We start from the raw sequence: 71604 nt of genomic DNA, 5'->3' as shown, positions 1-71604 counted from the left end.
ACTTGTGTCAGTGTTTTATGAGGTGAATAATCTTTATTTTCCTGATCATACTGGTTTGAACTTGGGTTTCCTGCTCGCTAGGCAGCCACTCTACTGCTGAGCAACATTTTTCTACCATTTTGCATTGGTTATTTTTGAGATGGTGTCACTTCCTGCCTGCACCTGTGACACCATTTTTCCCTCCCACGGTAGCCAGGATAATAGGTGGGCACCACCATGTCTAGCTTCTTCCACTGAGATGGAATCGATTTCTTTTGTACACAGGCAGTCTGGAGTCATGATCCTTCCCAAATCAGCTTTCCATGTAGGTAGGGTAACTGCTGCATAGCACACTTAGAAAGAGATCACATGTGTACACTGGGCTAGTCTTCACTCATAATATTGCAAGGGAAGGCTGTACCACTGAGCTACATTCTTATCATTTCACTATAAATGATGATTTTGACTATTTGCTTAGGACACACAAGTTCATAGTTTCCCACTCCATTTATTTAATTTTTTTAAATTTTTTGGTCAGTCATGAGATCTGAACTCAGGGCCTGGGTGTTGTCCCTTGTTTCTTTCATTCAAGGCTAGTGCTCTACCACTTTAACCACAGGTCTACTTTTAGTATTCTGGTGGTTAGTTTGAGATGAGTCTTACGAACTATCCTGCCAGGCTGGCTTTGAACATGGATCCTCAGATCTCAGCCTCCTGAGTAGCTAGGATTATAGGTGTGAGCTACAGGAACTCTTATTCCTCTTGGAGTGCTGGAATTACAACCTTGTGCCACTATACTCAAATGTATGTATGTATGTATGTATGTATGTATGTATGTATGTATGTATGTATGTATGCATGCATGCACGTACGTATATACACATATATATGTGTATACACACACACACACACACACACACACACACACACACATATTGCCAGTCCTGGGCTTGGGCTCAGGACCTGGGCACTTTCAAGGACTTTCTCAAGGCTAGAGCTCTACCATTTGAGCCTCAGCACCACTTCCTGCTTTTTTCTATGTATGTGGTACCAAGGAATTGAATCTGGGTCTTCGTGCATGCTAGGCTAGGCAAGCACTCTACCACCAGACCAAAATCCCAGTCCTCAACTTTGAATATTTTAAGAATATCTGCCTTGTTTTTAGTCTTTTGCTGGCAATCACTGCACTGACTTCAAATTCAAGAGGTTTGATGGAAAAAGCTGAGGAACAATGTTAAGACTTATGTTCAAGTTTCACGTGTCAGAAAACAAAACCAAAAGACAGTATGGTCCAATATTTTTTTGCCAGTCCTAGGGCTTAAACTCAAGGCACTCACAGCCTCAGCATTGTCCTTGGGCTTTCCTCAAGGCTAATGCTCTACCACTTGAGCCACACAGCACCATTTCTAGCTGTTTCTGTGTATGGGGTATGGAAGAATGGAACCCAGATCTTCGTGCATGCTAGGCAAGCACCCTACCACTCGGCCAAACTCCCAGCCCCTGCTCCAATGTTTTTGTATCTGTATCTACTCATTTCACTAACCAGAGTACTTTGCAAAGTACTTGAAATTCATGCGGCTATACAGCATTAATTATAAGATAGTTTGGATTTTGTTTGACACAAAGTTAATTGTAATAAGGAAAGTCACTATTTTGAGTCTTATCTCAGAATTTGGCTGGAGAGTATTTATAAACACAAGGGGACATTGTGGATATGCTACACTTGATCTTAGCTAAAAGGCTGAGAAGTAATGACAATTCAAATATAATATTGATTTAGAACTTTGTTTATTTAAATGTGTTCTTCATGCTACAATGCAACCCATTAAAATCAATCGAATACATAACATTAAAAGGCTTTCTCGAAAGGTATCAATTTAAATGACCCACAACCACAGCTTCTAAATTTCTACAAGGCAGCTTCAATATCCAAAAGAACACGTTATTGTGACTGGAATGAAATCCCATTTCAATGTAAATTTAAGAAAGGAAAATTGAATATTATCAGAATACCAAAATTTATTAAGGTACTATTATTTAATATGCCTACTTCTTAACTCTCTAAACTTGTTCCCCAACACTGGGAAGTTTTGTTTTTCTGATACCTGGGTTTAAACTCAGGGCCACCTGATTACTTGGCTGGTGCTCTACCAGTTGAGCTATGCCTCCAACTTGGCTTTTTGCTGTTTATTTTGGAGTTGAGTCTCAAAAACTTCCCTGCCTAGGCTGGCTTTGAACCACGACCCTCAGATCTCAGACTCCTGAGTAGCTAGGATTATATGTGTGAGCCACCTGTGTACAGACAAGAGAAGTTTAAAAACAAAAAAATAGAATCTAGGCTCTGCTCCAAGTGAATTAGAACAGAATTTCTGGAGAATCTTGTAAAAAACCTTCCTCAGCAATTCTGTCAACTAAAGTTAGGAATCAGAGCTCCCACAAGATCTTTTACTCTATTTTACTTATTTATTTTTTTGGTGCTGGTACTAGGGCTTGAACTCTGGGCCTGGGTGCTGTCCTTGAGCTTTAAACATGAAATCTTTTATAAAGCAAAGACATAAATAAAAATATAAAAAAGCACAGCCCAGGAAGTCAAAGGACACAGATAATAGGTTAAAAAGATTCACACTCATTACTTGTTTTCAAATAATTTTTACCTCTTGCTAGGCCCAAAGAATACTAACATTAGAAGCTATGTCTTAACATGATCAACAGAACAGCTAAGAAAAACAGGCCAAGGGGTAGATCAGTGATAGCATATGTGCATAGCACAGTGGGGCCCTGAGCTCAATTCCCAGCTCCCCCAAACAAAATAGAAAATATAACCTGGAAGGATCTTGACTAGTTATCTAGTATCTTTTAATACAGAGGCAGGGAAAATTTTATGCCAAGGGCAATGTAGGTATTTATGACATAATTAAGGGCCATACAAAATTATCAGGTGCAAGGCCTCAGGCATCAAGCATACAAAATGCTTATGTATCTGTGCTATCCCCCACTGAATGTATTCATGATTTCAAGGGCTTTGTATGGCCTACTGTTTCTCACCTCTGCATATACTATTTGCCAATAGAGGAAGACTGTCAGATTTCAGGTAACCAAGGAAGTAACAACCTGGCAATGGAAGAAGTTGTTGAGAACTTCTGGCTCTGATTTCCTATGCTCCATTCTAGGAAATGAGTTAAGGGAAAAGGTTTGTCTATGGGGTCAGGTACTCATATTCTAATGGTCAATTTCAATTGACCCTACTTATTTTCTTTTCACTTAAAATCTCAAAAATAAAGCAATATAAAACAATGGGCTAAAGGGAAGCTGGTCTTTGAGAATTATCTTCCAGCTTTTACTGGTACAACAGTCCTTCAGCCTGGACCTACTCAAAGATGAAGCATGAAAAAGAAAAACTATTGCAGACAAATTCCTTGGTATATATGAGCTACAATGAAGGCTGGTAGCAGTTTCATTTTAAACCTGCAATGATCTAGATAATTGGGAATGTTCTGCTAAAATGTAGTTTCAATCCAGCAATAGGGATTTTTTTCTTTTTGACATTTGTTGTATATCCCATATTGTTAGTACTAGAGATTAAATTTTTGATGCCAAAAAATGAGAAAAACCTTAATTATCTATAAAGGTAATGGGCTGTGAAATTAATTCCCTAGTATTGCTTTGAAAATATACCCTACATCGTTAAGACAAATTTTAACTCCATCCAAATGACTTAGCTGGGATTCTTCAGTCATCATCCACAGTTGGCTTGATTGTCACCCCTCTTCTTATCTGACCCCAACCAATTAAACTGCAGAATGAAAATAAGAGAGATTATGAGTTTTCATGTCCATTCCATCAACACATATTCACATGACACAAATGGTTTTACCTGCCCATATTTCTCATCCCCCCAAGTCCTGGGGCTTGGGTTTTCTCAAGGCTCCATAGAGCTCTACCACTTGGGCCACACAGCACCCAGCTTTTCCTATGTATGTGGTAACCAAGGAATTGAACCTGGGTTTTTGGGCATGCTAGACAAGTACTCTATCACCAGGTCCAACTCCTGACCTTGCCCATGTTTTTGTGCTTTCCAGTGCTGGTCTTGGGGCTTAAACTCAGGGTTTAGAAACTATCTCTGAGCTTTTCTGTGGCTTAAGGATAGTACTCTACTACTTGAGCCACAGTTCCACTTCTGGCTTTTTGGTGGTTAATCAGATAAGAGTTTCACAGACATTTCTTCTAAGACAGGCTTCAAATTGCGATCCTAGGATCTCTGTCTCCTAAGTAGCTAGCATGAGCCACTGACTGCTGGCCTTGCCCATCTTTTAAGTTCAAATGTTCCAAAGTCTGCTCCTCCATAGAGAAAGTTCACAGTAACTGTTTCCATGAACATACTTGCCTTCATGCCATCAAATATACCTACCCCTCAGATCCACGCAAGGTCCTGCTATTCTACCTAAGAACGATGCCCAAAACACAAACCACTATCAACTGCATTTTCTTTAAACCCCATTCTCTATCATCTTCTCTTTGAGAAATGCATTCCTCTTACAGCACCTCAACAGACTGCAATGCCATTAGCATGACCTCAGCTGATACAGGAAAAAGAACTAGAGGAACAGTCACCATCAGCTGAGCTCTTGCTCAGTCAAAACATTCCTAAAACACTTTCATAGTGACTAAGCTCTTCTGTCATAAAGGATGAAGCAAATAAGAAGTCTTTGGCACCGTATTTTAAGTATGAAATGATAAAGGTATAGATATGTCGTTACAAGGAATGGATCGAAATATATGTATTTCTTAGTTTTAGCCAGTTATAGGGAACTGGAAGCAGTATCACCCTGCAGCAATGAGCATGAATGCCGATCTTGGTTTGAACTCAGGGCCTTTTACTGGTTTGGCTGACATGCTCACAGACAGCTCTACCATTTAAGCCACACCTGGCTACTAATTTTGACAGAATCTCACCAATTTTTCTGTCTGGACTGGCTTTGAACCACAATCCTCTAGATCTTAGCCTCTTGTATATCTAGGATTACAGGTCTAAGCCACTAATACTCAGCTAATTAGTCTTTTCATAGACTGTGTCAAATAGAAAAGGGAAGCCAAAGGCAGTACTTGGGACTACAAATCAAGTCTACTGAAAGGAAGTTTTCAAAAAGACCCAGACAGTCAATACTATACAAACTCTCAGGGGAAGGGAAAGTGGGAGAAAAGAATGGGAAGGGATTAACAACGTTCAAGAAGTATCGTACTTAATATCTCACCAATATAAATTTAACCCCTCTACACATCACCCTGACAATAAAATACAATAAAAAACTATACACAAAGAACTTAAAGAAACTGACTCTTTACTAAACAGTGGCAAAGGCCAATCAACTTACCGCCAGTGTTTCTCAACTCTTCGACTAAGGGCAATTTTCTCTCCTACTTCTGTACACACAGGATTAGTCAAGACAATTTTACCCAAATCAGCCTTGACAGCACTAACTCTCCCTCCTGTCGATAGGGATCCTATGTTGACCATAAGCACTTCATTCTTCGATAGCTTTTGTACCTAGGGAAAGAAATTGGATGAAAAACACTCTAAAGTCAAGATAACTTACAGTTTAAAGGTAGCAAACAGAATGCTGATTTGGTACCCATTGATTTCATACAAAATCTGCCTTAAAGTACACTAGTCTTGAGCAAAGTGTTCAAGGTCAGTGCCCAGGACCTGAGTTCAAGCCCCAGGACTGGCAAAAAAAATGTTTCAAGTTAGGCCAGGCATCAGTGGCTCATGCCTGTAATTCAAGCTACTCAGGAGGCTGAGATCAGAGGTTTGCAGTTCAAAGCCAGCTGAGGCACTAAAGTGAGACTCTTATCTCCAATTAACCACCAGAAAACCAGAAGTAGCACTGTGGCTCAAGTGGTAGAGTACTACTAGCCTTGAGCTGAAGAGCTCAGGGACAGTGCCCAAGCCCAGAGTTCAAGCCCCACAACCGACCAAAAAGAAAAAGGTTTCAAGTTAGGGCTGGGAATGTGGCATAGTGGTAGAGTGCTTGCCTAGCATGCATGAAACCTTCGGTTCGATTCCTCAGTAGCACATAAACAGAAAAAACTGGAAATGATGCTGTGGCTCAAGTGGTAGAGTGCTAGCCTTGAGCAAAAGAAGCTCAGGGACAGTGCCCAGGCAGGTCCTAAGTTTGAGCACCAGGGCTGGCAAAAAGGAAAAAAAATAAAAAAGAAAGAAAAAGAAAGGTTTCAACTTATGCACAAGTTGAGTAATCTTTATTGAGAATGCTCAGAAATGAAAGCATTCTGAGCCAGGAGTTTGGCCTGGTGGTTGAGTGCTCGCCTAGCATGGAATAAGCCCTGGGGTTGATTCTTAGGTACCACATACACGGAAAAAGCTGAAAGTGGTGCTATGGCTCAAGTAGTAGAGCACTAGTCTTGAGACACCTGAGACTTGTTGACTTATGTTTTATGTACACCTTATACCTACAACCTGAGGCAATTTTACAATTTTCCACAGTATTCAGTGCAGCTGCATTTGACTATGACTCATCATGAAGTCAAGTATGGAATTTTTCAGTGGTAACAACATATCAGTGCTAAAAAAAAAAAACCTGAGAATTTTGGAGCATTTAAGACTTTAGCTTTTTAAACTATAGACCTTCCGCCTACAGTAGAAATGAGGTATAAAATTTCGTGTGTGTGTGTGTGTGTGAGAGAGAGAGAGAGAGAGAGAAAAATAGGGAAATGGCTTTATGGGAGCTGTTAGTAAGGTGATTTTGGAGATCCAATTCTATTTTTGTATCTAAACTGATTTCTGGAACTCTATGAGCCTCTATTCAATTGGCTAGTACCAACTGCACAAGGAACACTAAGTTTTATTAGCCTAAAGCCCCAAATCAGACCATAGTTTTAATAAATTCATGTTTCGGTACATCAGATGAGACAAAAATAGTCAAGTTTGTACTAAAGGAATTCTAAAACACATGACAAGCTAGTTGCCAGCAGCTCATGCCTATAATCGTAGCTACGAGGGAGACTAAGATCTGAATATTAGAGTTCAGAGATATGTTGACAGGAAAGTACATTACAGTTTCATTTCCAATTAGCCACTAGAAAGCCACAAGGAAAGCTGTGGCTCAAGCTCAAAGTGGTAGAACACTAGATTTGAGCAAGAGCTCAGGGACAGTGACCAGGCCATGAGTTCCAGCCCCATGACCCACAAAAGAAAACAGGAAGAAATAGCATGTGTGTAGAATATTGTAAAGATTTTATATAGAGTATGTGTTCAGGTGAGCATGTACATGTCCTGGGCCTTGAAATCAGGACCTGAGCACTGTCCTTGGACTTTCTCAAGGCTAGAGCTCTACCACTTGAGCCATAGCACCACTTCTAGCTCTTTTTCTATGTATGCAGTACCGAAGAATCGAACCTAGGTCTTTGTGCATGCTGGACATTCTACCACTAGGCCAAACTCCTCCCCCACCCAAGTGTTTTTACTCAAGGGTGCTACCATTTGAGCCATAGCTTCACTTCTGGCTTTTTGGTGTTTTGGAGGTATCTCATGGATTTGCTTCAAATTGGGATCCTCAGATTTCAGCCTCTTGAGTAGCTAGTCTTACACATGAAACTTCATACCTGGCTATCTAAAAGTATACACTTTTTTTTTGCCAGTCCTGGGCTTGAGCTCAGGGCCTGAGTACCGTCCTTGGGCTTTCCTCAAGGCTAGTGTTCTACCCTGAAGCCACTGCACCATTTCTGGCTTTTTCTATGTATGTGGTACTGAGGAATTGAACCCGGGTCTTCGTGCATGCTAGGCAGGCACTCTACCACTAGGCCAAACTCCCAGCCCCAAAGTATACATTTTTAAAAGAAATACATTGCCTTTTGAATTGAGCCTAATACTAAATATTACACACTTTTTAAAAAGTAAACTAGAGAAAATTATCAGGGCAAGGTTTTGGCACACCCAATTTTTTTAAGTATCAACATTAAGTGTCAATTTTCCCATCTCTGCCAACATAGTATAAGATTAATTTTTAAAAAGGGCTAGAAGGAAATAGAAACAAAACTATATAATGTATGATTGTTGTCCTTAATGTACTGTGTTCTCTCTCATCTCTTTTGCTGTCCCTTGGTTATCTCACATTGTTACAGTATTTTACCTTATTATCTGATATATTGTACATATGTTTATTTGGCTATTTGAAATAGGATAGGGAAGGGGGGAAAACAAGATGAGGGGTGGGAGTGAGGGGAGGGAAATGGGGACCAAAACATGAGAAACGGTATCAATGTTTGTGAAGTAATGCACCTTCTGTCTGGTGAATATAATGTAATCCTGCTATTAATTACAATAAAAACATATGGAAAATAAAGGGCTAGGATGCTGGGAGTTGGGCCTAGTGCTTGCCTAGCATGTACAAAGGCTGGGTTCAATTCCTCAGTACCACATACATAGAAATAAAGCCAAAAGTGGTGCTAAGGCTCAAGTGGTAGAGCTCTAGCCTTGACAAAATCCAAAGACAGTGCTCAGGCCCTGAGCTCAAGCCCAGGACTGGCAAAAAAAGGGGGAAGGCTAGGAATGTGGTTTCATGGTAGGCTAGTAGTTCAAGTCCTAGGACTGTTGATAAACAAACAAACCGATTCATCTTAATTTATCTTAATACCTTGTTGGGCACAGAAGAAAGAATACAATTCAAAACTGGCTTTCACACAACTGTCTATCACTTCTTCTGAGACAGAATTATAAAAAGCACTTACTTTTGCTGCTTTCTTATCTCCTTCAGTACGGACACCTAGGAGCCTTCTAAGAAGGAAATAGGATATTTCCAATTCTGTGAATATCTCAGGTAAAGCCCCAACTGCACCAAGAACCTGTCCCACCATTCTGTCAGCTCGGCACAGAGTGGGATCGATTTTTGTTCCAACTCCTAATGGAAAAGAACATGCACACAACCCAACTTTTATTTTCTAAAATATCTACCAAGAGAATTATTTCTTTAAAAGCCTAGTCAAATAAGCACACTACATACCTACCTATACATTTTAATACCTACTTCTGTAGCTATAGAGACATAACTTGTTTGATCTGGAGAAACAGATTTGTAAATTCATAGATTCATTGGACAACTGAGAATATAAAGATTCTCTTGATTTATAGTCTAAGCAATAGCAAGGATCAATAGTAACTCAAAATGAGTCTTTTCACTGAAGGGCAAAAAGATACAAAATTCACTACAGGTAGCATGTACAATATTAGCCTCCTGTTAATTCTCTCTAGAATAGAAGCTCAGCATGGATGTGCCTATCTATATAATCCTAAAACTCTGCAGGGAAGGATATAGTACTTAAAGCCATACTGTGGTACACAGCAAGGGCCTCTTCTCAAGAAACACAAGGGAGGGGAAGGATAGAGGGAGGATAGGCAAGCAAGCAGGCAAGCTTAAAGACAGGATCTACTTTGAAATATATTAGTTGTGCCTTGAGTGGTCGAGAAAAAAGATCAATTGCTGAAGCTCAGGAAAGACACCAAGGAGGTTATCACCACAAAAAGAATGGCTGATATTAAATCTAAAGAGTTCTCAAAGTTAAAAAGCTACTCTTCTCTACTATACATGAAGACCAGGGTTTGATTCCTCAGTACCATATACATAGAAAAAGACATGGTGCTGTGGCTCAAGTTGGTAGAGCCTTGAGAAAACCCAAGGACAGTGCTCAGGCCCTGAGTTCAAGCCCCAGAACTGGCCAAAAAAAAGAAGGGAGGGGAGGTAAGAAGGGAAAAAAAGAGGAAAAATTTTTCTATTAGGTATTTTATGTGCATTATTTCATCTATTTTTTTTTAAAAAATGCATAGGTTGTATTTGGGCACTAGTGACTGGCACCCACAAGCCTAGCTACTCAGGAGCTGACATCTGAAGATTATGGTTCAAAGTCAACCATAGCAAAAAAATCTGTGAAATTACTTCTAATTAAACATCAAATAAATAAATAAATAGAAGTAGCTCTGGCTCAAGTGGTAGACTGATAGCCTTGAGTAAAATTGTTTAGGGACAGCACACGCAAAAAAAGGAAAATTAAAAATAAGGAGCTAGGCACTGGTGGCTCATGCCTATAACCTTAGCTACTCAGAAGCCTGAGATCTGAGAATCATGGTTCAAAGCAAGCCCAGGCAGGAAAAATCCATGAGACTCTTATTTCTAATTAACCATATGAAAACCAGAAGTGGAGCTGTGGTGCAAATGGTAGAGCATTACCCTGGAGAACAAAAGCTCAGGGACAATGCCCAGGACCTGAGTCCAAGCCCCATGGTCCCTCCCTAAAAAGAAAGAAAGAAAGAAAGAAAGAAAGAAAGAAAGAAAGAAAGAAAGAAAGAAAGAAAGAAAGAAAGAAAGAAGGAGGGAGGAATGAATCCTGGGATAGCTCAGTGGCAGAGATTTGCTATATGTTATTATGGATGCTGAAGCCCTGAGTTTAATCACTAGCATGTGTGTACACATGTATACACATGTATGTACACACACACACACACACACACACACACACACACACTCTAAATCTAGGTGCTCCTGTCTCTGAATTCTTCAGCTCAAAGCTACCACCGCAAGCCTTGAGCCATAGCCCTGCTTCCCTTTTTCTAGTGATTAATAGGAGATAAATTCTCTTGGTCTTTAGTTCCCCATCTGGCTTTGAACTGTGATCCTCAGAAGCCAGGATTCCAGGGGTGAGCCACTGTGCCTGGCAACATCTCTTTTTTGAATAACTTATTTCCCATGAAAAGTAATACAAATACTTTTAAGAAGGAAATTCTTACCTATAAGACCCCCTGGAGCAGCATACTGAAGATCATTATGTTCTGCAAAAAGTGATACAATTTTGGAAAAGATTGGTTTACACATGAGTTTGCCTTCACTATCTTTGGAAACAATACCAGGTCTCACTTCTATCTCCTGGCCCACCTGTAAAAAAAATTGGTAATGAGAATTACTACAGAACAACATGATTGTCATTTACCTATAAGAATTTCATCAGGGCTGGGTGCTAGTGGCTCTTTTTTTTTTTTGGTCGGTTGTGGAAGACTACAAAACTGAATAGTACTTTCTTCTACTTAAAAAAAGGCTGGGAATATAGCTTACTGCTTGAGTTCTTGCCTAGCATGCATGAAGCCCTGGGTTCAATTCCTCAGTAGTACATAACCAAAAAAGCAAAAATAGTGCTGTGGCTCAAGTGGTAGAGCACTTGCCTTGAGCAAAAGCTCAGGGACAGTGCCCAGGCCCTTAGTTCAAGCCCAGGACTGGCCAAAACAAAAACAAAGTTCTCTATTTTAAGTGATAACCAGATGTTTAAGAAACTCTTGAGGCGCTGGGAGCCCGGCCTAGTGGCAAGAGTGTCTGCCTAGCATGCATGAAGCTATGAGTAAAGTTGTAGAACACTGCCTTAAGAAAGCCCAAGGACAGTGCCCAGGCCCTGAGTTCAAGCCACAGCACTGGCAAAATAAATAAACAAAACTCTTGAAATCAGACCCATCCAATATTTGCTAACTACCTTACCAGACATGCTCTATGAGATTTAAAGGACAGGCACATTCTAAAGGCATAAAAGCAAACAAATCTATGTTGAATACTCCATGAGAAAAAATTCTCTATCCATCTTGCCCCAACCTGACTTCTGATTAAGACGACAAAACAAAAATCAAAATCATAACAGAGAAACTCAATTTACCTTTAATACACCTTTCAGAATACTACCGCCAGCTACACCTCCCTTAAGATCATCAACTTCACAGCCAGGTTTGTTGACATCAAATGATCTAATAACTGAAAGAAAACAAAGACACTTCTGTTAATTTTAACGTTAGAAGAAATAGTCTTTTCTGAATTGACTTTTAAAAATAATCCAGAACTGGCCTGGAGTTTAGCCTAGTGGTAGAGTGCTTGCCTAGCATGCAGGAAGCCCTGGGTTCGATTCCTCGGTACTATATACATAGAAAAAGCCAGAAGTGGTGTTGAGGCTCAAGTGGTAGAACTCTAGCCTTGAGAAAGTCCAAGCTCAGACTGAGCTCAAGCCCAAGATTGGCAAAGAAAAAAATCCAGTGCTACTCTAATGTTCATTATAGTCTTATAGGTCTTATAAGTCTTATAGTCTTAGAAGTTCATCAACAAGTGGCATATTATGGCATAATTATACTGTCGATTATCTGTTCTGTCCTGTAAGTATAAAAAATAGAATAATCTGAAAGAATGACCATAATACATTGTTAAACTAAAAAAAAATGCAACCATAAAAATAATTTACAGCCAGGTGTGGTGGCTAACCCCTGCAATCCTAGCTACTCAGGAAGCTGAGATCCGAGGATCACAGTTTAAAACCAGCCCAGGCACTAAAGTCCATGAGACTCTGATCACCAATTAACCACTATAAAACCAGAAGTGGCGCTGTGGCTCAAGGAGTAGGGCGGTAGCCTTGAGCTGAAGAGCCCAGGAACAGTGCCCAGGCTGAGTTCAAAAAAAATGTAAGAGGGTGGGTGGGCACCAGTGGCTTACTGGCCAAGGTACTATCCCCCAACAAAACACAAACAGAAGGACCGTATGGCTCAAGTGATAGAGTGCAGGGCCCTGGGTTCAAACTCCTGTATCCAAAAGAAAAACAAAAATGCAGTCTTAGGCCTTCCTTGATTGTACAGTCACAATCATTTACATAGAAATTTTAACATCCTAAAATGTTAGAATTCTATAGAGAATACTATTACTACAGTGTAAAGTAACTGAGCACTGCAACAGTTGTTTCCACTGCAGTCAAGACTTGTCATTTAGCAATACAATCTCAGAGTGAAGCATGTTTGAAAAACTTATCCCTTTGTTATCACTATAGAAAAAGAAGATATTAATCAATACCCTTAAAGGAGAATCACCAATGTAGAAAAGAGTAGCTAAAAGATGCCTTCAATCACTTACCAATAAGTCGGGGTTCTGAAGTAAAGTCTCTTGGGGGTACTGGTATTTTCTTTACTATGTACTCACAGACAACTTCAATATTGTATTTCAGCTGAGCAGAAATTGGAATAATGGGAGCGCCTTCAGCTACGGTGCCTACAGGACAAAAATTCAGAAACATCAAAATTCCAATTTGTACAACTTGTTCTGTATTACATAAAATTAAAATTATTAAAACAGCGGAGGTCTAACATCTCACACAAATGCCAACAAAAAGTACAAAGTGACTTTTCTATTTAGAAGGGGGACAACTCTTCACCCCTGTTTTAACTCCAGAAAATGACTTGTATTCCTTTTAAGGGGAAAAAAATGTTCAAATTATATTGACATACTTAATGTAGCAAAAACAACAAACCCGATTAAAGGAATAAAACAACATTCTTGGGAACAAGTGCTTTACTAGTTAAAAAGATTTCTAACATGCAATTAACCTCCCAATAAATGTCCAAGATAAAATTATAGACTCTTTGCTCATCAAAGACTGCTAGCACACATAATATTTGCTCTTTATGTCAAACAGGCTGGTCAAAGAAACAGACCAAACATAATTAGATTTTAATCAAAATGACTTATTCTTTACCACATGACAGAACTGGGTTCAGAGGAAGTTAACCTTTCTAAGAAGCAAAGAAAGAAAGAAGAAAACAAAGCTAAGAGAATCCAATGAAAACAATAAGACCTTGTCTAAAATGAAAAATAATAGAGGTGACGTTATCAAGATTACATTTTTTTCCAGTTCATTTTACTAGAACTGAGGGTCTTTTCTTTTCCAAGGTAAGTGGGTTATACTGGGGATTGAACTCAGGATTCCACACATGCTAGGCAAGCACTGTACCACTGAGCTGTGCTCAGCCTTGAGGATTTTTATTTAATATTATTGCTAAGTTTTCAGAATGGAAATAAATAAAACTGAACTGCTTGCCTGACAAGTGCAAAGTCAAGTTCAATCCCTAGTACTTCAAGAGGAGGAAACTGTTTCAGCATGTAAGATTCAGAAACATTTCACTAGTTATAGCATGTTACTAACAAGTAGTTGATAGAGAAATAAGACCAGATATTAGTGACTGCCTATTAAGGCATTTTACCTTGTACAAATGCAAGAATCTGTTCATATTGTTCTTTAGCCTGGCTTTCTTTCACCAAATCAATTTTATTCTGTAAGATCAAAATATGCTTCAGCTTCATGATTTCTATGGCTGCCAGATGTTCAGAAGTCTGTGGCTGAGGGCAAGATTCATTACCAGCTAGTTGACAAAAAATATAGAGATCCGTAAGAACAGATAGAAATATCTAGACCATGCAAATTCACAAAGCCAAAACGATTATTGATTGCTAGGAAGTAGGCAGTGAAGGCTTAATGAGCTTGGGCTTTCCTTTTGTAGTAAGGAAACAGAAACTAGAACCAGTTAGTGATGATGCTACATTGTACAAAACTACAAACACACTTAATGCCACCGAATTGTAGATTGTAAATAGCTTAAATCGTACAGTTTACAGTATTGTATGCATCATAACTATCACCATAACAAAAAAAGCACTGGCATCTACTAAAGGAAACTTCAGTAGCCCTACTAAGGCTAAAGTCCTGCATATTACTGCCAAACTTCTATCTTCTAGCTCGGTTTCATTATGTACCTCCAACCACTACTACCTCACATTTCTCCTCCTAAGCAAGAAACTTGCAAACAAGGAGCCTTGACTTCTCATTGCCAGCTTTCAGCTTTCATTCAGGTATAAAGGATAGCCCCTGGCTGTATCTAATCTTAGCACCGGATGGGCAGAGGATGTCCCTTTAAAATAGATGAGCCAAAACTAGGAAGATAACCAATAGGGTGTAACAAAGAAACAAATAGCAGCACTGTAACAATCATCCTTCTCAAGGCGTGATGTTCAGATATCCTACCACTTGCAATCTTGTGGGTTGGTATCCTGTTTTGACCTCAGGGCCTCTAGCTGGCATAGCTGGTGCTCTACCACTTAAGTCATGCTTCCACCCTGGCCTTTTGTTTTTGCCAGTCCTGGGGCTTAAACTCGTGTCCTTAGGCTTTCTCAAGGATAGAACTCCTTCATTTGAGCCACTGCACCACTTCTGGTTTTCTATATACGTGGTACAGAGGAATATAACCCAGGTCTTCTTGCATGCTAGGCAAGCACTGTACCACTAGGCCAAACTCCTGGCCACCCTGGCCTTTCTCTTTTGCCAGTTCTGGAGCTTGAACTGTGGGCCTGGGCGCTGTTCATAAGCTACTTTTGCTCAAGGTGAGTTCTCTACAACTTGAATCACAGCACCACCTCCAGCTTTTTTAGTAGTTTATTGGAGATAAGACTTTCATGGAGTTTCCTGCCTGGGCTTGGTTCAACCCACAACCTTCAGATTTCAGCCTCCTTGTAGCTAAGATTACAGGTCTGAGGCACCAGTGTTCAGGTTTCTTGCAAGCTCTAAAGAATTATACCTTTAGCCACTACTAAGAATAAGATTTGCAGCCAGGCACTAGGTAGCTCATGCCTGTAATCCTAGCTACTCAGGAAGCTGAAATCTGAGGATCTGGGTTCAAAGCCAGCCCAGGCACAACCGGAAGTAGCGCCGTGTGGTTCAAGGGGTAGGGCTGCAGCCATGAGCTGAAGAGCTCAGGGACAATACCCAGGCCCAGAGTTCAAAAGAATGAGATTTGCATCTAAATCAAACAAATATAACTAAGAGCAAACAGCAGATGGAAAAAAACTGATTACATGTACATATGAATTTTCACACAAAAAAGTAAATACATAATGTGCCTTAGATGAGGAGATTTTTTTCAACTACTTAGTATTTTGTTTTTGTTTTTTTTGTTGGTCGTGGGACCTGAACTCTGGGGCTGGGTGCTGTCCCTGAGCTCTTCAGCTCAAGGTTAGCGCTTTATTCCCTGAGCCACAGGGCCACTTCCCAGATGAGAAAATTTTGATACTAATGCTTTTTCTTTTCTTGCCAGTCCTGGGGCTTGAACTCAGAGCCTGTGGGCTTTCCCAAGGCTGCTAGCACTCTACCACTTGAGCCACAGCATCACTTCTGACCTTTTCTGTATATATGGTAGCAAGGAATTGAACCCAGGGCCATGCCAAGCCAGCACTCTACCACTAGGTCACACTCCCGAACCTATTAACAGTTTTTCTCTGGAAACTATGCTAAGAATTCTCCTAAGCTATCAACTTCAATGTTTTGTGTATGGAGGTTGGTGAGAACAACTGTAATCCCGAATGGCAATTTAGTTACTATTCCTGTACCCCAAGGTAACAGTTACAACCTCAAAAGGCTTCATAGGCCCCCCTTCCCCCCCTTTTTTGCTAGTTGTGTGGCTTGAGCTCAGGGCCTGGGTAATGTCCTTGGGCTTTTCTCAAGGCTAGCAATCTGCCACTTGAGCCACAGCACCACTTCCAGGTTTTCTATGTATGTGGTACCGAGGAATCAAACCCGGGTCTTTGTGCATTCTAGGCAAGCACTCTTACCACTAGGCCAAACTCCTAGCCCCTTCAGTTCCCTTTTATAAACTCCACTTGGACTTGTTCCACACTCATTTTCCAAACCAATTCTGATGCTTTTACCTATCAACAGAAGAGCGGCATCCATCACTGCTGCACCATTCAGCATAGTAGCCATCAAAATATCATGGCCAGGACAGTCAACAAAGGAGACATGTCTAACAATGAAGAAATAATAATAAACTTTAAGATCAATCACTACTTACACATACAACTTACAGATTACTTAAATCACATAGGAAATAATTACTTCTGAAAATGGTTATATGACTTCAAGTGTTTCCTCCCGCAAGTCCTGGGGCTTGAACTCAGCTTGAGCACCATCCTTGGGCTTTCTCAAGGCTACAGCTCTACCACCTGAGCCCAACACCATTTCCAGCTTTTTCTATGTATGTGGACTCAAACACGGGTCTTTTTGAATGCCAGGCAAGTAAGTACTTTACCACTAGGCCAAACTCCCGGCCCTGACTTCAAGTGTTTATAGACCTCAGAAGGATGATTACTAGCTAGTTGAAAATGAAATGAGCACAGATTACAAAGCAAATGAAATGAAAGGAGCTATGTGCAAAAATCTGAAAAGTAACCCCATAATCTGATCTGTGAATATGATACAGAATGGCAGAGTATATGCTCAGAATTTTTGAACACTAAAAAACTAGTGACACGGGGCTGGGAGTTTGGTCTATTGGTAGCATATTTGCCTAGCATGCACAAAGACCCAGGTTAGATCCCTTGTACCACATACATAGAAAAAGCCAGAAATGGTGCTGTGGCTCAAGTGATAGGGCTCTAGCCTTAAGAAAGCCCAAGGATACTGCTCAGGCCCTGAGTTCAAGTTCCAGGACTGGCAAAAAAAAAAGAAGAAGAAAAATAGTAGCCAGCCCTGCTAACTCATGTTAGTAATTCTAGCTAAATCAGGAGTCTGAGATCAAAGGATCAGTATTCAAAAGCCAGCTCCCGCAGAAAACTGGAAGTGAAACTGTGGCTTGGAGTGGTAGATCTGAAGAATTCAGGGACAGCACCCAGGCCCAGAGTGCAAGCTGCATGACAGACCAACAACAAAACAAAACAAGAAACCAGAAGAAATTGTTTGTTTATACTATCATAATCAAAATAGCTATAAGAGTCAAGACATTTAGGCCAGATCTAGTCCATAAAAAAATTTATACATGGGCCCAGAATTTTGCCTAGTGGTAGAGTGTTTGCCTAGCATGCACAAAGACCTGGATTCAAGTCCTCCATACCAAATACATAGAAAAGGTGGAAGAGGTGGTGTGCTAGCCTTGAGGAAAGCCCAAGGACAGTGCTTAGGCTGACTTCAGGCCCAAGGACTGGCAAAACAAAACAAAACAAAAAAAACCCTCACACATCCCTGCCCAAGGACAGGCCCTACTGAATGAAGAAACTTGCAGCAAAGATTTTAAGTTTATTTTTTTGTTGTTGATTGGACTCTGGGCTTGTGGTTGTCCCTAAGCTTTTCAGCTCAAGGCTGCCGCCCTACCCCTGGAGCTACAGCACCAGTTCTGGTTTTTCTTGTCTCATAGACTTTAGTGCCTGGGCTGGGTTTGAACTGTGATCCTCAGATCTGTCTCCTGAGTAGCTAGGATTACAGGAGTGAGCCACCACGCCCGGCTCTCAGGCTCTCACATTATTTCTGTCAAGACTGGCTTGCTACCATTTGAGCCACACCTTCACTTATAGTCATTTGCTGGATAATTAGAGATGAAAATCTCCCAGCTTTTCTGCCCAGGCTGGTTTTAAACGGATCCTCAGATCTCAGCCTCCTGAACAGCAAGCCAATAGTGCCTGGCTAATTTACAGAATGTTCTTACTAATATTTTAATTTTAAAAGAAAGGACTTTTTGATTTTAAGTTCAAGCAATAAAAACCAAGCAGAGGGTGGGAATGTGGCTTACTGGTAGAGTGCTTGCCTAGCATGCATGAGGTCTTAGGTTTGATTCCTCAGTACCACATAAACAGCCAAAGTTGGAAGTGCTGCGGCTCAAGTGGTAGAATGCTTGCCTTTAGCAAAAGAAGCTCAGTCACAGTGCCCAGGCCCAGTTCAAGCCCCAGGGCTAGCAAAGCAAACAAACAGGAAATATATTCAGCAATTAAGGTAAGTGCTCAATGTCTCAAAAAGTACAAAGGTAAGATAATAAAAATGCAAATTATTTTTAGCCCCCAAAAGATCACCTGACTAATTTGAAGTTCCCTTTAGTCCCTGGAATGTCTGTAGGAAACTCATCAGGTGTACCACTTCCACATGACTTGTAACATTCTGGCCGAGGACAACTTGGGTCATCAAGTTTGTAAATCTAAGTTTCAATAAGAAAAAAAAAAGACTTGGATTTGTTATTTGCACAATGAAAGTTAAATAGCTACAAGTTCCACCAGAGATAGCTCACCTTAGCATTAGCATATCCAAGCTTGATTGTAATGTTTCTTTCCAGTTCATTTTTGAATCTGACTGTGTGAACACCAGAAATGGCTTTTACAACTGTGGACTTCCCATGAGCCACATGACCAATTGTACCTATAGAAAAAGTACATAAAAATCAACTCAGGGGTGGGAGAAGAGAGGGAAAGTGGGAGTAGGGTGGGGTAACAATGTAGATAAGAAATGTTTTATCTTACATATACAACTGTAATTCCTCTGTATACCACCTTGACAATGAAAATAAATTTAAATACTAACTCATGTATTCAATTGCATCTAATAGTTTGAAAATATTGTTGAGAGTATAAAAAATTGTATGTCACAGGCTGGGAGTTTGGCCTAGTGGTAGAGTGCTTGACTAGTATGCACGAAGATCTGGATTTGATTCCTCAGTACCACATACATAGAAAAAAGCTGGAAATGGTGCTGAGGCTCAAGTGGTAGAGCTCTAGCCTTGAAAAAGTCCAAGGGCAGTGCTCAGGCCCTGAGCTCAAGCCCAGGACTGGCAAGAAAAAAAAACCCCAAAACCCAAAGCTTAAATATTGATATAAAACAAGGACTTCCACATTATTTCTCATTAAAAACTTGTACTAATATAGGATGGCATAATTTCCCTTCTCACCTATTTTCCTTCCATTTCTTCCTTTGAGGGTAGTTTTGACCTGAGACCCTCCTGCTAATTTCAAGTGTTGAATTTATAGGCACAATGACCTCTTGAAGCACTTTTTTTGGGCGGGGGGGGGGGGGGGAGAGAATCATGGAGTTTGAAATCTGGGTGAGCACGGGCGCTTTCCCCGAGTTCTTCAGCTCAAGGATACTGCTCTATCCTAGAGTGACAGACCCACTTCCTATTTTCTAGAGATTGATTGGAGATAACAATCTCAGGGCTTTGTAGTACCGTGTTGGCTTTGAACCACAATCTTCAGATCTCAGTCTCTGGGGTAGCTAGGATCACAGGCGTGAAACACAAAGCCTGGCTTCTTGAAGCACATTTTTTGTGGGTCATGGGGCCTGAACTCTGCCTGGGTTCTTTCTCTGCCCTTCAGGCTCAAGGCTACCGCCCTACCCTTGAGCCAAGCCCCACTTTTCTATTTTATTTTATTTTTTTGCCAGTGCTAGGCTTGAACTCAGGGCCTGAGCACTGTCCTTGAGCTTTCTCAAGGCTAGAGCTCTACCACTTGAGCCACAGCACCAGTTCCAGCTTTTTCCTTTTTATGTGGCACCGAGGAATTGAACCCGGGTCTTCATGCATGCTAGGCAAGCACTCTACCACTAGGCCACACTCCCGGCCCCGAAGCCCCGCTTTTCTAGGCGTTAATTAGAGTTAATTGGAGATAAGAGTCTCAGGTCTTTTGTGCCTGGGATGGCGTTGAACCTCAGATCTCAGCATTCTGAATAGCTAGGATTACAGGTGTGAGCCACCATATAAGGCATTCTTGAAGCACTTTCTATGCAACATTATTTAAAATCCTCATTCAGGGGTCTGGAGTGTGGCCTAGCAAGCACAAACCCCTGGGATCAATCCCTTGGTACCACATACACAGAAAAAGCTGGAAGCATTGTTGTGACTCAAGTTGTAGAATTCTAGCTAGGAGAAACGCAAAGACAGTTCCCAGGCCCTAATTTCCAGCCCCAGAACTGGCAAAAAGAAAAAAAAAGGTGGGGGGGAGACATTCAACAAGTTTTTTGGCACATGCCTCCAATACCAGCTATACACAAAAGCAGAAGGCTCACAATTTTGAGACAAGCCTGAACAACAGACCCTATCTCAAAATAGAAATTTATATTAAAGGGCTGAGGATGAAGCTCAGTTATAGAGAATTTGCCTAGCACGAGCAATGCCCTAGTTTCACTCCTTAGTACCAGCAGCTCTTCTAAAAAACACAAAAAAATACACAGCAGGTGGGCGCAATGGCTCACGCCTTTAATCCTTGCTACACAGGACTAGATCTGAGGATCCCAGTTCAAAGCCAGCCAAGCCACTAAAGACCAAGAGATTCTTATCTCCCTCCAATTAACCACTAGAAAATGGAAGTAGGGCTGTAGCTCCAGGGGTAGGGAGGTAGACTTGATCTGAAGAGCTCAGGGACAGCGCCCAAGCCCAGAGTTCAAGCCCCGTGACACTTACACAACCAAACAGCATAGGAAAAGCTATTTATCTTAGTATTTAGTGTTTATTTAGGATCATGGGCTCACTCTGATTGCTTGCTCAGCTGTTATGCTACTCCTTGAGCAATGCCTTCAGCCCTACCTTTTCTAGTTATTTTGGAATGACAATCCCATGAATTTTTCTGCCTGGGTTGACTTTGAACTGTGAATCTCAGCTTAAGGAGATAGGATTATGATTACAGGCAGAGCTTGCTGACTCGTATATTTTTAATCATAAGACTGCCACAGCTCCACTTCTGACTGCCCATTTTAATCTTATAAAAATACTCAAAATCTTCTATGCTAAGAAACACTTGAATATATCTAGAAGTAAATAAATATGATAAACCCTGATATCCAAAATAGGAATGCATGAAAAGAGAGCCTAAATTTGATTACTGAAATGCTTTCAAGACACCACATTATTTGTAACTTTCTCATTCACTCACAGTTGAGTTACTTTTAACTAGTTTGTGCTGTATGTACAAACTCTCAAAATGTCCAGAATTTGCAAACAGTTATTTTGATCTGACTACTCTAAAGTTCCCTTTGGTCTCTGGAACATGTGTAGGAAACTTAGCAACTAACACAACTTCTCAAAAGTTCTGATACCAATTAAGACAAAAAAAATACCACTCTCCTTAATCATAGGTTATATCTCAAATAAAACTTTCATAAACGCTGCCCTTAAAAACAAAAAACCCCACGTAGCAAGAAGAACTGCATTTTCACCTCTTCCTTAAACTTGTGTTCCAAATGATTACATACTGCTGCATGCTATAAAATTTAACATGCATTTTTATTTTTCCCTCAGGTAGCCTGTAAATGGGACATAAATGATACTAGTTATCTTTCCTCTCCAAATATAGCACATGTTTTTCTCACAAGTGCTCAGCAGCTACTTTTTTTTTCTTTTGGAAGTAAACTTACTATTGTTTAAGTTGGTCTGGAACTTCAAGCTCCTACCTCAGTCGCCCTAGTAGCTCAGACTAAAGGCACACAGTATCACTGATAATATTCAACACTTACTCAGGCAATTACATAAAAGGAGAGATTGAAAAATACACATAAGTCAGGCCTCTGATATTCTTATCTTACCTATATTAATTGTGGCTTGTCTGCTGATAACTTCATGTGAAAGTGGTGTCAATTTTGTAACGTCCTGCAATGAGAAAGACATTTAAAACATCTTGCATAAGAAAATTAAAACTTTTCCCGACTATCTTTGTAATGAGCTGTTCAACTACCATCTGTATAGATTTCTCCACTTCTCAGAGCTTTTTCTGTTCAAACTAATTTTTCCTGATGATTGGGACCCTGTTAAATAAAAAAAAGCCCTTCCTCGTTACACAAGACGCCTAGACTCACTAAAAAGGTGTCTTGGAGCCTTAGCAGGTCTCCAGAGTATAAAGCCCCCATCCCACACTTTGAAAGGTTGGAACTTTTAATAACCAACCAAGAATTCAGCGACTCCCTCAGGAGGTTAAGGTCCCACCATCGCACATGCTCACGCTCAGCTCGCGGACTGGACCAGGCGCAGCCGCTGTTTCAGCGCAGCTTAGGGCGTCTGGCTTTTGGGTGCCCCACGCTACCGCACGCTGCCGACGGCCCTGCCACTGCTTCGTCCCAAGGCCTTCCTGGGAGGATAGGCCATCCTCACTCCCCAGCTCACTCAGCATCCCCTCAAAGCGAAACCTTACCAAGGTGGCGAGATCCTGACGAGAAAGGTGCGGCTGCCCGAGAGTCACTCCGGCCTCGCCACCCGCCATCTTGCCCAGAGAGGAAGGAAGTTGCTGTGGGTGCCGCCTTGACAGTATGTAGGCCCCTTGGCCAGGGCGTGGAACTGGAGGCGGGGAAAGTCGACTAGGCCTTGGGTCCAGAAACAGGCATTCTAGAGACAGAAGCGACTTCATAGACTGGATTAAGTCCTGTATGACATTGCACGAGGCTTAGGAAGGCTTTGTTTTTTTTTTAAAGAAAGGGAGGATACAAACTTTGGGGATTTATTTGCTGTAGACATGTTAGATATTTGCTCAGGCCATGCTGAGGGCAGCCCCATAGAAGGACCCCAGAGAGGCGGGTAATACCGTGCGACTGGCGTGCTGGCGAGACTTAAGTCATTTCCGTTTCCTGTATGTTTCATTGAAACTTTCCCTGAGTATGTGAATCTTAGCAGGGTGGGGGATCAGAATGAGGAAGTGTCCCTTTTTAAAACACATTCCTATTATTTAATAAGTCACGGTCGGCTCGACGTCCTCTCCCGCCTGGGATGGGACTCTAAGTACACAGGAGACCACATGCTGAGCTGGCCCGGCTTTTGTGGCCGCGCGGTCTCCAGCACACGCCAAGGACAGCGCCCTCTCGTGTGGATTAGGTAAATAGCGTAGCGGCCAGGCCTTGGGAAAAGCAAAATCCCTCCCTCTTTCCCAGGGAGTGGTTTCTAGCGCCAACCAGTAGTTCCGTGATGACGCTGGAGACTGCGTGCTGAGCGTCCTGCGACTTTTGCGTAGGTTAGGTGTCGTGAGAGCGTCCGAAGTTAGCTTGCTGTTTTTAAAGTGACAAGGACTACTTTTTCTATTTAATTAAGGAACTAGGACTAGTCGGCATTTTAAACGTTTAGGATTTTTTGTGTTTTTGGTTTTAGGCTTTGCTAAACTGTTTTCCAACTCATGTTTTAAGAAAAAAGATGATTGAAAAGTGTAAACCTGGAACGCTAACAATCAAATCACTAGAATTAATGTAATCTAATTAAAAAATACAATTTTTTTTTTGCCTAGCTTAATGGGAAGAGGTTTGGGTTACTACTGAGACGCTTGCTGAAATGATTTTTGAGCCGGGCGCGCTGCTTCATGCCTGAAATCCTAGCTGCTCAGAAGACTTGAGATCTGAGGATCACGGTTCAAATCCCGGCTGTGTAGAATGGTCCGTAAGACTCTAATCTCCAATTAACCTCTAGAAAACCGCAAGTGGCTTTGTAGCTCATGGTGATGGAACCGTAGCTTTGAGCTGAAGAGCTTTTTGATGCTAGCCTGGTAGTCCTTGAGATTCTTCTCTCCAATTAACTACCAAAAGGGAATTTATTTAAAGCCAGAAGTGGAAGTGTGCCTTAAGTGGTACAAGCGCCAGGCTTGAGCAAAAGAAAAAGCCAAAAAAGGGGTGGGGCTGGAACCCCTGAATATGAGCTCCATATCTCCCAGAAAAAAAAATCGATTATTTTTCTCCTTGCGTTTCGATACAATTTTATATCACAGTCATTCATTTCGTTTTACGTTTCTTAGTTTAGACTGTCCTCTTAATTTGACCCTACTGCTTCAGACCCCCAAATGCTTGTATTACAGGCTTGGGCCACCAGCTACTTATTTCTAACCAGAAAAAAATGTAAGAAGACGTAAATAAGAATTTAGTTGTCTGAGTTCAGATAAATGAATACCTAAGTAGATTTAAAATAAGCATGTGTTTTATGCTACCAATTTCAAGGTTCCAATAGTTCCTGCTTGTAATCCTGTCCACTCAAGAGGCTAAGATCTGAAGGTTGAAGTACAAAGCCAGCCTAAGTAGGAAAGTCCTTGAGACTCTTATCTCCAATTAAGCACCAAAAAGCCGGAAGACACACAGGCCCACACATGTACAAACAGGTATATAAATTATGTTTCAATAAGTATATTTATTGGTTAAGTAATGGTAAAATTACAGTATAATGGTTCTGGGCAGATATATTTATTTGGCTTTATCTTCTCTTCTAAACAGCCAATTAAAACCCAGTGTCTCAGGGTGGGTGCACTGGCTTGCAGTCTTAACAATTTGTGAGACAGAGGAAGGAGCATCAGGAATTCAAGGCTGCCCTTAAACTGACTACATAAGGATACCCCATTTCCAAAAAAATAAAAGAAAAACCAATTGAGCCTGGTGTGCTGAAGCATGCCTGTAATCTTAGCATTCAAGAGTCTGAGGCAGAATCACAAATTCTAGGCAAGCGGGGATTACATTGCCAGAGGAGAGTGAGAAAGCTACTGAGCAACTTTTTCAAGTAAATGTGTGTATGTTGCCCCCTAAAGATATTTTAGATTTATTTGATCCTTACAGCAGTCCAAAAGCAAATTTCAGTTGAGGAAATTGAGTCCTAGAAAGATCTAAACACTAAATAACCTATAGTTACTAAGTAGCAGAGTTAAGATTCAGAACCAAAGATGAATGTACTATTTTGTTTCTATGTGCCAGTTCTGGGGGCTTGAACTCAAGACCCTTTATGGTTACTTAGCGGTTTCCCTCAAGGATGGCAATCTACTACTTGAACCAATCTCTACTTTCAGCTTTTTGCTGGTTAATTCTAGATAAGAGTCTTACAGACTCTGTCTGAGCTAGCTTTGATGATCTAAAGATCTCAGCCTTCTGATTAACTAGGATTATAGGCATGAGCCACTAGTGTTTATGGTACTTAGGCTTGAACTAAGGAACTTGTACTTTCTCTGCTGACACTATACCACTTGAGCCAAGCCTCCAGCCCACCTTTTTGTTGATTGTCTTTGAGAAAAAACAGTCTTCAGGCTTTAAGCCAGGTGCACTGGCTCATGCCTATAATCCTAGCTACTCAGGAGGCTGATATCTAAGGATCACAGTTCAAAGTCAGCTGGGGCACTAGGGGCACTAATGTTCCTGAGACTTTTTTTTTTGCCAGTCCTGGGCTTGAGCTCAGCACTGTCCTTGGACTTTCTGAAGGCTAGAGCTCTACCACTTGAGCCTCAGCACCACTTCCAGGTTTTCTATGTATGTAGTACCAAGGAATCGAACCTGGGTCTTTCTGCATGCTAGGCAAGCACTCTACCACTAGGCCAAAATCTTGGCCCCCATGAGACACTTATCTCCAATTAACCACCAGAAAACCAGAAGGGGTAGGGTGGGAGCCTTGAGCTGAAGAGCTCAGGGACAATGCCCAGGCCCCATGGTTCAAGCCCCATGACAAAAAATAACTAAATAAAAATAGAGTCTTCAGGACTTTCTGCCCTGGGTGAGTGAACTCAAACCAAGATCCTCTAGACCTCAGTTTTATTAGTAGTTTGGATTACAGGCTTGAGATTCTACTAGCACTTGGCTATCTTTTTTTTCCAGTCTTGGGGCTTGAACTCAGGGCATGGGCACTGGCCTTGAGCTTTCTCAAGGTTAGTGCTCTACCACCTGAATCACAGTACTTCTACCAGCTTTTTCTGTGTATGTGGTACCAAGGAATCAAATCCAGGGCTTCATGCATGCTAGGCAAGCACTCTACTGCTAGGCCATATATTCTTGGCCTTTGGCTGTCTCATTATAGGCACATTATAGGTTTATTTGTAGTTTGCGTTTCCTTAATGATCAATGGATATTGAGTATTTTTTTAAATTTTTTTAAAATTTATTTTATTTATTTATTTATTTATTTTTGCCAGTCCTGGGCTTGAGCTCAGGGCCTGAGCCTTGTTCTTGGACTTTCTCAAGGCTAGAGCTCTACCACTTGAGCCTCAGCACCACTTCTAGCTTTTTTCTATGTATGTGGTACCGAGGAATCGAATTTGGGTCTTCGTGCATGCTAGGCAAGCACTCTACCACTAAGCTGAACTCCCAGCCCGATATTGAGTATTTTTAACAATGGTTCTGGAGTATTTTTATCCAGTGGCTTTCAGATGCTTGTGAATTTTAAGCAAACTAGCTAGCTAAACCCTCAGCCTGAGTATCATTTCATGGACTTACTATCAGTCATAGCTTTACATTAGTATTTACTCAAATCTTTTAGGAAGTAGAAGTATGTCTCAAGTGGTAGAGCTCTAGCCTTGAACAACAACAGGCTCTAGAGCCTGAGTTCAAGCCCCAACACCAACACACACACATACAGAGTCAAACTTTTTTTTTGGCAGTCCAGGGGCTTGAATTCAGGGCCTGAGCACTGTCTTTGGGCTTTCTCAAGGCTAGAGCTCTACCACTTGAGCTATAGTACCAATTCTGGCTTTTTATTATGTATGTGGCACTGAGGAATTGAACTGGGGTCTTTGGGCATGCTAGGCAAGCACTCTACCACTAGGCCAAACTCCCAGCCCACAAAGTCAAACTTTTAAAACCATTTAAAAATTATTTTGTTCTGGTGCTTGCAGTTGAAACCAGAATCTCTCCCATACTGAGCACAGTCTACCACTGAGCTATACTCTTAGCTCCTTTTTACTTTTAATAAAAAGTAAGACTTTTAATAATTCTTATGCATTTTGGGTACAAGAACTACCTCCTTTGTACATCACCTTTATAATAACAATACATTTTAAAGGAACTTTATCAGATATGATTTGCAAATAATTTCCATTTTTGATCCTGGGCTTGAACCCAAGGCCTGGGCACTGTCTCTGATCCTCTTTGTGCTCAAGGCTAGTGCTGTACCACTTGAGCCACAGCTTCACATCTGGGTTTTTTTGGGGGGGGGGAAGTTAATCAAAGATAAGGGTCTCACAGACTTTCCTGTCTGGGCTGGCTTTGATTTGAGATCCTCAGATCTCAGCCTCCTCAGTAGCAAGAATTATAGGCGTGAGCCACCAGTGCCTGTCTTAATCTCTTATTTTTGAGAACTTAGTTTTAGCTGGAAATGATGGTTCAATATTCCTCCAGTACTTAGGAGGTAGAGGCAGTAGGATTATGGATTCCAATCCAGCCTGAATTTACATAGACTCTTTTCCAAGATTAAAGGACATTGTACACAACTGCAGAAATATCACAAAGAAACCAATTCATACAATTAATTCATGCCAATAAAAAGGGAGGACCCTTTAGATTCAGAACTAATAAATAACCCCAGAGCCCACATTAAATCCATTCCCCATTCTTAACCAGACTCGCCAAACTCTAAAGTGCTGTGAGCACCAGCAATGCCTGCAGACCTTTGTACATCTTTCTTCACACAACGTCATATAGTGGATCTTCTGCTTATGACTCATTTTGGCTCCAGCACTCAAACTTAAGATATATGTGTGGGAAGTAGAGCTATGGTTCAAATGGGAAAGAATTAGCCTTAAGCAAAAGAAATTCCACCCAAGCCCTGAATTCAAACCTCAAGATATACACACTTGAAAAAAGATGTGTGAACGTGTCTGTGTGTTTGCTTCTACATCTGAGATGAGGACCCATGAATACATGACTTGAATCTTAGGGCTTCTGAAGTATAGCCTTGTACCAAATGCTGTGGCTCATGCCTGTAATCCTCGCTACTTAGGAGGCTGATTTCTGAGGACAGTGGTTTGAAGCTAGACTGGACAGGAAAGTCTATGAGACTCTGATCTTCAATTAATCACCCAAAAGACTGAAACAGGGCTGTGGTTCAAGTATTAGAGCGCTAGCCTTGAGCACAAAAAGCTCAGGGAAAGACCCTGAATTCAAGCCCCAGGGAGGTCTGTCACATATTATAAACAAAATGTAGCTTTCCTTTCCTTTCCATTACTTCTTTAAGAGTTTCAAGATAAGCCGGGTATGGTGGCTCACGCCTGTAATCCTAGCTACTCAGGAGGCTGAGATCTGAGGATCAAGGTTCAAAGCCAGCCTGAGCACAAAAGGACCTGATACTTGTATCTCCAATTATCCTCTAGAAAATGGGGATTGGGGCTTGGCTCAAGGGTAGCACAGTAGCCTTGAGCTGAAGAGCTCAGAGATAGCGCCTAGGCCTAGTTCAAGCCCTGAGACTCACAGACACGCAAAAAAAAGTTTCAAGATGATTAACTTTTGACATTATTTTCTTTAAATATTTTATTGCAATTCATTTATTGTGCAAAAAGGGATAAACCATCATCAGCTTTTCTTGTTGTTGTTTTTTTCACTTAAATAACCTCACTAATAGTCACCAGATGAAAACTACCTTTTGTTGCCTTTAAGAAAATATTTGTAAGATATTTTTGTGCATTTTTAAGGAGCTGTTCTCTTTCACATTTTTGCATACAAGCATTATCTAAAGTGTGTTTCAAAGTAAATACATTCCGTTAAAATGATCACATTCATTCCATTTTTCATTGATAGTGGCTGGTCTGTAGCAACTACAGTTTTTTTCTCTCCTGTTTAGCACAGCACACTCTTTGTCTGCCTCTTATCTCACTGGCTACTTCTCTGCCTCCTTGAAATTCCCAGAGGAATCTCTCTCTACTTTGGTGGGTCCTGGGGCCTAGTCTTTGCTCCATTTATACCCAGTCCCTTCAGATCTTGCCAATATATGGCCTTTGAAGCAATGTATTTTGCATTTGGTGCATAAACAGCACAAAATGGTTATTTAAAAATTATTCTTTGAAAATATTTTGTTTATGAACACTAGCTACTCAGAAAGTTGAGGTCTGAGGGTCATGGTTAAAAACCCACCTGGGGAAGAAAATCTTATGAGATTTATCTCCAATTAACTAGCCAAAGAGCCAGAAGTGGGCTGTGGCTCAAGTGGTTGAGCACTAGTCTTGACTAAAAAAGCTAGAGTGTGGCAGGGTGGGGTGGCTCATGCTTATAATCCTTGCTACTCAGGAGTCTGAGGTTTGAGGATTCTGGTTCAAAGCCAGCCCAGGCACTAAAGTCTGTGAGGCCCTTATCTCCAATTAACTACCAGAAAACAGGAAATGGGGCTGTGGCTCAAGGGGTAGAGCACTAGCCTTGAGCTAAAGAGCTCAGGGACAGCACCCAGGGCCAGAGTTCAAGCTCCACAACTAAAAAAAAAAACTCTATAGAGTGTGAGACCCTGAGTTCAAGTGCCAGTCCCAGCACAAAAAAAGGAAAGAAAAGAAAAATACATCATTTACAAAGGGACCCTGTCTATATTATTTTTCAAAACAAGATTATTGTTAAAATGGTTATATTTGTTGTGTCTTGTACTGATAAATGGAGGGCTAATGGCTTAGAGTATCTTTCTGGAAGGCTTGTAGCATACCATTTTCCCTCTGACCTTCTAGATCAGTTCTTGCATTCTTCATCAAGGCTTCTCATCTGTAGCATGCCTCTGAACTCAGTCTTGGCACGTCCTTCTTCAATCCCATCCAACCTTGTCTTGAAGTCTTCCAGACCTTGCTCTACCCCCAGATGTGAAGTCTGTAGTTCTCACCATATTCACTCCTTTCCATAAGTTTTCTTAACTCACCCCCACTTCCATATTTGTCCATATAAATTATAGTTTTTCCATAGTGTCATTGTCTTTTCAAAGGCTAAGGACTTTACAATGGCCTTCAAACCAGAAGGTTCAAATGACACCTCCAGTCCTGATCATCCCAATTAAAATTGGAATCCTAGCCTTCTCCATTATTTCCCATGGCACTGAGTCCATTCTGACACATCACAGAGGTTGCTTTTGTATTTAATTTTATTACCTGACTATGAACTATACGAGGATAAAGACTATTATGTTATAGATAGATAGATATAGATAGATAGATCTCCAGCTACAGAACTGGATTTTATTTGTAGTAGGTACTGGTTCGTATTTATGGAAAGAGTAAGTAAATTAATATAATAGATTGCAAGCTCATATCTATAGAATTAGGAATAAAAATGGGAAAGTATGATGAGGCTGCATGGTTTATAGCTGTAATCCTTGCTATTTGGGAGAGGGAGATTGGGAGGATTTTGCCTGGCTAGTCCAGGCAAAAAAGTTAGAAAAACTTGCTCACTGACCATGACTTATGTCTTTAATCCTATCTACTCAGGAGGCTGAGATCTCCAGATCTCTGCCCAATTAGGAAAGTCTGTGGGACTCTTGCCTCCAACAAACTATTCAGAAAAAGCTGGGAAGTGATACTGTGACTCAAGTGGTAAAGCACTAGTTTTGAGAAAAAGGAGCTTAAGGAATGGCCCCGGCCCAGATTTCAAGTCACACACACACACACACACACACACACACACACACACACACACACACACACACACACACACACAAAGTTATCAATAGCTATGCAGAAAGTATAGGAAGGAGGACTGCTGTCTAGTTCAGCCCAGGGGAAAAATGTGAGACTCCACCTGAAACACAAGTGATAGAATGACCAGCAAATAAAAGGTTCTGAGGCTGGGAACATGGCCTAGTGGTATAATACTTGCCTAGCATGCATGAAGCCCTGAGTTCGATTCCTTGGTACCACATACACAAGAAAAAGACAGAGGTGGTGCTGTGGCTCAAGTGGTAGAGCGCTAGCCTTGAGAAAGCCCAAGGCCAATGTCCAGGCCCTGAGTTCAAGCCCCAGGACTAGCAACAAAAAAGGTCTTGAATTCAAACCCTACTGCCCTAAGAAACGAACAACTGATTAATGTGGTGATTGATATAATCATAGTACAATGGAAAAAGCCTAGGTTTAGGCAGTGCAGGTAGTGGAAGCGCTGCCACTGTCAGAGGCCTGTGTGGACTTTTGTTTCTTTCCCCTCTCCCTACAGGGGATGGAATTAATAGATTAATTATGTTTGCGATGAGGGTGGAGGTTACAGAATGAAAGCCATGGCCTCTCTCATGTCAGGCCAGTGCTCTATCACTAAGGTCTAGCCCTCTTTTGTCCTATATTCTAATTCTACTAAATTATTAACACTTCCCCAAGATTACCTTGCTCCTTCTCCCAGGCCTAGAACACACTGCCCTGTGAATGTCTCAGTGTTTGTTTTGGGAGTAATTATTTAATACCCAAGTCTTGGATGTCTTACTTGACTCTTCTACACCTGGCTTAAGTCATAATACCACATGTTGCTTAAATCCATCATAATGTATGTATGGCACTTTAAGGGAAAAAGTGAAAAATCAGTGTTTGGTTGATTAAAATCTCCTGGAGTCTTTCTGGCTATCTAGATACAAATCAAGTTGTTAACTTGTTTTCCTTGGGTGGCTCTTAGCTTTGGTGAAATGATACAAATGTACCTACTCCAGGCACCTTGTGTTCCAAAAACAATATGCAAAAGCTTCTTTTTAAGCAATCTGGGCAGTTCTTGTTTGTTTCATCTTTGCATTCATGCCCTTTTTTATGTTCAAGGACTTTGTGTTCCCCCAGCAGGGTCAAAGGAATGAACTTGGGTCTCTTGAGACAGGAGAAAAAGAGATGAGAGAAATGATTAATATGCTAGAGTTCTTCCCAAATGATTAAATTCAGATTTTCTCACTGGAGAAATCTCTGTGTAGGGATTTCTAAAGGCATGACTGTTTTGAAAGATTGAAGTTCAGTATGATTTCTTTAGGATTTTTCTCTGCTTATGGAAGTAGAAGCCATTCATGAATTAAGAAGTAGATAGAGGAAATGGAGCTGTGGGTCAAGTGGTAGAGCACCATCTTTGAATGAAAAAGGTCAGGAGCAGCCCAGGTCCTGAGTTCAACCCAGCAAAATAGAAAGTTAATCAACTTAAGATATTTCAGCAGAGTAGCTAGCAGAGTAGCTAGCTCAGTGCACAGGCCTGCATAAGCTCCTTCAGGAGCGAAATGATACAAATGTATATACTTCGAGGGTTTTTTTTCTTATTTCAAAAGCCACCTGCAAGGTTATTTTTGGGGCAAATGTTACAAGTTGTTTTTCTTTTATTGTTTTGGTGTCAGTCTTAGGGCTTGACCATTGGTTAGGGATATTGTCCCTGAGCTTTGTCCCACAAGGTTAGTACTTGAGGGCTAGCTTGCCACAGCTCCACTTTCAGCTTTTTTGGTGCTTAATTGGAGATTAAAGTCTTGCCTGGTCTGGCCTCAAACCACAAGCCTCAGATCTCAGCCTCATGAGAAGCTAGCAGAGGCCATTGGCACTCAGCAAGTTGTTTTTCTTTTGGGATAAAATGTTTAGGAATGTGGAATTCCCCTAGATGGCTCTGTCTGACTGACAGTGGTCTTAAAAGATTGTCTAGAAGCTGAAAAAAAATCCTCTATTCCTCTGGCCTAGTGACATGACAGCCATCCTACTGTGGTAACGGCTGCACATTCCTCATGTGATTAATTCTGGTTCAAATCAACTTTTCCTGTTGCCAGTCAGGTAGAAGCACAGCCCATACAATAATGTACAGTACAGTTGATAATGGAAGTAAAGCCGTATAGTGCTGGTTTATGTACTTACTACATTATAAACTTTATCATTATTTTAAGTAGACTCCCATTGAAAGAAAGACTGTCAGCACAGCTCCACTTCTGGCTTTTTCTGTTTATGTGGTACTGGGGAAGTGAACCCAGGGCTTTATGCACGCTAGGCCAGCATTCTACCAATAAGCCACATTCCCACAATGTACCGCATCTCTTGATTGTATTAAAAGCCCAAGTCCAGTGATGGCCTAAACTATTTAGGTTTGTGTAAGGACACTCTAGGATGTTTGTGTAACAATGAAATTGCCTGCCAGTGAGTTTCTCTTTACAGGCATGCGCCATCTGTGCCCAGTCCAGTTTTTTTGTTTGTGTTTGTTTTGTTTTGGCCATTTAATGGAGGTAAGAGTCTCATAGACTTTCCTGCCCTGTCTGGCTTCGAACTGCAATCCTTAGATCTCAGCTCCTAAGATAACAGACATGAGCCACTGGTGCTTGGCTATTAAAGATAATTTTGAGGGCATGTTCTACATATTAAACATCTAGATCATTGGAGGCATATTGTCCAATTTCAGAAACAAGATTTTTATAAGCAAATCTGAACATAAAATTCCATACAGTATCATGTAGGGCCATTAAATGGTGTGTATGCACTGAGCACAAGACCTCATGACATCACTTCTTGTATACTGTAGACGGAACACACAAACATTTGAGTTCACACCACAATCAGTAATAAGAAGCCTATGGAAAGGTAGGTCAATGCCACATAGTAATGTATAGCACAAAATGTGGCTCATGGAAAGAATTAGAATTCAGTGCTTATAGATGATGCCCAGGCATAATGTATAAACATTAAAATTCTCAAATGTTGAATATGTCCACAATTTTAAGTTATTTTATCATTTGCCTTTTAAAATTGGTTGCTGGAATGTGACACATTTTGGTGGACTAATTTGCCATGTAGTAGTGATGACAAATATAGCAAGCAAAAATCTGAAATAATGAACATGGAATAGTTTAATAGTTTAAGTCAGAAAAGGGAAGCATGGGCTGGGAGTTTAGCCTAGTGATAGAGTCCTTGCCTAACATGCATGAAGACCTGGGTTCAATTCCTCAGTACCACATATATAGAAAAAGCTGGAAGTGGTGCTGTGGCTCAAGTGGTACAGAGCTAGCCTTGAGGAACGCCCAAGGACAGTGCTCAGGCCCTGAGTTTAAGCCCTAGGACTGGCAAAAAGAAAAGAAAAGGGAAGCTTATTTCTCTACATCCAAAAAATTAAGGTGATTATTTTTCTCAGGAAGCACTATGCTTCACCAGAAAAGTACACTGTGTGCTATTTTGGCCTCTTGAGAAACATGACATGTCCAAGTTTGCTAGAAAGAGATAATGATCACTTTTAGTCACATCTCACAGAAAGGTTCATCTGGATATTAGTCTAGAGAGAAAATGGCAGCCAGGGTTGGGAGAAACAAATAATTCAGCTAAAGATCAGAAATGGGCAATGGAGGAGTTATGGAACCAGTGGCCCCCAAGAGTGTTTCTTTTCATCTACATCTTCCCCACTGTTAACAACACAGCCCTACAGTGTAGTTTTATATTCTTAAAATCAATTAAAGGTGATATTTAGAGAGCACTAGATAGAAGTGCATAGCTGGTTGTTAAATATCACTGCCCTGTTAATGTTAGTTCTTGCTTACTTTGATGCAAAAAGAAACTGGGCTGCTGTTTGAGAACCTGGCATTACTCCAGGTGGTGAAGACATTCCCATTTCTATGACTTCTCCCATCTCAGAGCAAATTTATTTGTGATAACGTGAGATGGTTTTTGCTATAAGCCAGGTGAAACTGTGACGCAATGATCTACTGCAAATTGCCTTACCAAAAAGTAATGTCATTTGGTACACATCTAATCACTTTGATCATAGGTAAAGCTCCCTCTGCGTTTTTTCCAGCTCCCTCCATCTCCCATCGTGTGCAGTATGTAAAAAGATCTTTCTGCCCCTGGGCCTTTCAGCCCTCAACTTGTGAACGGTGGGTGAATCGCCCTGGCTCAGGGCCCAAGCTCGCTCTCGCAAAAGGCGAGATAGAAGCGAGGGAACGTGCAGTGTCCAGCGTCCCTAGCCCCGACGGCGGCTTGATGACAGAAGTACCATTTGGCTTGGGCTGTGACTGCAAAGACTGGTTATCGCTTTTCCTTGGTGTGACTGGTCTGCGGGGGTGGATCGGCAGCAGGGACGCGACATGCCGGGGGCGCCGGACAGTTTCCCCCACTTCCCTGGGTTCCCACACCCGCTCTCGCTCCCGTGGCGCCGGAAGTGACGCGCGCTGGGCTGAAATATGGCGGTGTTGGCGCTGGACCAGGGGGAAGGTAAACACCCGCCAGGCCCCAGATTATCCCCTACAGGGTGCTTGCGAGAGCCCAGGGGGCCTCTAGAGCCTGCTCTCCAAGGTCCGGTGCCCAGTTCCTTTCCCCCCTGCCAAGGCAAGTAGCAAGACCAGCCACTGTGTTCAAAAGTCAGTGCACTGGGCCCCCTGTTGGCCAGCCCCGCCTTTCTGGGCGGGCCCCGGGCGGCTCCCATGGACCGCAGGGGGCGCGAGGCCTGGAGCGGCCCCTGGCTTGGGTCCCTGCAAGTCCCACCTCTTTCCACGCCCCTTTCCCGCCTTCCTCCACCCCCTGGCGTGGGTGATCCTGAGGCTCCGCGCGCTTCAGGGCAGAAGCCCGGAGACGCCGTCGTTGACGTCGCCTCTGCTGGTGCTTCTCTCTGCTGGCCCGCGGGCGGCGATTGGGCTCCTCAGCTTCTTCAGCTCCTCAGCTGTTCCCCTCCCTGCCCCGTGGCCCCCAGTCGGCTCTCCAGCCGAGCTCTGTCTGCGCTGCCGAGCGTTCCCCCATCTTCTTACCATTGGTAAGGCCGGCTCGAGCTCCGACGCCTCGTTGCCTCCCGCCTCGCGCGACTATCAGACTCCCCACTCAGTGCTGTCTTCTTTCCCAGGACTGGTTGTGAGGGGGCTGCAGGAGCGCAGACTCGCCCCGCGCCGGAGCGATCTGGCCTGGCCAGAGAGCAGCTCCTTGTAGACTATCTTCCTGCCGAGGTCCGCCCCGGAGACCGTTAGCCCACCGTTCGGCTCATTGGCCCGCTTCTTCCTGATGCAGACTGCCGTCCACTAGAGGCTGGACCGGACCCCCGAGGTGAGTAGCCGCCCCTGCCCACTGGCCTGCAGAGCCCGGGCCGCTTCCGCGGCCCCCTTGCAAAGCACGAATTCGGTGGCCCTCTGCACAGATCTGGGTATAACATTTGGTAGATGCCCGAACCTAATTTGTCTTTTGAGTTTACTTAGATTGTTGGAAACCTCAATTTTTTCCCCTCAGGAGGAAGAGAGAGAAGGAGAGGAGGGAGGGGGGAAAGGGAAGAAGCATAATTCAGCCATTTTTTGCAGCACACAGCTGCAGGTACCATGATTATTTTCCCCCTAACCCGTACCTTCCCTTTAAAAATGCTATTTGTGACGAAATCGAACTATGCAAAATTCAAGGCATTTAACATGGCATCCAAAGGTGTGTGTGGGATCCACTGATGATTAGAGAGAATCGTGGATAAGAACCTTGGTGTCTTGTCTGTGAAATTTAGTCAGTAATATCCACATCATAAGGTTCTGAGGACTATATGAGGTCATATATGTGAAAATAATCTATTGCTCTAAAGTACCTTAAAAAAAAACCCCAAAAACCCAAAAGATGTTTTGTAAGTAATCATTGCCAGAGTGCTTAATGTTGGAGTGGCTAACTGTTGCTGCTTCTTTATTTCTATATTATAAGTAAATAAGTACAGAATAGTAAAGCAGTGCTGTCAATCTATAGATATAGAATAGTCACGTTGCTTGGCCTTCCTGCTACAAAATTAACTGCTTGTTTAAAAAACGGTATTCTTTAATTCAAATTTTAATGTTACTGGAGGGTTTTGCTTTTCATCTTTCTAGACTGCCTAGGCCCCCTTTCTGACTTAGAGTATTTGTATAGCACCTTATGTTTGCTTGGTCTTACATATTTTCCTGGTTCCTTTTCCTTTGTTAATCTGATTAAATTCTAATCTAGAAAATTCTTTGCAGCTCTCTATATGCTCTAATTTCAATGTTTTTTTCCTATCTAGGGAGGATTCCTGAATATCTCTACCCATTTGAAAAATATTTTTGAAGAGTTTATAAAATGAATTCATATTTCTGTAATTTTTAATAGGATGAGCATGTAAAGAAAAATATCAACTCTTTGGGCATTTACTGTAATATTTATATACTTTTCATGTTTTAAGCAGCACAGTCCTTGGTACTTACAGTCATATTTGATCTGTGGTAAAGGATGTTAATTCACAATCTTTACTGCTAATAAATTTGGAGGAAACATAGCATACTAAATATTTGTGGTTTGGAAATTGAATTTATGGGCTAGGAGTGTGGCCTAGTGGTAAGAGTGCTTGCCTAGCATTCATGAAGACCAGGGTTCGATTTCTTGGTATCCCATATACAGAAAAAGCCAGAAGTGGTGCTATGGCTCAAGAGGTAGAGCACTAGCCTTGAGGAAAGCCAAAGGACAGTGCTTAGGCCCTGTCTTAATTCAAGTCCTAGGTCTGGCAAAAAAAAAAGAAAATTGAATTTATTTGCTAGAATCTGTGCATATAAAATTAGTATAGAATTATACTTGGCATATCAAAAATGTATGGTGTGATTTAAAAATTGTCCACAAAAATGAAAGAAATATTTTTGGGTATATTTTTAGTTTACAAATGGTTATTTGCATTTTATTGAATTTGTAATTCTTTATTTCAATACCACTTGTTTTTCAAAGTATGCTTTTATGTTTTGTAAAAAGAAGCATTATTCTTTTATCCTGCAAAGAGGCAAGGTAAAAATTGCAAAATAAACAGCCTAAAGTGGTGGCTTCTATATGGCATATGTTTTGTCCTGTAGATGAAATATTGTCAGATACTGCTTTCATGGAAGTTTCAAGGTTTGACCTTTCCACCTTTTTTTGGACTAGATTCTTGGAACCAGTATTGGCTTGGCTTCATGGATGTTCTGAAGTGCCCCACTCTTGATTTAAGTATGTCCATGTAAAACTGGCAAATGACAAATGAGTGTAAAATGAATGCAAATAATTCATATTTTAAATTTTTCTTCACATAGCATAACATTTATCAGCAAATGTGGTAAAAACACATGGTAAGTCAAGCGAGATGGAAGAAAGAACATAAAATCTTTGTATTTTAGTACATTTAACATTTTTTTCTAGACTTTTGAATAAGACCCTTCCCCGGTGATCTTGCTGGCCTCTTGACAAGTTTGGACTTTGCCATTGTATATGATTGGAGTGAATAATGTTAACTGTGAGGGCAATGATTTCTCTTGCAGTGGGGCTGTAGATTAATTTGTTAGCATATATTTCCTCTGAATGGGAATGCTATAACTTATTCATACCCTTGAACAAGTTACTTCACCACTGAGGTTTTATTTATTTTTATTTAATTTTATTGTGTTGTTGTTGTTGCTGGTCTTAGAGCTTTTGTGCTGAAGGCTGGTGTTCTACCACATCATCCACAGCTTCATTTTGGCTTTGTAGTGGTTAATTGGAGATAAAAGTCTGAGAGAATTTCCTGCCTGGACTAGCTTTGAACTGTGATCTTCAGATTTTAGCCTCCCCAGTAGCTGGGATAACAAGTATGAGCAACCAGTTTCTGCCTACCCCCCCCTTTTGTAGCCAGCTCTGTGGCTTGAACTCAGGGCCTAAGCACTGTCCTTGGGCATTCTCAAGGCTAGAGCTCTACCACCTGAGACACAGCACCACTTCCAGCTTTTTCAATGTATGTGATACAAGGAATCAAACCTGGGCCTTTGAACATGCAACACAGGCACTCTACCACAAGACAAAACTCCCCCCCCCATTTTTTGGCCAGTTCTGGGCTTGGACTCAGGGCATGAGCCTGTCTTTGAGCCTTCTCAAGGCTAGAACTCTACCACTTGAGCTGCAGCACCACTTCTGGCTTTTTTCTATATATGTGGTACCGAGGAATTGAACCCAGGTCTTCATGCATGCTAGGCAAACACTCTACCACTAGGCCAAACTCCCAGCCCCCGCCATCCCCCCTTTTTTAAAAATGAAGAATGGCTATAGAGTATGAATTGTGAGATTTAAATTTGTACTGTATAGATGTATATATACAAATATGTATATATGTATATATATGTATATATATATATATATTTTTTTTTGCCAGTCCCAGGGCTTGCACTAAGGGCCTGAGCACTGACCTTGAGCTTTCTCAAGGCTAGAGCTCTGCCACTTGAGCCACAGCATCATTTTTCTATGTATATGATAACAAGGAATTGAACCCAGGTCTTTGTGCATGCTAGGCAAGCACTCTACTTCTAGCCCAAACTCCCGGCCATAAAATTGTAGTTTTATGTAGTATTTATTGTGTGCCAGGCACTTTTCTAGGTATTGGGTTAGGGATTGAGTATTCAATGGAACAAAAGAAGCATTTTTTTTTGGTCAGTCATGGAGTTTGTACTCTGGGCCTGAGGCCTCTCCCTGAGCTCTTCAGCTCAAGGGTACTGCTCTACCACTTGAGTCTCAAGCCCAACTTTTGGTCTTTTGGAGATAAGAGTCTTATGAACTTTATTGCCCAGGCAGGCTTTGAACCCTGATCCTCAGATTTCACCCTCCTGAGTGGCCTGAGCCACCAGCGCCTGGCAAAAATGGAAGTCAAAATTTTTTTTGCAGTTATCGGGCTTTACTCAAGGCCTGGGTACTGTCCTTGGGCTTTCTCAAGGCTAGCACTCTACCACTTGTGTATTTGGTACTGAGGAATCGAACCCCAGGCTTCGTGCATGCTAGGCAAACACAACTCCTAGCACTGGTGAATTATTTTTTAAAGCTTATATTAAAACTCATTGAGGGAAGGGAGAAGGATCATGTCATGTCGCTGCTTCCTCTTCCTCCTCCTCCTCCTCCTCCTCCTCCTCCTCCTCCTCCTCCTCTTGTTTCTCCTTTTTTTTTGCCGGACCTGGGTCTTGAACTCTGGGCCTAGGTTCTATCTCTGAGCTTCTTTTTGCTCAAGGTGAGTGCTCTACCACTTGGACCACATCACCACTTCTGGATTTTTTGAGTAGTTTATTGAAGATGAAAGTCTCCTGGAGTTTTCTACCTGGGCTGGCTTCAAACCACAATCTTTAGATCTCAGCCTCCTGAGTAGCTAGGATTACAGGCATGAGCCACTGGCCTGGCTTAAGAATAATTTTTTTTCAAGACCTAGGGCTTGAACCCAGGGCCTGAATACTTACACATGCTAGGCAAGTGAGCTAGGCAAGTGAGCTACATTTTGAGCCCAGAAATTTTTTCTGAAATGAAAAAAGTGGAAAAGGTGAAAAATACTCTCACTTTTCTTGTTTTTAATGTGAAGTCCTTAGAGCTCAGCTGGCTGGGGCTGAGAGTATAGTGTAGTGGTACAGAGCTCTTTACTATCATAGGCCCTGGGTTCATCTCCAGCATGGCAAAAAAAATCTAATTGGATCACTGAAGCAAATAAGAACAGATAGAAAAATTATCCGGTGTCCTCGCTAATATCTTTATATCTTTGAGTTTAGTTAATGATTCTGCATCATAGATTTTCAAAGATTTGAGATAAACTAACCAATATCTCCCAAAAGATTTAGTTCAGGTGTATAATTCTTTGTTCTTAATTCTTAGGGAAAACTAAGCACTAACCATACAGGATTTGTGATTTTATGTTAAAATGTATCTTAGAAGATTATTTCACAGTGCAGGCTTTCCCTAGAATTCTCACTGGATCCAATCTAAAGAAAGGCTTAGAAAGCTATTTTCTATGACATCACTCTAGGACTACGACTTGTCTTGAGGAATAAGCAGAAGAGCATTAGTCTTCTAAAGGATAATAGTGTTGAAATAGATTTTTTTGTTTGTTTGCCAGTCCTAGGGCTTGAATTAAGAGCCTGAGAACTGTCTTTGGACTTTCTCAAGGCTAGAGCTCTACCACTTGAGCCACAGTACCACTTCTGGCTTTTTCTATGTATGTAGTACCGAGGAATCAAAACCAGCACTTTGCGCATGCTAGGCAAGCACTCTACCACTAGGCCAAACTCCTGCCCCATATTTTTTTCTGCCAGTCCTTATGCTTGAAGTTGGGGTCTGGGCACTGTCCTTGAACACTTTTTGTTCAAGGCTAGCACTCTGCCACTTGAGCCACAGCACCACTTCTGGCTTTTTCTGTGTATGTGGTACCAAATCCAGGGCTACATTCATGCTAGGCTATGCTTTCACTAGTCCATGCTCCTGGCCCAAGATGCCTTTTTTTTTTTTAATTTGGTCAGTTGTGGGGCTTAAACTCAAGGACTGGGCTCCATCCTTGAGCTTTTGTGCTCAAGGCTAGTGTTCTACTACTTTGAGCCACAGCTCTACTTCTGTTTTTCCAAGTGGTTATTTGGAGATAAGTGTCTCACTGGGACTTTTCTTCCTGGGCTGGCTTCAAACTGACATCCTCAGATCTCAGCCTCCTCAGTAGCTAGGACTACAGGCATGAGCCCTTGCCACCCAGCTAGAAATTTTATTTTTATTCAGTCAGCCTTGCATTTTCTCTTTGATATGCAAGACTGGCATTTTCTGCATAGCCATGATTTTTTTGTAGAACAATTTGAAGGCGGAGATAGTTTGGAATCATTTAAATGTTTTATTGAGAATAAGTATATTAACCTCTGTGAATCTAGCTTTTGTACTGAATAGCTTAGAGTTTTATATAAATTTTCAGGCAGCTGTAGGAGGAACGTGAATGCAATAAATTATTGCTTATGGCATAAACACAGAGGTTAGTTAATTTTGGCACATCTTCTGTTTAGTTGTCTAAAATTTTGCCTTTAAATCAGAGTGTCAGCCTTCTGACTTAAAGCATTTAATTTCTTTGCCTTTAATTTCCTGTTCAGTTTTACCCCCACCAGACTTCTTTCTTTGCTGGTCATTAGAGTCTTTGAACTGTTAGAAATTTCTGTGATATAAATAGCAGTAAAAGTCTTCTAGGGCAGAAGTAGAAAGGGGTGTGTGTATGTTTGTGTGTGTGTGTGTGTGTGTGTGTGTGTGTGTGTGTGTGTGAATGTGTGTGATATTACTCAGCCTTCAATGATATTTGGAAGTCCTAGGACTTCCTTACACTCTTAAAAATTGAAATACTAAAGCCAGGTGCTGGTGGCTTAGGCCTGTATTCCTAGCTACTCAGGAGGCTGAGATCTGAGGATAGCGGTTCAAAGCCAGCCCTGGCACAAAAGGACCTGAGACTCTTAACTCCAGTTAACCAACAGAAAACCATGTGACAAAAAAGTAAAAAGCAATGGAATAAAATTTTCATCCAGTTTTTTTTGGGGGGGTCATGAGGCTTGAACTCTGGCCTGGGCACTTTAGCTTAAGGCTACTGCCCTGCCCTTGATCCACAGCCCCACTTCCCATTTTCTAGTGATTAATTGGAGATAAGAGTCTCTAGGCTTTGTAGGCTTTGTATTTGTAGGTTTTTGTATTGCCTGGGCTGGCTTTGAACTTTGATCCTCAGATCTCAGTCTCCTGTGTACCTAGGATTACAGGCGTGAGCCACCACACCTGGCTCCAGGTTGTCTTTTTTTTTTTTAAATATATTTTTGCTAGTCCTGGGGCTTGAACTCAGGGACTGAACACTGTCTTTTTTTTAATGGTTGTGGTTCTTGAACTCTGGGCCTGGGTGCTGTCTCTGAGCTCTTCAGCTCAAGGCTACCACCCTACCCTTTGAGCCACAGGGCCACTAACCATTTTCTATTGGTTAATTGGAGATAAGAGTCTCACAGACTTTAGTGCCCAGGCTAGCTTTGAACCATGATCCTCAGGTCTCAGCCTCAGGCATGAGCCACCGCACCAGCTAAGTACTGTCTTTGGACTTTGTCAAGGCTAGTGCTCTACCACTTGAGCAACAACGCCACTTCTGGCCTTTTCTATTTATGTAGTTCTGAGGAATCAAACCCAGGGCTTTGTGTATGTTGGGCAATCACTCTACCACGAGGTCATACTCCCAGCCCCTAAATATAATTTTATTATCATTAAGGTCATTTTATAGAGGGGTTACCATTTCATAAGTTAGGTAATGAGAATTTCTCTTCTCCCCCCCTCTCTTTTATTTGAATAATATCAACTCTTTTTCCCATCCATGCCCACAAATTACACGGGTAATTTATTCTAAATTATTTTGAAATATGGCACCCATAGCTCATGTCTGTAATCCTAGCTTCTAGGGGGAAGATTTGAGAATTAGAGCTCGAAGCCAGCCTGGATAGGAAAGTCCATGAGACTATTAATTCCAATGAATCACCAAAAAAGCCAGAGGTGAGCTGTGTCCCCAGTTGATAGAGTGCTAGCCTTGAGCACAAAACTCAGGGACAGCACCTAGGCCCTGAATTCAAGCCCTAGGATTAGCACAATTTTTAAAAAAATGGTGACTATGATGGTATTGATAGTCTTTTATAACCAAAATGTTTAATTATCCAAGGCAACACTCCTCATGAAGTTTCTTTTGATTCCAGCATATATTTTCTTGCATATGCCTTATGTCACTTGGAAACTTCTAAGCACATTGATTTTATTCCTCTAAAAGTAATTCAAATACAAAAAATGAATAGCTTCCTCTTCTCCTTACTCCTCTCTTTTCCTTTTCCCTCCTCTCTCACTTTCCTCTTTTCAGAACAATTTCAACAAGTTTTCTAGTTCAATTTTCATAGTCGCAAACAATCTATGTCAAATTTATACTCTTCCAAAGAGTTTTTTTTATATATGCAGCCTTGCTATGTCACTGAGGTTGATCGCAAACTCTTGGGGTTAAGTGAGCTTCCTGCCTTATATTACCAAGTAGCTGGAACTACAGGTACATAGCATCATACTTCACTGAATTAATGTTTTTTTCCCCTTTGTGTGCCAGTCCTGAGGTAAAAACCTGGAACGTGGGTGTTCTCCCTTAGCTTTTATGCTCAAGGCTAGCACTTTACTGCCCAACTTCCTGCTTTTTGGTTGGAGATAAGAGTCTCACAGAAATGTTTGCCTGGACTGGCTTTGAACCGGCATCCTCAGATCTCAGCCTCCTGAATAGCTAGGATTACAGATGTGAGCTTCCTTTTGTAGTACTGGGGCTTGAATTCAGACTTGTTAGGCATGTATTCTACTCTTAAGTCCTTCCCTAAATCCACAATTACATAGTTTTTGCCTGATTTGGTGCTAACAGCAGTTGGATCTGAATTTCATCTTGTGAATACTTTGCTCTCTTTAGTAAGTGAACATTGTATGTGACCAACTCAGTAGGACTGAAAAGTAGGCCAAGATACAGAGGGAAAAAAGGTACCTGGAATGTGTCTTGATGAAATGGAGAATACAAAGGAAAAAAAACTGATGAATGGGAGGTGAGAATTAAGATTTCTATTTAGATATTATGAATTTAAGATTACAAAATGGGATAATCCCAAGTAGGGCATCTAAAAAGACATGTCTTCTGCTCATCATGTGTAGAACTAGCTCAAGGATAGAGATATTGGACCTATTATCTAGGCATTGTTAATAGGAGATCTTAGTAAAAACTATGAGTTGAGGTGAGGTCATTTAGGGAGGCGGTGTTTAAATGAGAACACAGGTAAAACCAGAATTGGGTAATAGCAGTTTTTAAAAAGTAGCCTCAGGAAAAAGGAGGCTGTGAAGAAATGTACACCTTAGAGTATGAAGAGAGACATAGTGATGTCATGAGATGCAAAAAGATGATCCAAATGCAACCTATTGCCTTAAATCATGGCATAGAAAGATCCAAGGCAGCTAGAGCTTTTAAAGATTAAAAAAAATATGTACCAGTACCAGGGTCTTATACTTCTCAGGCCTTTGCCATATCTGTACAGGTTTGTTTGTTTGTTGCTGGTTGTGGAGCTTGAACTCACGGCCTAGGCACTGTCCCTGAGCGATATCTTTTTGCTTAAGGCTAGCATTCTACCACCTGGAACCACAGCTCCACTTCTGGTTTTCTCGTGTTTTTTTTTCTTCCAGTCCTTGGGCTTGAACTCAGGGTCTGGGCACTATCCTTGGGCTTTCTCAGGGCTAGAGCTCTACCACTTGAGCCACAGCTCAAGCCATTTCTGGCTTGTTTCTATGTATGTTGTACAGAGAATCAAACCTGGGTCTTTGTGCATGCTAGGCAAGCACTCTACCAGTAAGCCCTGCTCCCAGACCCTTTTTTTCTTGAGTATTGTTTTTGTGTGTAAGCAAGGACTCGAACTCAGGAACTGGGCACTGTCCCCGAGCATTTCTGATCTACCACATGAGCCACAGGTCCACATCTGGAATTTTTGATGGTTAATTGGAGATAAGAATCTCATAGACTTTCTTACCTGCGCTGGCTTTAAACTGTGATCCTCAGATCTCAGCCCCTTGCATAGTTAAGAATACAGGTTTTAGGGGCTGGGAGTTTGGCCTAGTGGTTAAAGTGCTTGCCTAGCATGCATGAAGACCCGGGTTCGATTCCTCGGTACCACATACATAGAAAAAAGCTAGAAGTGGTGCTGAGACTCAAGTGGTAGAGTTCTAGCCTTGAGAAAATCCAAGGACAGTGCTCAGGCCCTGAGCTCAAGCCCAGGACTGGCAAAAAAAAAGAATACAGGTTTTAGTCATCAGCACCTGACTTACTTTGGTTTATGTTTTGTTTTGTTTATTTTTTGTCAATCCTGGGGATTGAACTCAGGATCTGGGTGTTCTCTCTGAACTTTTTTGCTCAAGGCTAGCCATTTTGGCTTAATTTTTTGTGTGTGAGTCATGGGTCACTGTTCCTCAGCTTTTCAGCTCAAGGCTACCACTGTACCCTTGAGCTGAGCCCCACTTCCTGTTTTCTAGAGGTTAATTGGAGATAAGAGTCTCCTGTCTTTTTGTGCCCTTTTGTGCCTGGGCTGGCTTTGAACCTTGATTCTCAGACCTTAGCCTCCTGAGTAGCCAGGATTACAGGTGAGAGCCACTGTGCCTGCTTTATTTGTGTGTGTGTGTGTGTGTGTGTGTGTGTCATGAGACTTGAACTCTGAGCCTGAGCATTGTCCCTGAGCTTTTCAGCTCAATCCTAGTGTTCTACCCCTTGAGCCATAGTGCCATTTCTGGTTTTCTGGTGGTTAATTGGAGATAAGAAACTCATAGACTTTAGTGCCCAGGCTGGCTTTGAATCTGGATCCTCAGATCTTAGCCTCCTGAGTAGCTAGGATTACAGATATGAGCCACCGTTGCCCAGCTCTTGCTTTTTTTTTTTTTGGCCAATCATGGGGCTTGAATTCAGGGCCTCTGAGCATTGTCCTTGGGCTTTTTCCTCAAGGCTAGTGCCCTACCACCTGAGACACAACTCCACTTCTGGCTTTTCTATGTATGTGGTACCAAGGAATCGAAACTGGCAAGCACTCTACCACTAGGCCCAACTCCCAGCCCCATCCTTCAGGGAAATTTATAGTTTTCAAGTCTAACTTTTACTATAATTTCTTTTATCTTTTTCTCTACTTTAGTATTTTGTTGTAAAATTTGTTTTATTGTTATTATGAAAGTGATATTCTGAGGGGTTACAGTTACATAGGTTATGTAATGAATACATTTCTTTCTTTTCTTTTTTTTTTTGGTGGGTCTTGGGGCTTGAACTCAGCCTGGGCACTGTCCATGAGCACTTCAGCTCAAGGCTACCACCCTACCCTTGAGCCTAGCCCCACTTCCTATTTTCTAGAGGTTAATTGGATATAAGAGTCTCAGGTCCTTTTGTGCTGCCTGGCTTTGAATCTTGATCCTCAGATCTCAGCCTCCTGAATAGCTAGGATTACAGGCGTGAGCCACTGCCAGCTGTGAGTATATTTCTCTTTGGACAATATCATCCCTTACCTCACTGTCTCCCAGTTTTTCCTTCCTATCCCTACCCACAAGTTGTATAGTTAATTTTCCACATAGTGTCTAATGAGTACCACTGCTGCATTTGTTCACTCTTTGTTTCAAATTCTTTTTATCTTCTTAATTTTGGAACTGAATTAAAATGTTTCATGTACAGTGTAAAATCGATAGGATATGCTTATATTATTCATAAGCTAGCAATTTACCAGTGTTTGATAAGCTCATTTTAATAGATTTTTTTTCCTCCCATGTAGGATGCCATGAAAACTTGTAGATTGTTATCCTCTGAAAAGATGTAGATTGCCTTCTCGCAAATGGACTTAGGCAGTGCCAATTATAAAAAGTATTAAAACCCTTTACACTATCTGTTGAATGCATGGAAATGATTAACACCATTTTTTTCATTACTTTCTTTCCAGGTGATTCATGGCAGGGGACGTGGAAGGTTTCTGTTCCTCCATCCATGACTCCAGTGTCTCTGCTGGGTTCAGAGCACTGTATGAGGAGGGCCTGCTTCTTGATGTTACTCTGGTTATTGAAGATCATCAGTTCCAGGCCCATAAAGCACTCTTGGCCACCCAGAGTGATTACTTCAGAATTATGTTTACCGCAGACATGAGGGAACGAGATCAGGACAAAATTCATTTGAAAGGTCTAACAGCTACTGGTTTCAGCCATGTCCTTCAATTTATGTACTATGGGACTATAGAACTCAGTATGAATACTGTTCATGAGATTCTTCAGGCTGCTATGTATGTCCAACTTATAGAAGTGGTGAAGTTCTGTTGTTCTTTCCTGTTAGCAAAAATCTGCCTGGAAAACTGTGCAGAAATAATGAGGCTCTTAGATGATTTTGGTGTAAACATAGAGGGAGTCAGGGAGAAGCTGGATACTTTTCTTCTGGACAACTTTGTACCACTCATGTCCAGGCCTGACTTCTTGTCCTATCTGAGCTTTGAAAAGCTCATGTCTTATTTGGATAATGATCATCTGAGCAGGTTCCCCGAGATTGAGCTGTATGAAGCTGTGCAGTCTTGGCTGCGGCACGATAGAAGACGCTGGAGACATACTGATACTATTATTCAGAACATCAGATTTTGTTTGATGACACCATCCAGTGTTTTTGAGAAGGTTAGTGCATTTTAAACAATATACAATTAATTCAGTTAAGGTAATATGTGCTTATAGTTAAGATTCTCAGGAGCAAAGAAGAAGAGTGGTTTATTAGAATAGTTTATGTTTGTTTTTCTTTACATTCATAAAAAAAATCTGAACCGGGTCAGGTTAATTCTTGAGAGTTAATTTAGTTAATACATGATGGAAGTGGCATGGAAAAGATTTATAGTTTTGCTTAGTATTTTTTTCTTATTCTGAAATGTAGCAATGACAATTGAAATAGTTCTGGAAAAAGAATAGGCCTTAAGGCTGAAAGCATGGCCTAATGGTAGAATGCTTGCCTCACATGCATGAAGATCCAGGTTTGATTTCTCACTACCACATAAGCAGAAAAAAGCTGTGACTCAAGTGGTAGAGTCCTAGCCTTGAGAAAAACCCAAGGACAGTGCCCATGCCCCGAGTTTAAGCCCAGTACTGGCCAAAAAAAAAAAAAGGAATGGGCCTCAGGAGTGTCTAATTCCCATTTCTTGCATTGGGAGCCAGAAATATTTCTCTTTCTTTCTAGTTTCTATTGCTTTTTTAGACATCTAGTTTAGGTCTGACATTTCTTTTTAACAGTGTACTTTGTCTCCCTATTAAACTCCTTACTTTGTCACTTAAGAAAGAAACAATAGGTCGTAGTAATTATTCTCTTCCCTAGTCTCACTAGCTCTATTCTCCGTTTTACTGTGACTGCTATTTAAATTTAGCCATGCAAATACATTACATATCTAAAAACATCACTTTAGCATTTCTAAATAACTAGACCTTAAATCCTCTATATTCATCAACCGTCCTTGTTCAACACTTTTACCAGGGAAATAGTCCCCGCACCCAAAATGGTGTTTTCCCAAAACAGCCTTGGTCTTTTTGTATGTAAGCATTTTCATTTTTCTTATCGAAATTTTCACTTGTAGTCCATTTTTGCCCAAAGGAAAGGACCATTTCAGTAATTGCTTAACTTAATTGATTTCTAATCATGTGGTTACCTCTAGGGCTCTGTTTACCCCATACATCTTTTCTTTTCTTCTTTCTTTCTTGCTTGCTTTCTTTTTTTTTTTTGGTTGGTCATGGGCCTTGAGCTCTTCAGCTCAAGGCTACCGCCTTACCCCTTGAGCCACAGCACCACTTCCGGGTTTTCTAGTGGTTAGTTGGAGGTGAGAGCCTCAAGGTCTTTTTGCCTTGGCTGACTTTGAACTTTAATCTTCAGATCTCAGCCTTCTGAGTAGCTAGGATGACAGTGAGCCACCATACCCAGCAATATCTTTTCTTCTTTCTAGAAAGCACACAAAGCTTGGTTGGTACCCTTGGTGTTAAATGGCCCTTCAGCTTCACTTACTAGGCCTGGTGGTAAAATATATGTGCAAGTAAGAGTTCTTAATGATATTTGAAAAATAAACACACTTTTCTTTTTTTCCCCAGTCCTGGGGCTTGGCTCAGGGCCTGAGCACTGACCTTGGGCTTTCTCAAGGGTAGTGGTCTACCACTAGAGCCACATCACCACTTCGGCTTTTTCTATGTATGTGGTACCAAGGAATTGAGCCCAGATCTTTGTGCATGCTAGGCAAGCACTCTACCACTAGGCCAAATTCCTTTTTTTGCCAGTCCTGGGGCCTGAGCACTGTCCTTGGGCTTTCCTCAAGTCTAGTGCTCTACCACTGGAACCACAGCACCACTTCCGGCTTTTCTATATATGTGGTGAGGAATCTAACCTGGGTTTTTGTGCATGCTAAGCAAGCACTCTACCACTAGGCAAAACTCCTGTCCTATCTATCTATCTATCTATCTATCTGTGTATATATATAATAATTATTATTATTTTTAACTGGTTCTGGAGCTTAAACTCTGGGCCTGGGTTCTGTCCTTGCGTTTCTTTTTTTTGAACAAGACTAGCACTCTGCCTCTTTGAGCCACAGCTCCACTTCCAGCTTTTTCTGTGATTAACTGGAGATGAAAGTCTCACAGACTTGGGCCAGGAGTTTGGCCTAGTGGTGAAATGTTTGCCTAGCTTACACAAAGACCTGGGTTCAATTCCTTGCTACCATATATATAGAAAAAGCCGGAAATGGTGCTTTGGCTCAAGTAGTACATCTCTAGCCTTGAGAAAACCCAAGAACAGAGCTCAGCCCTGAGTTCTAGCCCTGGGACTGGCAAAAAATAGAGTCTCACAGTCTTTTCTGCCTGGATTGGTTTTGACCCATGATCCTCAGGTCTCAGCTTCCTGAGTAGCTAGAGTTACAGACACCTGGCTTAAATTTGTCCCTGAGCTCTTTTCGCTTAAGGCTAGTGCTCTACCACTTTGAGACATAGTACCACTTTGTCTTTGAAATGTCTCAAGGCTAGCACTCTACCACTTGCAGCATTTTCTGTGTACATGGTACTGAGAATTTTACCCAGTGCTTGGTCCATGCTAGGCTACACTCCTTGGCTCTTTTAATTTTTTTGTTTTGTTTTTTTGGTCAGTTGTGGGACTTGAATTCTAGGCCTGGGCATTGTCCATGAACTCTTCAGCTCAAGGCTAGCTCTCTACCACTTCACTTGAGCCACAGCACCATTTCCCCATTTCTGGTTTTCTTGTGGTTAATTGGAGTTAAGAGTCTCACGGACTTTCATGCCCACGACCTTCAGATCTCAGGCTCCTGAATAGCTAGTATTACAGGCCTGAGCCACCGGCACCTGGCTTGAGCTGAAGAGCTCAGGGACAGTGCCCAGGTCCAGTGTTCAAGCCCCATAACCCCCACAAAAAAACAATCAAATGGGGGCTGACAGCATGGACTAGAGGTAAAGTGCTTGCTTGCCTAGCATGTACAAAGCCCTGGATTTGATTCCTTGGTACTACATACACAGAAAAAGCCAGAAGCGGTTCTGTGGCTCAAGTGGTAAGGCACTAACCTTGAGAAAAGTCCAAGGAAAGTACTCAGGACCTGAGTTCAAGCTCCAAGACTGTCAAAAAAATCAAATGGGACAGGCACCAGTGGCTCAAGCTTGTAATCCTAACTACTCGGGAGGCTGAGATCTAAGGACTGTGATTCAGAGTCAGTCTGGGCAGAAAAATACCCATGAGACTCCTATCTCCAATTAACCACTCAAAAACAGGAAGTGGCATAATGGTTCAAGTGGTAGAATACTAGCCTTGAGCACAAATAGGCTCAGGGACACTGCCAAGGCCAAATAAATTAACAAGTGGCCAGGTATAATTGGTTCATTCCTGTAATCCTAGCTGTTCTGGAGGCTGCTGATATATCTGAATTGCAGTTCAAAACCAGCCTGGGCAGGAATGTCTATGAAACTCTTTATCTATAATTAACCAGAAGAAAAACTGAAGTAGAACTGTGTCTCAAGTGGATAAAGTCCTAACTTTGAGTGAAAAATATCAGGGACTAGCACACAGACATTGAGTTCAAGTTCTAGGACTGGTATACTCACATACAAAAAAGCTCAGAGAGTGTCCAGTTCCCAAGTACAAGCTCCAGGAGTGGAAAAAAGATTTTATGTAGCAACTAAATTGTTAATTGCAGTGTTAGCATAGGTTAGTCAAAAACTCTTGTAAAGAATTTGTTTATATCTGATGTTTTGGATTATAGCCAGAGAAATCAAGAGGAATAAGTGGAAATTTCCCTCTAACCCTCACAATTTTAGAGGGGCATGGGAAACATAAATAGTACTACAGTAGACACTAAACATGCTTTTAAAAAAGAATATATGAAAATTGATTAGATATCAGATAGTATTTATGCAGCTATAACTTGAAATTGCTTAAATTAACAATCAGCTCACTTGCTCCTTAGAATGAAAGCATAGAGATGAGCAGGTTTTCTGTTGGAAACTGGGTCAGTGGGCTAAATGTATTTTCTCAGTTTGCTTAATGTCTTTTTCTGCATCATCTCCTTTTTGCCAGCTCCTCTTCAAGACCCCATGGACTTAGATGATTGTAATTAACATGCGTGCAGTTCTTTAAAAAAATCACCTAAGTTGTTTTTCTCCTCAGATATTGCCTGTGTTTTATGTACAGCTATGGAGTGCTGCTCTTAAAATTTTCTACTTTTTACCTGCATGCATTTGATTTCTAAAGAGTACTAGGACTCTAGGGAGTGACTGTTGCTAGAACCCTGGGAAAGACAGTATCTTAAGGGGATGTATTTAGTCAGGAACCTATTGAAAATGTGACTTGAAGGATTCATTATTACCTGCTGGTTTTCCTTTTAAATAAGAGAGAAGAAAATAAATCCCTAGGAGAATTGGAGATTGAAAATGGAAGACATGGCATGGAGACAGCTATGCTGGCCTGTGAACAACAGGACACTTGAGGACGGGAGTGTAGCCTTGATGATAGAGTGCTTGCCTAGCCTACATGAAGCCTTGGATTTGATTCCTTGATACCACATACATAGAATAAGCTGGAAGTAATGCTATGACTCAAGGGTAGAGTGCTAGCTTTGAGAAATCTCAAGGACAGTACCCAGGCCCTGAGTTTAAGCTCCAGGACTGGCAGAAAAAAATCTCTCTCTCTCTCTCTCTCTCTCTCTCTCTCTCTCTCTCTCTCTCTCTCTCTCTCTCTCTCTCTCTCCCTCTCTCTCTCTTTCTTTCTCTCTCTCTCTCACACACACACACACACACACACACACACACACACACACACACACACACACACCATAAACAGGAACCTTTTTTAATAGAGGAGAAATGAGAAAAACAAATGATAAGGAAAAAATGAAGAAAGACTGGAGGTGTACAGTGCTTTCTCTGGAGGACTGAGATTCATCCATATTAGATGACCAGGGAAATCTAGAAATGTCTGGGGAAAAGGGAGCTGGCCTAACCTAGCCTAGCTGCTTGGGAGGCTGAGATCAGAGGATTAAGGTTTGAGGCCAGCTGGTCATACACTCAAGACCCTTTACCAGTAGCTGGATTCAGTGGTAAGCACCTGTCATTTCAGACACTTGGGAGGTTGAGATCAGGAGGATCATTGTATGAGGCTAGCCTTGGTAATAAAAAGTTCATGAAACTCCATTTCAGAGGAAGAAAGCCGGCTGTGAAGGCATGCCCCTGTCATCTCAGCCATAATGGGAAGTTGAAATTGGCAGAAAGTGTTCTAGGAGTGTGTCTTGGCAAAAAGAGTAGACGTTATGATGTAGTGTAACAAAAAGGCCTTCAAGTACAAGTGTGGCTCACAAGTAGAGTGCCTCAGGCGCTTGCTACTCAGCAAATGCAAGGCCTTGAGTTCAAATCCCACCAACACACACACACACCCTCAACAGAACAAAAAGGATATTTTAGGGGTTTGTTTTGTTTTATTTTTTGCCAATCTTGGGGCTTAAACTCAGGGCCTGGGGACTGTCCATGAGGATTTTACGTTCAAGACTAGCACTGTACCACTCGAGCCACTTCTGGCAAGTTTTTGGTGGTGTGTGTGATTAACTGGTGATAAGGGTCTTTCCTGCCTATCTTGGCTGTGAACTTCAGTCTTCAGATCTCAGCCTTTTGGGTAGTTAGGATTATAGATGTAAAATAATTGTAGCAGGAACCATTTTAGTTTTAATTTTCAAATATATTATCTAAAAACTGCCATGTACCCTAAGTAAGCACTGCTCATTCAGAAGTTAGTTTTAGGATTTAACCCTTTCTATGGCCTATTCTACCATATTTATAAATGAAATATTTACATATTTTTCTATAGTTAAAATTATACCTAAATCAGAAATCCTAAAGCTTAGTTTATGTACTCTATTAGTAAAATCAGCTAAAAATCATGTTAAATTTTGTAAAAAAAATACATTATTTTGAAATGTCAGTAATTCAGACTGTTGCTTGTTTGAGAAGAGAGTGTGGAAAATCCTTTTTTTTTTTGCCAATCCTGGGGCTTGAACTCAGGGTCTGGGCACTGTTCTTGGACACATTTTGCTCAAGGATAGCACTCTGCCACTTGAGCCACAGTGCCACTTCTGGCTTTTTCTGTATATGTGGTAACAAGAAATCGAACCCAGAACTTCATGCATGCTAGGTGAGCACTCTACTACTAGGCCAAACTCCTAGCCTCTTTTTTTTTGCCAGTTATGGGGCTTGAATTCAGGGCCTGAGTCCTTGGGTTTTCTCAAGACTAGTGGACTGCCACTTGAGCCATAGCACCACTTTTGGCTTTTTTTTTTTATCAGTGGTGGGACTTGTACTCTGGGCCTGGGTGCTCTCCCTGAGCTCTTCAGCTCAGGACTACCGCCCTACCCCTTGAGACCCAGTGCCACTTCCAGTTTTCTAGTAGTTAATTAGAGATAAGAATCTCACTGCCTTTATTGCCCAGGCTGGCTTTGAACCTTGATCCTCAGATCTCATCCTCCTCAGTAGCTGGGATTACAGGTGTGAGCAGCTGGCACCTGGCCTCGGCTTTTTCTATGTGTGCGGTACCGAGGAATCCAATCCAGGTCTTCGTGCATGCTGGGCAAGCACTCTACCCCTAGTCCAAACTCCAGGCTCCTGGATAGATTCTTAACAAAGTTTGTCTTTGTTTTGGACATTGGTGGTGGTGACTCATGGCCTATAATCCTAGCTACTCAAGGAGTCTTAAGATCAGTTCAGGCAGTAAAGTCCAAGAGTCTCTTATCTCCAATTAATTATCAAACAAGTAAACAAATAATGACCCAGAGATGTAGTTTAAATGGTAAGAGTGCCAACTGTGAGTGAAAAAGCAAAGTGAGAGTTCAAGACCCACCACAAAAAAATGTCTATGTCATTTGGTATTTGACTTTATAGTCAGCTCTTTGTTCTGTGGATTCTGCATCCACAAATTCAGCCAACCTTGAATTGAAAATATTTCCCTTCAATTATGTCATTTTTCCCCTAAACAATTATAATGGAGCCCTATTTACTTACACTGTATTAGGCATTACAGGCAGTTTAGAGATTGTTTAACATATACAGGAGAATGTGTGTAGGTTAAATTTATAAAATATTTTAGATGAGATCTGAGCATTCAAAGAAGGGCTAAGAACCAGTTCTTAGAAACCAAGGGCTGGCAAATTATAGCAATAATGAAAGATTTTTGTGCTTAGCATGTTTTGATTTCTCATAGCTTTATACTTCTCATTAACTAGATCTTTTGGGGCAAATTGATTAATTAAAGGGATATTGAACTTAGCCTTCCCTTTTTTTGTAATAATGGGGAATTGAACTCAGGGCCTCATGTTTGCTGGTTAGGCAAGCACTCTACCATTTGAATCATGTCCTTGTTTCCTTTGCACAAAATTTTCTTGTATTAGGGTAGTTTTTTTTAATAAAGAATTTATTAACATTGATTTTTATATCATATTTCAAATGACATGTTTAACAAACGAGTATTCAAGAAGGGAATCTATATACAATCACTGGCACTTAGTTTTTAGAACATAATCAAAATTAGGCTAAGGGTATGTACATCATAGATAATTTATGAAATAAAACATGTCTATAGAGTCATAGGTTTGTATTAGGGTAGTTTTACAATGCAATTTATAAAGATTAACCCCAAAAAGCAAGACTATTTAAAAAGTAAAAGTAAAAAGTATTGGAGGCTTGGGTCACCTGATAGAGTACCTGCCTAGCAAGTATAAGACCTAAGTTCAGGGCCTATTACTACCCTCCTCCTCTAAATAACCTGAAAGTACCTGGGCCAGGCTGCTGTTCCTGAGCTCCTCAGCTCAAGGCTAGTGCTCTACCACATGGAGGCACAACGCCACTTTCGATTTTCTGGTGGTTAATTGGAGAGAAGAGAGTCTCATGGACTTTAGTGCTGGCTTTGAACTGGGATCCTCAGGTCTCAGCCTCCTGAGTAGCTAGGATTATAGGTGTGAGCCACCAGTGCCAGCTGCTGGGCTGGTTTTAAACTGATGCTCAGATCTTACTTTTTTTTAGTAGGTAGGTGTACTAGTGTATGTTTCATTTTAATTCTCTCAATTAGGACAGTATAGACAAATTACTTTCAAAAGTTAAGTGTCAGGTGGATTTTTTTTTTTTTAACATTTTGACAGGAACAGAATTGTTTTCTTTTTTAAGTTGATGAGCCTTAACTTCAAATACATCATGGAAAATGCAAGAACAAGTAAAATTTAAACTAGAAAAATCAGTTTTGTTTAGGGAGTCAGAAGTGATGTATCATAAGTAGCCATATTGTTATGCTGTGCAAATTATTCCTTTAATTCTCCCCAGTGGCTTCTCTGTGCTTCTAAGACAAAAGCCCACTCTGTGGTGGCCTTATTTTTGATAATGGCTATTTCTGTCTTCAGAATTCATCATTTTTCAAATTTCCTTCTTTGCTCGCCAAAGGTATGTGTTTGCACACAATTAGGTTAAATTAGAAGAATTTTAGAGGATAAAGTAACTTTAAATTTTAGGCTACTGTTTTCTAAAGGGTGTTAATACTAATTTTTAGCAGTTTATATTCGGAATAAGTCATATTTTTCATAAAACAATTTTTAAAGTATCAAAGCAAGAAAAGTGATACTTTCCTAGTTTTAAAACAAGACAGCCTTTTTATTCCTGTGAAAGAAGGAAAATAAATTCATTGCATGAAAGAAATGTCCTTCTTTCCCTATCTTTTGAGAGCACTTGATATACACAGTCAAGCTGTTACATGAGAAATTAATGATGTGAAAATGCTTTTCCTGTGAAAAGATGAGCCATATGTTTCTTTCTGGATAGCTCCCTTCATTAATGCATTTTTTTGGTACAGCTGGAGGTTGAATCCAGGGCCTCAACCTTGCTAGGCAAACTACTACTTGAACTACAGCCCAGCTCCAGTAATACATTTTAGATTATTCTTTCCACATGGAAGATTTTCAGACTAATAATTTTTGCTTTAAAGCAGAGTATGTATAATTAATTACTTTGGGATTATCAGACAGGCATTATTTCTATTTCTATAATGAAAGTCAAGAAATTGGTTATGCTTACTGGTACTGTGTAGTTTTAGAGGAAAATCACAGCAATAAGTAGCAAGGCAGATCAAGTAGTAGCCTTAGCAGAGAGAAATTGGAGATAAATTTCTTTTGCTGGAAGATCTTTAATCGGCTATCTCAAATGGCACAACTTCCATTATCCGGTACTTAGCGGTTAAATAAATTGGTTAAAGATATGTAGCTTTGATTTGGACTTTAACATAGAGTTGAAGTTGACTCCTTTAAGCCTGGGTTTCAAAAAAATACAATGAAATGAATGGAGAAAGGACAATGAAACCAGAAAACTAGGTATGAAATGAAAGTCCATGAGCAGTTAAGATGGACCAGTTCGATGTGATCTGCAAGTACAAGGTTGGAAAGTGAAAGGCCATGACCAGTCATCAAGCCTAATCCTCCATAGGACACCGGGATCTTTCCATTGCTCTCAGTGGGAGGCCATACTTGGACTACCTCCTGTGGCATGAGGCTTATTGACTTTGGAGGTCAGTAATCCTTTACCTGGGGGAAATATGAACCCCATAACATTTTTACTGATTACAGAAGAAGATAGATATGGTCCCTATAAGAAAAAACCCAAATATTGAACTGTATAGAATCACTAAAGGGCAAGTTACCAAGAACTCATGAGAAACTGTTTGTAGTACATATAAACAGACTTTCTCCCCTACCTCTGTTACAGACTATAACATTTTAATTTTTTAAGAATTTATTAACATTGATTTTTACATCATATTTCAAATGACATGTTTAACTAACAAGTATTCAAGAAGGGAATCTCAATATACAGTCACTGACACTTAGTTTTTAGAACGTAATCAAAATTAGGCTAAGGGTTTGTATATCATACATACATATTAATTTATGTAATAAAACATTATGTCTATAGAGTCATAGGTTTTTATGTTTATGTAGTTGTGTTTATATTTTCAATACCATATCCATAGCATTGGGTATGCAAATATTGACCCTCTCTCTTGTACTGTTTGGATCTAATAGCCACATATTAAGGATACCATGTGCCTTTTGTTCCTTTGGTCTAGACTTGTCTCACTCAACATGATTACATTCTTAATTTTTAATGAATATTATCTGTATTTTTCCTGCTCTTTTTTTCTCATTTAACATTTTTGAACATCTGTATCAGTGCATGTGGCTTTGCCTTATTCTTTTAAATGTCTTCATATAGTATATTGCAGACTTTCAATTGTCGCATCAATAATTTGAGTTACTCTTGGTTTTGGTGCTCTTAGAAATATAATGCCATGATCACCCATTATTTTGACAGCACCAATTATAGACCTTTTCTTGGTCTAAACTCTTCCTCCTAATTTTCAAACAGTTCCCATCTTTCTCCCTTGAATCTTCCCTTGAGGTGAATTACTCATCCGTGGGTCCTTTTCTGTTTTCCATGTGTGGTCCACTTTGTAAGTAAGTACTTTAAATTGTACTGATGGAACTGAACACTTGTGCTAGCAGTTTTTTCCCTGAATAAGAAGGGGAGGGTGTCTATTCAATTCAGCCCATAATTTTATTAGCTCCTAAGACTGCTTATTATATTTTGTCCTTTGTTCATATTGAAGATGGAGTCAATTAAAGCTTTAAGTTAAGGTTTTAAGACCCCTTAGCATCTGATAAAAAGTGGATTTCCTGTCATTTTACTCTGGCTTCCAAATGCATTAACACACAATTATTACTCCTATAATTCTTAGTGGCTCATGAGTCCTTGGTGTTTATGTTCTCTTAGTAATGAGATTTTGTTGATTGCTGCTGACAGTAACAGGTTCTGTCATTCTCTACCAGTGCTGTTTCATCATCAGAAAATAAGCAGGAAAGAAAGTCAGTATTGGCATTACCTGCTGACTCCTAGTATATCACTTTCCTATTTCTTTTCCTTTTTTTTCTTTTCTTTTTGATGGTGGTCGTCGTCCTGGCTTTTGACTCAGGGTCTAGGTGCTGTCTCTGAACTTTTTTGCTAAAAGCTAATGCTCTACCGCTTGAGCCACAGCACCACGTCCGCAGCTTTTTGGTGATTAATTGGAGATAAGAGTCTCATAGACATTTCTGCCTGAGCTGGCTTCAAACCACAATCAGATCTCAGCCTCCTGAGTAGCTAGCATTACAGGCGTGAGCCAACAGTGCCTGGCTTCACTTATTTTTTTAACCTTTTTAAAAAATGTTGGTCTTTTTTGTCAGTGGTGGGGCTTGGACTCTGGGCCTGGGCATTGCCCCTGAGCTTTTAGCTCAAGGTTTCCACAGCGCCACTTCTGGTTTTTCTAGTGGTTAATTGGAGATAAGAGTCTCTTGGTCTTTAGTGCCAGGGCTGGCTTGGCTTTGAACCGTGGTCCTAAAATTTCAGCCTCCTATGTAGCTAGGATTACAGGCGTGGGCCACCTCGCTGGCTACTTTTCTTACTTTTAAGTTTTCTTGGGGGGAGGAAGCAATCTGGGATTCATCTCAGGCTAACAAATCTGTTGTTAGAAAATCTGTCTGGCTTATAGTACTCTGCTATTCATTGTGATCCATACAGATTACAGAAGACAGTTGGGTAGTCTTATCTATGAGGCCATTTAGTGTATTCAGGACATTATTTGTGAGGTCAAATGATTTCAACTTGGTGAAAATAATGACCATCTTGGATTTTAATTTCTTCTCATTTGTATTTGTTCTTCCTATTGGAAGACATTCTTAGGATTGGAAATAAAATACGAATAAGGCTATTTCAGTTTGTTGTTTGTTTGTATTACATGAGCCACTCCATGGGGTATCTTCCACTTTTTTTCTTTTTACTTTAACCTCTACTCATTATTTAGTATTTTATAAAGTCACAGTTTATACTGAGGTGTTAGAGATCCATTTTACTCTTTATAATACTTGTTTTATGCAGCAGGGTTTTTTTTTAGCCATCTGTTCTTAAAGTGGTTTTTAAACATCTGAATTCTATAAAGCTCTTTGCAGCACATCAGATTTTAAAGATACTTATTCCTTTTCTCACTCATCAGTGCGTTTTGTAATTATACAATTAGCATTATGCTTTTGAGAGTCTCCAAGACTTATCAAGCTTCCTTACACAGTTTCTGATCTTGGAATTGATTCTAATTTTCCTTTGAAAAACTTGAAATCTGCCTATCCAATATGTGCAGATTTCTCCTTCCTTTCTAGATCTCCAAACAATATGGCTGCTTTTTCCAAAGCTTCCTTCCGTTTATACATTACCAATTATGTTTTAATAGGGAGGATTAGGTTCAAAGTGTATTTTTTGAAAGATTAACTGTTAATACCTATCATGAACATATCTATTGGATACATTGATTTAACCTGAGTGACATTTTTCACAGATATCACAGTAATAAAAGTTAATAAGAGTTAATGCTTATTTGTACACTGCAACATGATAGATACCAAACTAAATCTTTGCATATGAACTCTCTCACTTGTCCTCTGTTATAGTATTAGGAGATACAAGAGATACAGTGATAATAGAAGAGGAAATGAATTTTAAAATCTTAGTGCTGGGAGTTTGGCCTAGTGGTAGAGTGCTTGCCTAGCATGCACAAAGACCCAGGTTCGATTCCTGGGTACCGTATACATAAGGGAATAAAAGCCAGAAGCGGTGCTGTGGCTCAGGTGTAGAGCTCTAGACTTGGGAAAGCCCAAGGACTGTTCAGGCTCTGAGTGCAAGCCCCAGGACTGGCAAAAAATATTAAGCTCCATGCCCAAGATTGCACAGCTTGTCAGTACCAAAGTCAGAAAATTTGTAAATCAAATTCTTAATCAACTGAACTGGTGTTTCAAATGATGTTTACTTACTATATTGGACAAGATGCTATTACTTGAAAACCTATGTACTCAGACCACTGGCTGTGTATAGTAGGTACTTAAATATTTAATTTCAGAGTTATTATTTTTGTTCAATTCTACTATGGCCTTTTAGTTACTACTTGACATTAAGAAAATATAATTCCAGGTGCTGGTGGCTCACACCTGTAATCATAGCTTCTCAGGAGGCTGAGATTTGAGAATTGTAGTTCAAAGTCAGCCGGGGTATGAATGCCCATGAGATCCTTATTTCCAGTTATCTACCAAAGTGCTGGAAGTGGAACGGTGGCTCAAGTGGTAGAATGCTAACTTCGGGCAAATAAAAATAAAAAATCCAATACGGGTACTTGGACACCCAAGTACTCATAGGAAAAGTAAAAACAGTACTACATTAAACAGTTCATAGAGGAAATGAATAGGAGAATCTTTTCATTCTTATTAATGAACTAGATTATTTTGAAATAGAGCTTTGATGATGTAGAATTTTTTTGGTGCAAGGGATCATACCCAAAGCCCATTGGTAAGCAAGAACTAAACAACTGACGTACACTCCCAGCCCTTTGAAACACAGTTTTTATTCTTACATTTTTGTGCCAAAGCAGGGCTTGAACTCTAGGCTTGGGTACTGTCTCTGAGCTTTTGTGCTCAATGCCAGCACTCTACTTGGGCCATAGCTTGACTTCTGGCATTTTTAGTGTTTAATTGAATATAAGAATCACACAGTTTCCTGCTTGGTCTGGCTTTGAACTATAGTCTTCAAATCTTAGCCATCTGAGTATCTATGATTTTAGGTTTGTGCAACCAGTGTCCAGCTTTGAGACCCATTTTTTTGTCGGTTGTGGGACTTTAACTATGGGCCTGGGCGTTGTCTCTGGTGACAAAGTACCTATAATCCCAGTACTCAGGAGGTTGAGGCAAGAGGATCATGGGTCCGTAGTTAGACTCTGTCTCAACAAACAGCCACCAAAAAGAATAATGGAAGCTGTAATTTAATATACTGAGAGATGCTTGAGATTTGGTATAAGATTGCCATTGTTCAAGGTTCAGACCCCAGCCCTGTGAGGTTTTTGTTTTGAGATGGAGTCTTACTTTATAGTCTAGGCTGATATTTCCTCTCCCTTTCCTCTCTCCTTCCCTCCCTCTCTCTTTCCCTCTCTCCCTCCCCCTTCCTTTCTCCTCTCTCCTCCCCTTCCCCCTTTCCCTCCCCCTCCCCTCCTCCTCCCTCTCCCTGTCTTTCTCTCTCTTGCTTTTGAACTCAAGGCCTGGGTGCTGTCTCTAAGCTTTTGTGTTCAATGCTAGTGTTCTACCACTTGATCCACAGACATTCCACCTCTAGATTTTTTTTGGTAGTTAGGAGATAAGAGTCTCATGGCTATCTCGTTCTGGCTGGCTTTGAGCTATGATCCTAAGGTCTTTTAGCATGCATGAAGCTGTGGGTTTGATTCCTCAGTACCACATACACAGGAAAAGCTGGAAGATGCACTGTGGCTCTAGTGATAGAGTGCTAGTCTTGAGCAAAATAAGCTCAGGGACAGTTCCCAGGCCCTAAGTTCAAGCCCAAGGACTGGCAAAAGTCTCATGGCTATCCTCTGGCTGGCTTTGAACCATGATCCTCAGATCTCATCTTTCTTAGTAGTTATTAGGTATTAGCCACTGGCACACCTGCTCAAGCTGGTCTCTTAACTGGAATCCTCCTGCTTTGGCCTCAGACTGCTAAGATTACAGCTTTGCACTGTCATGTTTTATTGCACTATCAGTCTTAGTTTATGAAGTAACTTGGGCAAATGACTTAATATTCCAAGCCTCCATTTTCTTGAATATTAGGTGTCATTATTATTCTCATGAGGAATAGTTTAATATGTGAAGCATATGTAAAGCATTCAGTTCAGTAACAGTGTTAGTTTTCTCTCTTACATAGTTGGACAAGGAGGTCAATCCTTTTCTCTGTTATTTACTCCTTTGCTAGTTTAGCAAAAATCATGGGCCCTTCACAAAATAGTGGTTTCAAGTGCATAAAAGATGGTGTTTTTTTTTTGACAGTCCTGGGCTTGAGCTCAGGGCCTGAGCACTGACCTTGGACTTTCTCAAGGCTAGAGCTCTACCACTTGAGCTTCAGCACCACTTCTGCTTTTTTCTATGTATATGGTACCGAGGAATCGAACCCGGGCCTCCGTGCATGCTAGGCAAGCACTTTACCACTAGGCCAAACTCCTGGCCCCTGGTGTTTTTGATTACAAATGAAACTTTTTTTAAAATTTGCCAATCCTGGGGCCTGGGCACTGTCCTTGAGTTTTCTCATGGCTGGTATTCTACCACTTACACAGCACCACTTCCAACTTTTTCTGTATATCCAAGGTTTCATGAATGCTAGGAAATTACTCTACCACTACGCAACACTCCCATCCCAGAAATTAGTTATTGAATACAGTTACCAACATACTTAAAAAAAAAACAGATATTCGAGCCAGGTACAGGAGCTCATGCCTGCAATCCCAGCTACTCAGGAGACTGAGATCTGAGGATCACAGTTCAAAGCCAGCCTGGGCACTAAAGAAACTGAGACTTTTATATCCAATTAACCACTAGAAAATGGGAAGTGGGGCTGTGGCTCCAGGGGTAGGATGGAATCCTTGAGTTGAAGGGTTCAGGGACAGTACCCAGGCCCAGAGTTCAAGCCCTGTGACCCAAAAAACAAAACAAAATGAAAAAGACATTTCAAGCTGCCTTTCTCAAAAACTTGTTTGGACTTAGATGAAGGGTTAAAGATAAACATAAGATTAATATAAACATAAGAAGGAAAACAAAGAAGGAGAGAAAACTTTATAAATACGTATGCTGGTTTTAAATTATGAGGAGGGATTTTTCTGCTAATCTCCAACTTCCCCTCCTTTCATGAACGGTTTCAGTGTTTAGGGCCAATTTGATTAGCTAGTATATGTACAGTCCTGCAACACTCAGATGTACTGTACAGCTTCATACTTGTCAGTTACTTTAATGTCCTGATAAATTTGTTTGTGTTGCTTCCCCAAATAGATACTTCTTTGAGGAAGATAGTTCTTTGAGGAAATGGCCCATATCTTAGTCCAATAATGCTTAGCACAACACTATGTCATGCTTCATAAGTTTGTGTGCGTGTGTGTTGGTCGGTTGTGGGACTTGAACTCTGGGCCTGGGCGCTGACCCTGAGCTCTTCAGCTCAAGGCTACCACCCTACTCCTGGAACCACAGTGCCACTTCTGGTTTTCTGGTGATTAATTGAAGATAAGAGTTTCACAGACTTTTTAGTGCCTAGGCTGGCTGTGAAGGACAATCCTCAGATATCAGCCTCCCTGAGTAGCTAGGATTACAGGTATGAGCCACCATGCCTCTGCTTTATTATTTCCTGTAGGAATTGTTTCCATCAGACTAAAACTAAAAATCTACTGGAATTTTCCATGTATTTCAAATTTTCATGACCAATTATTCATTCATAGTAATATTGTGGTATGAGTAGTGATGAAGAAAACTATAGAATAATTTCCTGAACTTTGAATTTCACCTCTTGTTCCCCATTTGTGGCATAGGCCTGATATATGTAATTGGTACTTAATATATTTTCTTCTGTCTGGAAATAAACTTGGATGTAAAAAACATTGTTCAGTTTATTTATGAAAGTTTGGAAGTGTACTCAGGTGATTACAAATAAAATTTATGAAAACAAAAACAATTAAAAAGCTTGGTAGCAAATAGAATGTAGGTCATATTACCAAGAAAAGCAGCTTTAGTTAAGGGTCCTAAAATAATGTATTAATTATTGAGGTTTGGTATTTTGTTTACCATTGATGTTTTGTTTTTCTTCCAGTTAAATTATTTTACTTGTGTTCTTAGGTTAAAACATCAGAATTTTACAGATACTCCCGACAGCTGCGCTACGAAGTTGAACAGGCCCTGAATTACTTTCAGAACATTCACCAGCAGCCACTGTTGGACATAAAATCAAGCCGCATTCGTTCTGCCAAACCTCAAACTACAGTATTTCGAGGCATGATTGGACATAGCATGGTAAACAGTAAAATACTCCTGTTGAAGAAGCCGAGAGTCTGGTGGGAGCTAGAGGGCCCACAGGTGCCCTTACGGCCAGACTGCCTTGCCATTGTCAATAACTTTGTGTTCTTATTAGGTGGGGAAGAACTAGGCCCTGATGGTGAATTTCATGCTTCTTCTAAAGTGTTCAGGTATGACCCAAGACAAAATTCTTGGCTGCGGATGGCAGACATGTCTGTACCGCGTTCAGAATTCGCAGTTGGTGTTATTGGGAAGTTCATTTATGCTGTAGCTGGCCGAACCAGAGATGAGACTTTCTATTCAACAGAGAGATATGACATCACCAATGATAAGTGGGAATTCGTTGATCCTTATCCAGTTAACAAATATGGACATGAGGGGACTGTGCTAAACAACAAGTTATTTATCACTGGTGGAATCACCTCATCTTCAACTTCTAAACAAGTATGCGTGTTTGACCCCAGCAAAGAAGGGACCATAGAACAGCGAACCAGGAGAACTCAAGTAGTTACCAATTGCTGGGAGAATAAGAGCAAGATGAATTATGCCAGATGCTTTCACAAGATGATTTCTTACAATGGCAAGCTTTATGTCTTTGGTGGTGTCTGTGTAATCTTGAGGGCCTCTTTTGAATCTCAGGGCTGCCCATCCACAGAAGTGTACAACCCAGAGACTGATCAGTGGACCATCCTGGCATCTATGCCAATTGGTAGAAGTGGTCATGGTGTGACTGTGCTAGATAAACAAATAATGGTTCTTGGAGGCCTTTGCTATAATGGTCATTACAGTGATTCCATTCTCACTTTTGATCCGGATGAGAACAAGTGGAAGGAAGATGAGTACCCTCGGATGCCCTGCAAGCTAGATGGTTTACAAGTGTGCAACCTACATTTCCCTGACTATGTACTGGATGAGGTTAGGCGTTGCAACTAATGACATCTATCTCCCCATAAGCAAAAGTCAATTGAAGCATTTGTTTGTGATAAAAGTAGTTATTTAAAAAGTATAAAGAAAAACCTCACCAGTTTTACTATTAAAGCCATTGGTCTAATGTAAGAAGTTTTCATCCTGTGCTAGCATCTTCGTTTTTTTTTTCCCCAAGTTTTCAGTGGCCTCAGACTCATGCAATAAGTTAATTCTAAGCGCTAGCTCTTGAAACTACTTCCAGAAGCAGTTTAGTAGAACACTCCAGTTAACTAGGAAGTTGATTTTCTGCTTTAAACATTTTTTTCATTTGTTAGTGTAGGAATCTTCTAAGAGAAGACCTGATAAATGTACTGGTTGTGATTTCAGTCCCTATCTGAAACCTTTTTGGACAGTACTTTCAGTGTGTTTCAGTCTGTTACATGTTTTGTTTTTATTATTTAAAAGTTTAAACTCTTGACTTTTTTGCATGGCTTTTTGCTGAAAATGCAAAAATATAAATTTTCTACAAAATGACCTTTTTATATTCAGAACACTATTTCTAAGCTGCCTTCTCTTACCTGCATTGTGTTAGTGAAAGCATATCCATACTCGCATCCATCCTATAAATATATAAGGTGTGGTTAGGATTCTATATTTTTAAGCTCGTGTACTTGCACTCCATTGGCCATACTTGTCGAATTTTGTATGTAATGTCTTTTCATGTATTAATGTTTTCTAGAAAGGTAAAATAACTGGAGTCCTCATTTGGTGTTAAAGTAGCCTGTCTTCAAGTCCATATTGATTCAGTAACATTTGGAATCCTTATGTTCGTGAAATGTATGAATTTACAAAAACTCACATTTTACGTGAAACGTTAATGTTCTTTATGATGTGTGTCTTTTCTTTCTGAAAATGTGTTCTCTTTGCAGTCTATTTATTGTTGCCCAATTTTAGTGAGAAATGGCGTGATATATGACAAGCTCTGACCCTGCAGCGGGCAAGCACTTTTAAAGAGAAGTAGATAATACCACACTCCTAAATAAAGACCCTTAAATAAAGTAAGTGCAACTCCCCCCCCCCTTTTTTTTGCATTCGGTCAGGCTGCTGCATCTGTTATTGAATGGAGGGTGACAACTCTCAGAAAATTTGAGCTCAGTTTTGACTTAGAGGTAAGAGACTTAATTACAATGTTAATGGTATATCTCCTTGTTTATTTTGTACAAAGTAGTGGCACTAGTGATGTCAGCTCTCAGCTTTTCTTTCATTTCCTGGCATGAAGGATAGTAATCACAAAGTTCCTAATGGAATAACATAGCTGTTTAAAAGCATTTATAAATGTTATAGGATTAGCTGCACCTTTCAACTCTTTAAATGCGAAGGAAGAAGAATAGTTGACAAAATTAAGCAAGAATGACTTGAGAATGGATCATTTTATTTGATTCCATTTTCTCTTGAGTGGTCTATATCTGAAACAGACTAGATGTACCCTAATAAGTTTTGCCAGATCTTAGAATTTTGGTGCAATATTGCAATGCCTTCTATATGGCTGCTGTTGTATAAATGTTCTACTTTTACTTTTTTTTGTCTGCTGCCACCATTGAACATAAATGGACACGTAAAGTTGTGGAAATGTGAAGGCTACGTAAAGAATTTGTTTTTCAGTTCAGTTAGACAAAGTAGAATATAAGACCTGATTTCAAAGCTCCAAAACTGAGGCATTTAAGTTTAAGAAACCACTGAGTTATACAAGTAGCATTTTTTTGGGACTAGAAACCAAGAGCTCAAGTAGCTGTTAAACAGTTGGCATTGGTTTCAGCAATTAAGTTAATATTATTGGGGCCTACATTTTTCTTTTCTTTTTTTTCCCCTTTTTTTTGTTGGTTGTGGAGCTTGAACACTGGGCCTAGACACTGTCTCTGAGCCCCTTTGTGCTCAAGGCTAGCGATCTACGACTTGAGCCACAGCCCCACTTTGGTTTTTTGAGTAGTTAATTGGAGATAAAAGTCTCACAGGTACTTTTCTGCCTTGGCTGGCTTCAAACCATGATCCTCAGATTTCAGCCTCTTGAGTAGCTGGGATTAGAGGCTTGAGCCACTAGCATCTGACTTTACATTTTTCATTTAGTGATCTTTCATTCGCTTATAATTTCTAAAAATGGATCAATATCTTAAGTCTTTTTATGTTTTCAAAATAATCTTAATTATCTTTTGAAAAGTGGCAATTAAGGTTAGCCACTTCATTTTTCCCCCAATATATTAGTTTACACAGGATCGTGTATATGTGCTCTATTGTTTTAAAGAAAATAATGTCTTCATTATTTTCCTTGTTGATGTCTTTTGTGGGAAAAGTCCAGGAAAGAGCCATCAGCCATGGTACTTATATCAAAGGCTTTACACTCCAATGGTGGTTCTCTTTTAACTGCTTAGATATAAATTTCTAGCTCTAGTTAGGGTAACATCTGAGCAAACAATGGGATGTTCTTAGTCTCTTGGTCTTCCATTTTAAAGATACAAGGCCAAGGTCGAAGTTCATGTTTCATAAAATTCAATGGAATACTAACTTGAACTAACTAGGTTCAGCTTCATGTAAGTCATGTCTGACCTGATGTTAGCTGTAATTACTTTTGAGCTTTAAGAATAGTTATTGTTTTTGCTTTGGTTCTGAATGTATGGAAAAATTCTTCTGTTTATGTGTAGTCATGATTTAGTTTATAAATCCATGATTAACTTACACTCCCTTTTAAAATTATAGTTTTTAATTGCTGCAAGAGATTTATTTTTGTTATTCTAAACTATGGAATTTTTTTCCCTAGATTGTTTTCAAGTGTGTTTTTTGTGTTCTTTAAGTTGTTTTATTGTTTGTTGTGTGTGCTCAAAATAGTCTTTCCCCCCAAAAAAAACTCAGTATGAGGTTTGAAAACTCAAGTGTAACTGTTGTGATCTTTCTCTGTGTTGCTTCCACTTTCCATTTTAAATGCCAGACTTCATAAAAATAGCTGATGTTCATTAATTGCTTCTTAGTACCATTTGTTCTCTTCCATGTCTTTGATCTTCTTGAGTTTTGATTAAAACACAGCCGTTTTATAAAATGCAAGAATGTCGATTGCCGCAGTGAAGGGCTTGTATTGGAAGAAATGCTACTCGTGTTTCCCAAGCCAAGCTAATTGATAGGCTGGTTAGTTGTTGTGTGTCCTCATTGCTGTGCCCTGTATGAGTGTTAACTCCAATTGTGAAATACTGACTGAGCCCGTCATTTACCTTTTGTAAAGCAGCACTTTTGGACACCTCATTCTGGAAGCCTGCTTGAGTCGTAGTAAAGGACACACATTTGTGTGGGGAGAAGTGGTCAAATGGAGAGTTTTGTCTTAATTACATGAAACTAAGCTTTAAAATATTTTGTAACAAATTATTTGAGCTGCATAATCTAAACATGTCAAACGTTCAGTGGACTATTTTTATATATGTATATGTGGGTGTAGGTCATAACATTTCAGTTTATAATATAAATTGTTATTTCAGTTTATAAGCTATCTCTCAGAAGAGACTAGCTCTTTTGAGAATACATAATTTAAAAGTTTTAGACTAAAGTAAAACAGCATAGATAATAGTGTATATTAGATATAATTGAGGGCTATATGGCAGTGAAACTGCTAGTGCCAGTTTTCTTGTTTGCCTACTATATGTTTTTGATTTTTTTTTGTATTCTGAACATTTTTAGAGATCATACATTTGTTCAAACACATTTAGAGTTGGTTTGGGAATAAATATCTTCTAAAAGAGATTTATCTTAAAAAGTTAAAGTCCTGAAATATTAGTTTATTGAGAGTTTATAAAATCAGATATCCAGTAGGCATAAACAAGAATAGATGAATCCCCGGACATCCTTTCAGTATACCAGTGTAACTTCAATATTATTCAAGTAACATTGAGAAAATGCCATTAGCTTTTTTCCCCTCTTAAAATTTTTGGATTCTTTTGTTTTACATCTTTGGGAACAACTGTATCAAAAATTTAATCAGTATACCAGTAAGAATTAGGTGTTGCTTTCCAAAAGAATGTTCCCAAGAGGTAATTGGAAAGGTTATTTTCTATCTAACTTGTATGTACCCTGTACCTCTTGGGCATACTTTGCCTATAAAAGATATTTTGACCTTTAGGTACATTTTGGGCCAGTAGTCAAATAATCCTAGGGGCTGATATAAAAACAAATCTTAGAATAACTTAAGGTTTGCCTTTTATACCTGTTTTGAAAGCCTTTACATTTTTTTGTCAGGTAATTTTTCCCAAGCCGTGGATATAATCTATTCAAACATGTTTATGCTATCCATTCTGTTTTTAAATTGAAAAAAATGTTAAAAGTGTTTATGAAGAAAAGTTTAAATAAAATATTTTTAATCTTTAAACGATATGTCTATCATTTCCTGTCCGTTTTTTGTTGTTGTTGGTCAAGGGACTTGAACTCCGGACCTGGGTACTATCCTTGAGCTTTTTCGTTAAAGGCTAGCACTCTGTCACTTTGAGCCACAAAGCCACTTCTGGTTTTCCAGTGGTTAACTGGAAATAAGAGTTTCATGGACTTTTCTTCCCCAGCTGGCTTCAAGCAGTGATTCTTAGCTCTCAGTTTCTGGAGTAGCTAGGATTAATGGTACCTGGCTCATTTACTGTCTTCATATAGTCCCTCACATTTGAAGTTGCAAGTGATTTGATTAGCTGTATATGTTCTGTTTTCCTTCTGCCTGCTGAGGAAGGGTCATGTAAATGTAATGGCTATCAAAGCTGTCGACTATAAAAAAAAATAAGAGCATTAAGATAAAATTATTTATATATACTCTTCTTTGCAATGGAAATCTTATAATGAAGCCAACCATTTAAAGTTCTAACAAGAGTTTTTGCAGAAGGGTGCTGTCCCTGATCTTTTGCACTCAAAGCTAACACTCTACCACTTTAAGCCACAGTGCTACTTCTGGTTGAAGATAAGATTCTCATAGACATTTCCTGCCTGGGCTCTGGCTTTGAACTGTTAGCATGGTGGATCCATTGTTCTTAAAAGCATTTCTGAACTTCATAGCTTGGCAGAAATCTTGGGTATACATGTGTGTGCCTTTTTTCAAGAGGCCTCAGCATGATTCCCAAGCACCAGGCTACCTTTCTTAAGGCATTCTCTCCTCACTTCCTATACTTATGTTCTGTTATGATCTTTCAGTGGATTCATTTCCAGTTTCATTTCTTTTCCCTTCCCTCCCCATTACAACCCACTTATTTTCAAAGCCCAACCAGAATGTGCCCCCCCTCCTCTCCTCTAACTTCCATTTCCTTTCCTTGAATTAGATTGCTTCTTCTATACCCAACACGTTGTAGCTCTTATTCCATTTATTTTGCATGACAGTTGAGTATAATTCTTTCTCCCTGGCTAGGTCTTAGTGCCTTCCTTGGGTGAGGGGACCTTTACTCTGTCCATTTACAGGTAGCATGGTGCTTGCTTTATAGTGGAACCTGAGCTAAATGTTGATTGCAGCAAAACCAATCCTATGTCAGTTACAGACAAGGACTTTAGGGGTTCAGGTGAGAGGGAGAGAGCAGTTCCCTAGGATGTTTTGGATCTCCATTTTTCTCCATCTGTACACTTCCCACCTAATCTCATCCACACTTACAGCTTCATTTTTAACCTTCATTCAAATATTTGTCAAATCTACATTTCTTTTAGCTATCTCTATCCAGACAACTTCTCATATTTGGTTTCCTTGGAATGTCAAACTCAGCAAGTACA

At 40.5% G+C, this 71604-nt stretch overlaps 2 protein-coding genes across 3 annotated transcripts; one reads left to right on the top strand and one right to left on the bottom strand.

The window, feature by feature from the left end:
• Window positions 1-1750: 1750 nt before the first annotated feature.
• On the bottom strand, window positions 1751-22892 carry Eif2s3 (eukaryotic translation initiation factor 2 subunit gamma). Its single transcript, XM_090326850.1, has 12 exons — window positions 22755-22892; window positions 22153-22216; window positions 18875-19002; window positions 18663-18784; window positions 16533-16627; window positions 14039-14197; window positions 12915-13049; window positions 11683-11777; window positions 10775-10919; window positions 8725-8894; window positions 5352-5524; window positions 1751-3772 (listed from the first exon to the last, which is right to left on the bottom strand). The coding sequence occupies exons 1-12, from the start codon at window positions 22821-22823 to the stop codon at window positions 3709-3711; spliced, it is 1419 nt and encodes a 472-aa protein (XP_090182976.1). The 5' UTR covers window positions 22824-22892; the 3' UTR covers window positions 1751-3708.
• A 12961-nt stretch (window positions 22893-35853) lies between these two features.
• Klhl15 (kelch like family member 15) lies at window positions 35854-70201 on the top strand. 2 transcript variants are annotated; one of them, XM_090326032.1, is made up of 5 exons: window positions 35854-35948; window positions 36036-36232; window positions 47413-48124; window positions 64756-65847; window positions 66768-70201. In XM_090326032.1, exons 3-5 carry the CDS (start codon window positions 47420-47422, stop codon window positions 66822-66824), a joined length of 1854 nt encoding a protein of 617 aa, XP_090182158.1. In that variant the 5' UTR covers window positions 35854-35948; window positions 36036-36232; window positions 47413-47419; the 3' UTR covers window positions 66825-70201. The 2 variants fall into 2 exon arrangements, with proteins under 2 accessions (XP_090182158.1, XP_090182157.1); XM_090326031.1 differs by having other exon boundaries at window positions 64756-66822.
• The last annotated feature ends 1403 nt before the right edge of the window (window positions 70202-71604 follow it).

The sequence above is a fragment of the Megascapheus bottae genome, chromosome X (assembly GCF_031878675.1).
Source record: "Megascapheus bottae isolate mThoBot1 chromosome X, mThoBot2.hap1, whole genome shotgun sequence".
In the NCBI taxonomy this organism is placed as follows: Eukaryota; Metazoa; Chordata; class Mammalia; order Rodentia; family Geomyidae; genus Megascapheus; species Megascapheus bottae.
Note: the sequence above shows the minus strand (reverse complement) of the source record. Positions and strands in the feature narration are given on the sequence as shown.

Bases quoted from the DNA above. Each gene is read 5' to 3' on its own strand.
- Eif2s3 (XM_090326850.1), bottom strand. From the start codon at position 22,823: ATGGCGGGTGGCGAGGCCGGAGTGACTCTCGGGCAGCCGCACCTTTCT. The intron at 16,628-18,662 runs GTGATCTTTTGG...CTTCATTGTTAG, and splicing joins GGGAACTTCAAATTAGTCAG to ACATGTCTCCTTTGTTGACT. The intron at 8,895-10,774 runs GTAAGAATTTCC...CTTTTCCATTAG, and splicing joins TGCTCCAGGGGGTCTTATAG to GAGTTGGAACAAAAATCGAT.
- Klhl15 (XM_090326032.1), top strand. From the start codon at position 47,420: ATGGCAGGGGACGTGGAAGGTTTCTGTTCCTCCATCCATGACTCCAGT. The intron at 48,125-64,755 runs GTTAGTGCATTT...TTGTGTTCTTAG, and splicing joins CATCCAGTGTTTTTGAGAAG to GTTAAAACATCAGAATTTTA. The intron at 65,848-66,767 runs GTTAGGCGTTGC...TTCTCTTTGCAG, and splicing joins CTGACTATGTACTGGATGAG to TCTATTTATTGTTGCCCAAT.